The sequence below is a fragment of the Puma concolor genome, chromosome E3, assembly GCF_028749965.1.
Source record: "Puma concolor isolate L17-30 chromosome E3, mPumCon1.1.hap2, whole genome shotgun sequence".
Classification (NCBI taxonomy): Eukaryota; Metazoa; Chordata; class Mammalia; order Carnivora; family Felidae; genus Puma; species Puma concolor.
In genome coordinates, this window is record NC_141682.1 from 40204463 (window position 1) to 40265679 (window position 61217).

A 61217-nucleotide genomic window follows, 5' to 3' on the forward strand; every position below is an offset into this window, starting at 1 on the left:
GGCGTCCCCCACATGTCCGGGCTGCACTGGGCTGGGCCCGGCCCTGGATCCTCCTGGTGTCCATACCGAGGCCTCTGGCCCTGGCCTGGAGCGTGGGGTCGAGTCTCGTGCAACCTCGAAAGGGAGAGCCCCAGGTTCCCAGCCCCACTGGAACCAGGGCAGGAGCACACGCCCTGAAGTCACACTTCTGTGGTTCACATTCAAGTTCTGTCGGTGTGAACCCAAGCAAGCTACAGCATCCCTCAGCCTCAGTTTCCTCGTCTGTAAAAGAGGGCTAATGGGAGTTCGTGCCTCGTTAGGGTGTCATAAAAGTAAGCAAGCTGTGCCTATAAAAGAGCTTACTTAGCAGAGTGCTCGGTAGGTCAGATGTGTCCTTGCTGTTGTCATTCTTAGCGATTCCCTATCCCACAGGGCGGTTTGTCAGGGGAAAGGAGCGGACGCCCATGCTCAGCGTGGGGTCTGCATACAGCAGGTGCTCCACTAATGGGGCCTGTCGTTTCTGCCAGGGCCGAGATAGGTCGGTGCCTCAGACCTACCTGGGTGGGGGCGACTCCCCTTCAGCCCCGCCCGGCCATTCCCGCCACCAGGGGGCGCCCCAGGACCGCCCGCGGCACCGCCCCCTCACCTGTGCGGGCCTGGCACCTGGCGCCGCCTCCGGAAGAGGGGATCGGGGACCGCGGGGACCTCGGAGGGAGCCCGGAGTCGGCGGGTAGGAGCCTAGGGGCGCCGGACACGGGCGCCCTTCGAGTTTCGGGCAGGACAGGGCCAGGACGAACGGGCGCCGGGGGTGGCGGGTGCCGAGTCCTGGGGTCGGCAAGCGGGGGGCGCCGGCAAGGGGGGAAGGTGGCCGTCTCGGGCCGGGGTGTCGAGGAGCGGGGGCGGGGGGGGGCGGCCCACACGCCCGGGCCGACGTGCTAGACAGCAGCTCGATGCGCGGAGGCGGGAGGAGGAGGGACGCTCCCGGGTCTCCAGAGCGGGGTCGCGCCCACAGGGGCCTCGTCACGGAGACTCCCGGTCCCCGGTCGTCGCTGCGCTGGGACGACGGCGACTACTGGGTCCCGCGGTAGGGCTGGGCTTGGACACCTGGAGAGGAGAGAAGAGGAAGGGGCGGGGTGCTTGTGTGTGTGTGTGTGTGTGTGTGTGTAGGGAGTGGGGCCCCCCAGAGGGCTGGAGGTGGGGAGGGTGCCAGGCAAGCCTGGTGTGCCTTCGCATAGAGCCCCTGAACCGCCGGCCCTGGGCCGCCCTAGGAGAGCGCCACCAGGCTCCCATCCCCAGGGGCGGGCCGGGAAGTAAACAGAAACCTGGAGCGGGAGGGCCTCCGTCCGCCGTCCGCCGGCACAACCTGTTACCTTGCCCTGCCCCTGGCCTGACCCCCGCGCCCTGGGAAGCCGCGCCAACACTCTACAATGGGCATGGGGACTCGAGACACCATGGATCTCGAGAAGATAGGAGAACGAGGCCTGGGCTACCTCGTGGGAGGGCTGGGGGCTGGGGAGGGCATCTGAGCCCCAAGCTGTTGAGGACCTGGGGCTTCTAGAAGAGGAGGAGGCTGGATTTCTTGGGGCAAAGTGGTCAGGAGCCGTAAATTCCCAAGGGCCCTGTATTCTTGGGAGGGGAAGGGGCTGAACTCAGCCTTGAGTCCTGAGTCTCTGAGAACTTGGTTTCTGGGAGGAGGTTCCCTGCGGGTGAGGGGCCGGGAGACAGAACAGCTAAGGTCTGGGAAGAGGAGGGCAGTAACTCTGGGTGACCTGCGGTCCCGGAGCACGGGGGCAAGGCCACCTGGGGGCAGAGGACGTCTGCAGTTCACTTCCTTGTGCTCCCTGCCTCAGTTTACCCTGGGGACAGTAACGGAGCTGGGTGGCCAAGACACAGATCATTAACCCTTCATGGCCCAGGGAGGCCCCGGCTGCAGGATTGAGAGGCCAGATCTTGACCAGCAGGGGGCAGGCACCATCGGGCTGCAGAGTAGAGCGTCCTGCAGCCACCTGTGCCCACTGAGCCACCTGTGCCCACTGACCTGTGCCCACAGATGCCGAAGGCACCATGAGCTCCCCGGAAGGGCCAAGCTTCCCGTCGGGGCTGCTCTCGGGGGGCGCCTCCCCCAGTGGCGACGAAGGCTTCTTCCCCTTTGTGCTGGAGCGGCGGGACTCATTCCTGGGAGGGGGCCCAGGGCCCGAGGAGCCCGAGGACCTGGCTTTGCAGCTGCAGCAGAAGGAGAAGGACTTGCTGCTGGCCGCGGAGCTCGGCAAGATGCTTCTGGAACGCAACGAGGAGCTACAGCGGCAGCTGGAGACACTGAGCGCCCAGCACTCGGAGCGTGAGGAAGTGAGCCGGCGGCAGGGGGCAGGGGTGGACGGCAGGAGCTTCTAGGCAGGTGGGCAGGTGGCAGACAGGCGGGCAGGGGGAGGAAAGCCCGGCAAGGGTCTGTCTCTGGGACAACGGTTCAGTGCTGAGCCCCGTGCTCCTGGCCCGGCTCTCCAGTGGTGAGGGACGTGGGCTCTGAACATGTCAAGATCTGGGTTCAGACCTCTGCTTGGCTGTGTGATCCCGGGCGAGCCACTGGCCGTCTCTGAATCCGGGGTCCGGCTTCTCGGCGGGACGGCACGACCCCTCCAGCAGCTCAGGGGCAGCCCCTCCCGGCCTGGCTCTGGGCTAAGCACCTTCCATACGTCGTCTTGGTCCATTCTCACCTAACCCTGTGAGGCAGGACAGTTCCTCCCTCTGCCCAGGCTGTCCTCAGCCACAGTCTCATTTTGGGGGGGGGGGTCACACCGGGCCCACTGAGCGCCCTGGACGCCACTGACCCCGGCCTTCACAAAGCCCCAACCACTGAGACGGGCCTGGGGCGCTACTACCCTCCCCTCTTCCCCGGGCCACCTCATGGGCATCTCGACATAAGTGGCGCTCTTGACCCCTGCGCTCCTCACCCCAGCTTCCCGTGTCAGGACCAGAGCGTGAGCCGCGCACGACCCCTCTCCTCCTGCGTGTGCATGCCCTGGTGACCTTTCCTCTCAACTAGATTCTGAATCCGCCCACCTCCCCGACATCTCTGCAGCCTCCAAGCTGGTCGCGGCCAACAGCCGCTCTGCCCCAGACCCGCGGCCGCCCCCTCACGCGTCCCCAGCTTCCGCTCTTGCCCCCTGGAGCCCATTCTCCATGCTCCAGTCCGGGGCAGCCAGAGGGGTCTTCAAGTTGCAAACCGGGTCGTTTCGGTCCTTACCCCAAATCTCCCGACAGCTCCCTGTCACACTTGGGATGACGCGGAAAGTCCTCACCCGGGCCCGAGAATCCCCACGTGCAGGCCTGCCGGACCTCAGCTCGCTGGGCGCACCGCCCTCCTGCCGTAGGGCCCCTTTTTGGTTTCTTGAGTAACCCGCGCGTATTCCCTCGGGGCCTTTGCACCTGCTGCTCCTGGAGCAGCCCTCTTCCCCCTTGCCCCTTAGGCCTCAGTTCAAACATCACTTGTACCCGCAGGCTACCCCACTCTTCCTCTCCAGGGTTCCTTTAGCGCCCTCACGGTCCCTCTGAAATTACCCAGTTCAAGAGCATGTCCATTTGCCTGTGACTCTCCAGACTCTAAGCTGCTGGAGGTGGGGAACTGGGTGGTCTCACTCCCCGCAGACAGCCAGACCCCACGACGGGAGGAGCTCAGCAAATACCGGACGGATGGCTGCTTGACCGGAACTTGGGGAGGTGAAGGAACCTGTCTGACCACAAAGCAGCAGCAGAGCCGGGCACCAGCCAGGACAACCAGACCCCGAAGCTGGGGACTCGATCCTAGAGCCATGTTGCCCCCGTGGCATTTGGCTAAGAGCTTGGCTGCCTGGGTTGGAATCCCTGCATCACTAATTTGCTGGGTGTCCTTGGGCAAGGCGTTTCACCTCTCTGAGCCCCAGGTTCCTCAAAGACAAAATCAGCACATTAACAATTCTGCCTCTCGTTGGTTAAATGAGAAGCGCCAGGAACGTGCTCGCACAGGACCTGGCAGGCAGGACACCTGCTAATAATTGTAGCAGCTGTACGGTTAGCATCACCTTCCTGCTTTGAGAGTTTATAGAGAGTGGGGACCAGAGGCCGGCCGCCCAGTTTGCCTGCCTCCCCAAGCTGGGCACCCAGGTGTGCCAAGAGCGTCCCCCTGCTGGTTGGACAGGTTTGGGGAAGGGCACGCAGAGGCACGGGGCCCAGGCGGGGCCTGCCAGGGTTAATTAGAGGGAGCTGGAGGAGAGGGGCTGAGCGGAGTCCGAGCAGAGGCCAAACCTCCACGGCCCCTGGGACATTGGTTCGCGAGGCCATGGGCCGGGGCTTAAATTCTGCCAGACTCAGGCGCCAGAAACGGCGCCTGCGGCCTCGGGTCCAGAAGCCCAGGCAGCAGCCAGAGGTGAGTGGGCACCGGGACCCCCACTGCACTCCAGGCCCGGCTCGGCTCCTCCAGCCTGGCCTGGGAACCTCTCCACCTCCCCTCCCCGCCCAGGCTCTGGTTGTCACCCTGCCTGCCTCTCCCTCTTGCCTCCATACCTGTCTCAGCTCAGCCCCGCTCCGACGCGCCCCTGGCTCTGTGTCCACTCGGGCCTCACCTGACTCTCCGTCCGGCCCCCACAGCGGCTGCAGCAGGAGAATCACGAGCTCCGCCGGGGCCTGGCAGCCCGGGGAGCCGAATGGGAAGCCAGGGCGGTGGAGCTGGAGGGGGACGTGGAGGCCCTGCGGGCCCAGCTGGGGGAGCAGCGCTCAGAGCAGCAGGACAGCGGGCGCGAGCGTGCGCAGGCCCTCCGTGAACTCGGGGAGCAGAACCTCCGGCTGAGCCAGCAGCTGGCCCAGGTGGGAGGACCCCCAGCCCACGGACCCAGGCGGGGGGGAGGGGGGGATTGGGGGAGGGGAGTAGGGGCCCTGGGCTTGGGGCTAAGGCCTGGGCCACCTGAGCCCCCCCCCTTCTGTCCCCAGGCCTCCCAGACTGAGCAGGAGCTTCAGAGAGAACTGGATGGCCTTCGGGGGCAGTGCCAGTCTCAGGTCCTGGCGGGAGCGGAGCTGAGGACGCGGCTAGAGAGTCTGCAGGGAGAGGTGAGTGCCAGCTGGGGCTGGGGGCTCCCTGGGGCTGGCCGGGCACCTCCCCTCCAGCGCTGAGGTCTTCCCCCAGAACCAGATGCTGCAGAGCCGCCGGCAGGACCTGGAGGCCCAGATCCGAGGCCTGCGTGAGGAGGTGGACAAGGGCCAGGGCAGGCTACAGGCAACCCACGAGGAGCTGCTGATACTGCGGCGTGAGAGACGGGAGCATAGCCTGGAGGTGACCAGTGGGGCTGGGGTGGGTGGGTCCATCCTGCTGGGGCACTGGCCACCGCCCCGGGGGCTTCCCGGGAGATGAGCCCAGAGCTGGATCCGCGGGAGCTCCAGAAGCTGGGCCGTGACTGCGTGGGCGTTAGACTGGGCAAGTGGGAGCCTTGGAAGAGTATTGAGCAGGGGTGGTACGCTTTTAGAAGGCAGGAGAGCCTGGCAGCTGGGAGGCCAGGGCAGGGACTGAGGCCAGAGATGGTGGGGACTCGGCCCGGGTCTGGGGCAGTGGAGAGGGATGAAAGGAAGTGAAAACAGACAGCGTGGCCTGCTATTTGGGATCTCAGGAGTTTACGCTTTGTGATCCAAAAATGTAGGCTCTTGGCCCCAGGTCCCTTTTTCCTATTGTGGGACGCCCAGCCTCAGTTTGCTTGTCTGTAAGATGGGATGGTTATGGTAGAGAGCCGCCCTGAGGGTGAGGCGCTCAGCACCGCAGCGGCTGAGAAAGATCAATAAACTTTGTTGGTTGACTGCGCTGACGAGTTAGAAGATAGACCGGTCGGGGGAGGGGGCGGGGCTCTACGAGGTGACCTGATGAGGTGGGGCTGGAGGGAGGGTGATGAGAAACTTTAAAGCCGGGGCGCCTGTCCCCGCCCTGCTTTATAGACGAGGAAATTGGTACCTGCCGAGGAGAACTGAGCGGTCCAAGGCCGCCCAGCGATCCGGGCGTGGGATCCGGATCCAGCAGCTGGAGCGCGCCGACGCGCGGGGCTGCCTGGCTTTCGGTGGCGCACCGGCGCCCCCTGTGGGCCGGCTGCGGGAAGAGGGCTCCGGGCGCGCCTCGGTGACCGCCTTCTTTCTGTCCCTGCTCAGCTGGAACGCGCGCGCTCCGAGGCCGGGGAGGCACTGAGCGCGCTGCGGAGGCTGCAGAGGCGCGTGTCCGAGCTGGAGGAGGAGTCGCGTCTGCAGGACGCCGACGTGTCGGGAGCCTCGCTGCAGTCGGAACTTGCCCATAGCCTCGACAGCGACCAGGACCGGAAGGCAGACGGACACCGAGACGCCCGGGTGAGCCCGCGGTCCGCTAACCCCCACGCTCCATGCAGACTCTGCCCCCCTCCTTTTTCCGGGAGGTCTGACACCTCACCGACCGATTCCTTTGGCAAACAGGACACCCTGTGCCCTGAGATCCAAGAGGCGCTCAGCCACCAGTCTTCGCCCCAGGAGGAGAGCTTGGAGCCTCCCAAGAAGCGAGCATCCCTGAGCCCAGGGGAGATACTAGAGGAGAAGGAGGCCGAAGTGGCCCGGCTGCAGGATGAGGTGTGTTGGGGGGCGGGGGGAGCATGGCGCTAGATATAGAGTCCCTCCCAAGGCCACTTTCCGTTGCCCATCTACACCTCTGGGCCTTTACCCACGAATCCCCCTCTACCTGGATTGATCTGCATCCCAACAAACTTGCACTCAGGCTTCAAGAGCCAGCCTGTAAGCCACCCCCTCCAAGAAGACTTCTTGGACCGCATCCCCCGCTTAGTCCCACCTCCCAGTGCTTCTCTCAGCATCCTTCCTGCGGGCTTACACCACCCAACCGGCCCCGCTCCGCCCCATCCCGCACCAGCCTGGGGGCTCAGAAGATTCATCTCCAGCACGGCCCACCGCTGCCCGGAGTGTTTGTGGAGCAGGCAGGGGAGGGCGCAGAGACCTGAACCCCTGGCTGCTGAAGAGCGGGACCTGGGAGGTCAGGGGCCTACCTGTCTCTCTTCACCCTTCCCTGCCCCCAGATGGCACTGCAGCGGGCCGAGTTGCAATCCCTCCGGGAGGAGCTGCAAAGGCAGAAGGAGTTGCGGGCACACGAGGACCCCGAGGAGGCCCTTAGGGGCGCCCTCTCGGATCGAGATGAAGCCGTGAACAAGTGAGCCTCTACCACCATCCACCACAGCCCCAGTGGGGCTACAAGGCACCCTGGGCCTTCGATACCCCCACGCGTGATAGAATTATTCCCACACCCACCGGGGGCCCTCCGACTTTGTTTTCGGTGTTCGCGGCCCCACCGCAGTCCGGGTCCAGCAGCGCCCCACCACCCCTGCTCGCTGAGGCCCCAGTATCCTCGGGTCCGCTCACTGCCTCTCTTGCCTGCAGGGCCCTGGAACTGTCCCTAGAGCTCAGCCGCGTCTCTCTGGAGCGGGACTCACTCTCCCGGGAGCTGTTTCGCACTATCCGCCAGAAGGTGGCGCTGACGCAAGAGCTGGAGGCCTGGCAGGTGAGGGGCGGGGCCTGGAGGCGCGGGGCCCGGGGCGGGGCCGGCTCGCTGACGGGTTCCTCCCACCCGGCCGCCCTACCCGCAGGACGACATGCAGGTGGTCATCGGCCAGCAGCTGCGCTCGCAACGCCAGAAAGAGCTGAGCGCCACCGAATGTGGCCCGCGCCGCGCCGCGCCGCGCTTCTCCCTGCGCCTGGGCCCTGGGCCCGCCGGCGGCTTCCTGAGCAGCCTCTTCCGAAGGACCTGACGGCCGGGCCCAGGGGGCAGCGCGTGCCCGCTGGCTCTCTTTCCTCTTCTGGCCAATGTAGCAACAGGGCCCCGATCGTCTTCCAGACGGGGCTGGTAGCCTCCCCACTCAGGGAGGCTGGGCAAAGTCACACTGGGAGCAGGGGCCAGCTTTGGGGGTCAGGGGCCCCAGGTGGGTGGCGGCGCAGGTGGGGCAGAGCTGAGTCTTGTATCTATACAGGTCTATATTTTCTAAACACTTTGGGCCTGGCATGTTCCAGGGCAGAGATGGGGGTGGGTATTTATGTATCAAGATCAAACAGAGTAATATATAAAAATCATTACACTGACTTGGCCTCTATTCTTGGGATGAAAATGCATGGAAGAATAGCCTGAAATTTTATTTGGTAAAAAAAAGAAAAAAGAAAAAGCACTCCAGATCCCTGGGACAGAGGGGGTGTTGCCAGAGATCAGAAAGACAGGGAGAAGGCACGGTAGCCCAGATTGGTGAAGACATCCACCCGGCAGCTGTTACCTGCGGCTGTCAGGACCTGGAAGCAAGAGGGGGGGTGACTGGCCTGTCCACACACATGCCCCTTCCCCCCCGGCCCCGCATAGCCCCCTGCAGGACCCACCTTGCACTCGGGTGCTGCTGGCTGCTGGTTGAGACTGAGGCTGAGCAGCCCTGGGGAGGAGCCAGGCACCTGGGCCTTGAGTTCCCCACTCAGCTGCCACTGGTTGACACAGCGGCCCTGGCCAGCGGACAGAATCTGTGGAGGGCGGAGAGAGGAGTCGGGGGTCAGGACTGGAGAGGGGAACCGGGCACAGGTGGCAGAAGCAAGACAGAGGGCCTCACCAGGTCCTGGTAGAAGGTGACGTGTTTCTGTGGCGCCCGCATGGGGAAAACGGTGGTGGGTGTGGAGGATCGGAGGTGCCAGAGGGTGAGTGCTGGGCCTCCTCCACAGACCTGAGCAGAAAGGCGAGGTGTCCCCAGCCGCCGTGAGCCATAGGCCCTCTGCTGGCAGGGCCCGGAACTGTCACCCCATTCTGGACTTTGCCCTGCTCACCATCCAGTCTGAGTCAGTAGCCAAACAGCCGATCCAACGCCCATTGTGGGGCCTGGAGCACTCCTAGGAGGGAGGAGGAGGGAGAAGGAGATGAAGACACGTGGGATGCCCAGGAAGCGGAGGGGAGGACAGGGCATGGGGCACGCCTCACCTCGTGCTTATAAACCTCGATGGTCTGGACTTCCTGGGCTGAGCGCAGGTCTGTGGGGGGTGGGGGGTGGGGGGTGGGGGAAGACTCTGAGAAACACCCTGCCCTCCCCCATCTCTCTCACCACCACCTTTCCCTCCAACCTGACACTAACCCCAAAGTCGCACGGTTCCATCTTCACCGCCCGACAGGACCTCGGGGCTCCGCTCCCGCAGCGCCAGGCAGTGGATATAGTCTGTGTGGCCCCGGAGGGCCCGCTGCAGGAAGAGGGCCAGCGTCAGGAGATCCAGGAAGACTGCCCCTGCTAGCATCCAGCCCTGACCACCCCAGCTCCAGGGCCCCACTCACTGTGAAGGTCCCCGTCTCAAGGTCCATGGTGTGCAGCTGACAGTCTCCCCCTGCCAGAATGAGAGAATTCTCCTGTGGAAGAAGGCAGGGTGGAATTGCAAGTTCAGTGTAGACCCGGGACAGGGAGAGGGAAAAGGTTTAAAGTCTGGGCCAAGAACAGCGTGGGGTAGAGCTCCAGTCACAAAGGGCTCAGACCTTGGGGACCAGAAGCAAAGCATTGATCTCAGGCACTTCTAGGCTGGTCCTGCGAGAGAGAAAGCGAGGTCAGCTCTGGTGAGCCAGTACCTTCACCCCCAAGTGCCTTCTGCCCACGTGGCCCTAGCTCACCTGTACGGGGGCTGACGTCGCCAGAGCTCCTTACAGCCCTTCATGGAGGGAAACACAGTATGTCAAAGGTTCTCTGGGCCTGGGCAACCCAGCCTTTCCCCAGCTCCACACTCCTTACCTTCTTGAGGATCTCTGCCCAGAGCCAGGCTTTCACCTCCCCATCCCCGGCACTGAGCAGATGTCGATCCGTGGAGACCATGCAGTAGACGGGCCCGTCATGGGCTAGATGGAAATGCAGAACTTGAGTGACGCTGTCCTGTTTCCCTCCTCCATTCCGGGGGGTTCCCTAACCCACACTCAATGGCTGCACCCACCTTGGAATGTCACCACGGGCTTCTTACTTTCCTCTTTGGCCTCGGAGCTCAAAGCGGCAGACAGACTGAAGGGAGAGGGGAGGGGGGGGCCTGAGAGTCAGAAGCAGGGGCACCAGTCTCGGGGGGAAGCAGGGGTGAGTACCTGAAGATGGCTATCTGCCCGTAATTGTTGCCAGCTGCCAGGAACTTGCCGCAGGGTGAGACGCTCTGGGAGAAAATGGTCATGTGCAGCCGCTGCAGGGCCTGAAACACCTCGATCTGTGGAGAGAGGCTGCATGAAGGCTGCCTGGGACATCTGGGCCGGGGACTCCCAACTCCTTCCTGCTGCCCCTGCCGCCTGTCCGGCCCCCCCACTGCCCAGGGATCTGAGGCCTCCTTTGAGGCAACCCACCAAGTGGGTCCCAGGGGTTGCTTCAAGAGGGTGACGAAGTGGGCAGTTGAGGTGGGACGTCTACCAAGTACCTTGAGCAAGCACCCAGCCTGGCTTCCAAGATTCCTCAACCTCAAAGTCAAGGAGACTTTGTCACAACTGTCTGAGCTACCGTATCTATAACTTCGCATAGCGCTGCCTCATTAAAAGCGCTTACAAAGTGGCTCCATTGTCCCAAGACAGAAAAACACACAGACTTCTGATCCCTACTCTCTGGCTTTTTTTTTTAATGTTTGTTTATTTTTGAAAGAGAGAGACAGACAGAATGAGAGCAGGGGAAGGGCACAGAGGGAGACACAGAATCCGCAGCAGGCTCCAGGCTCTGAGCTATCAGCGCCGAGCCCCAAGAGGGACTCGAACTCACCAACCGTGAGATCATGACCCGAGCTGAAGTGGGATGTTTAACCGACTACGCCACCCAGGCGCCCCCCCCCACCAGAACTTTCATGTTAGGCGCCTAAAGGGTTGCCCGGTTACCTTCCCGCCCGCGGGTCTGAGTCCGAGTCCCGCGCAGAACAGGGCTGAGGGCATGACTCCTTGCCTGCCCCTTCCGAGCCGGGCATGGACTACAAACCCCAGAAGGCACCGCGCATCACGCCCGCCTCACCTGACCCAGAGGTACTGCGTGTGGCACAGCTCGCTCCATCGCGAGAACTACAAATCCCAGAGTGCTCCGCGCGACGCAGCTTCACGAGCCTGGACGTGCCCGCGAGCGGTTGCCCCTCGCGGAGCCGCACAGCCTCAACACGGTTCGTCGGCCCGGCGCGAAGGCGGCCGCCGCGTGTTACCCCGAGCCCCAGGAGCCCAGGGACCGCCGCGAAGATCGCCAACACTAAGTGGCGACCACCGCAGCCCCGCTACGCCAGATCCCCTCCCCCACCCCGCGGAGCAGACCCGCCTTCCAGCCGCGCGTCGCTCGTCCTCCGCGCCTGCGTAGAACCTCGCCGCTGCGCGCGCCTAAAGCCACGCCCCCCGTGCTGGACCACGCCCTCTGAGGCTCCGCCCTGTCACCCGGATCCCACCCTCTGCCCGCAGGACCCCGAACCCAAATGATCCTACAGCAGCCCCTGGAGCGAGGCCCCCCAGGTCGGGCCCAGCGCGACCCACGGGCCGCGTCGGGGACGCCCCGAGGCCAGGACTTGAGGTGTGTGTAGGGGCGCTGGGTGGGCCAGGCCCAGGGGCTCAGGACCTTTGGCTGGAGGCTCTGGAGTGGTCTGCAGGATGACAAGCGGTGGGGCGAGTCGTCAGGGCTTGGGCATAGGCTGAGACTGGGCTGAGAGGTCTGAAGCAGGCTGCTGGATGGCCTGGGAGAGGGGGGTGACTTAGGTGTCAGCTGAGACAGAGGTGGGCTGGGGGCTCCTGGCTTACACTGCAGGCGCAGGAGAGCAGATCCTGGGGATGGGGCGAAGAGGGTGGGGTGCACCTGGTTTTCTTTTCTTCCCAGCTCCCCTCTCCAAGGAGCTGTGCCCATGAGCACCAAGCGGCGCCTGGAGGAGGAGCAGTGAGTTTGGGGACAGGGAGGGACTCCCAACAAGACCTCTGTCACCTTAGGTCCCCATCAGACTGCTGCTCATGTGAGTATCCTAGCCTGCCTGTCTCCCCGTCTCCCCCCAGGGAGCCCCTGCGCAAACAGTTCCTTTCTGAAGAGAACATGGCCACCCACTTCTCTCGACTCAGCCTACACAATGACCACCCTTACTGCAGCCCCCGCATGGCTTTCCCATCTCTGCCCCCACTAAGGTAGGCACCATCCACCGTCTGGGCCTTCTGGAAGATCACACCCGATCTTTGGAGCCAGTCTCTAGGCCCTGCCTCATCCTGCTATTTTTAGCTTCTAGCCAACCTCTGTTGTTTCCCATCTTGGCTCCTTGGAAGGTGCTGGCAGCCCACGAGCTCCTGGGGACCTGGACCCGGTGGGAGGTGGCTCTTCCAGACTAGCCTCAGCCCCATGCTGCTACTTCCTTTTCCAGGAGTCCTTGCTCTGAGCTGCTTCTCTGGCGCTACCCTGGGAACCTGATCCCCGAGGCGCTCCGGCTGCTGAGGCTAGGGGATGCCCCCACCTCCCACTACCCTGTGACCCAAGCTGGAGAGATAATGGAGCTCTGAGTGCTGGTGGGAAGATCCCTGCCTATCTTCCGTCTTCCCAAAACCGAGAAGACCAGCATCCCCACTAAGGCACCAGCTGTCCTGCTTATTCTCCGGACCAGGCCTCTGGGCCACAGGACCTACCCCCAACAGAGGAGGACACTGAACCCCACGGAGCCCTGGGCCGGGAGGGGCAGGAGGAACCAGAGCATGGGAAGGGAGGCATTCCCCTCCGGAGAACCGAATAAAGATTGCCGAGCAACTGAAGGCGTCAGTCTGGAACCCTGGGGCCTTTGGGAAGGAAGGTGGGAAGACTGGGGTGCTGGATGCTTAGGGTTTCTCAAAAATCTTCCCTGGAAAACGGTCAGGGCCAGGCCAGGTCCTGGCAGGCTGGGCTCAGGCATTGAGAATGTGTGAGTCAGAGCCTCACCCCCGCCCCCGCGGCTGACTCACTCCTCCCTCCAGCTCTGGGAAGTCGGGCTGGGGATCGTGCCACTCTCCAAACCATTTAAAGTTATAGATTCTTTTATTAATAAATTCTCCCTCCCCTCCAAACGCTCTCCCCAAAATAAATACTCCCCCCCCTTCTTTGGGGGTGGGGGGGACAGTGTCTTAGGGCCAGCCCCCCTAGAGGGCCAGCCCCCTAGTGTTAGCAACAGGTCCCTGACCCCCCCCAGGCAGAGACCCTGTGGTGGAATTTCAGTACATCTGAGTTGGTGGGGCCTCGTGGTGTCTGGCCCTCGGGTCAGCCTGGCCCTCAGGCCCTGGGGGTGGAGGGAGGGACCCTTTGTGCAAATGCTGCGGTTCCTCAGTGTCAGCTGTCTGGTGTGACCCAGCATGGGTCTCCTTTCCTGTCCTGGAGCCAGAGCCAGGGCGGTCAGACACCTTGGAAGCCTCCTCGGAAGCCTGGGCCCAGGCCTCGGGGAGGTGATTCACCAGTGCCCCATCCCTCCACACCCCTGCGGTTGGAAGAGTCTGGCTCTGGCTGTGTGTCGGGTGAGGGGTTGGCTCCAGAATGAATGAATGAATGAATGGATGGATGGATGGATGGATGGATGAATGATGAGTGGGTGGGGCCTCCTGCTTGGCAGGGGCTCTCACTGTCACTGGATAAGTGCCACGCCAGGACAGCCCTCCCCGCCGGTCTCCTCAATGGGGGCTGCAAAATAAGAAGAGGGGTGGTCAAGGGCAGGGGAGACGTCGAGGAGTGATGGGGAGTGTGCGGGCGGGCCTGGCACACTTACTAGTAAACTTCTCTCTCCTGCGGCACCGTCTCCAGACCAAGAAGCCAGAAAGCAGTCCCAGCACGAGGGCTAGGCTCAGAGCGCCCCCCAAGATGGGCCACAGTAGTGGGAAGGAGGCTGGAGGGGACGCAGCGCCTGGGGGCGGAACTCCAAGTCAGACCTCGCCCCTCTCGGTACTAGCCCCGCCCCCTAGGTCCGAGCCCCAAGCCTTTACCCCACCTTGGCCCCTGCCCCGAACCCACCATTTTCCCACCCACCTCCCGCCCACCCCCACTTCCCGATTAATTCCTCAGATCTGAAGCACTGCACCCCTCTCCGCCCGGGCAATCCTCTCTCCCAGTCTGGGGGCCGCTCGCCTCCGGGCCCCGCCCCCCACTCACAGCCCAGGCAGAAGTCGCTGTGCGGTCGCGCCGGGCACGACGCGCAGTCCATGCACTTGTCGAGGTCCGCGCTCCAGGAGCTGCCGCGAGAGCAGGGGGTGGTGCCTGGGGAGGGGGCCGCGGGTCAGGCCGGGGCGGGGCACGGCTATTCTGGGGGCTGAGGTCAGGGTCTGTCGGCTCGAATAACGTGAGTCACCGGCGCCCTCCCCTCGCATTCCTCACAGGTGACCGCACGACCCGACCGGGACTCGGCAGCGCGGGGGAAAGGGGGGCATAGCGCGGGACGCTTGTGGGGGGGGGGGTCAGGTCCCCCCACACAACCCCCCCCGCAGCCGGCGGGTGACTCACTCCTGGGCACGGGGCCGAACCCCGGTCCCTCCCCCCACATAGCTGGGCACTGAAGTCACCGGATGGAAGGAGGTACCCCACATGGTATAGGGGGTACAGACCCCCGTGCCCTCGGCACCACCATCCCCCCACCCCGACTCTTCGGTCACTGGGGCTAGACAGAACACGTATTGAACAGGCTGGGGGCGTGCCTTCCCACCGAACCAGACAACCCGCCCTCAAACTTTCTCCCTCCACTTCTGAGTCTGGACTTTTTAGGACAGAAGCACCCCACCCCACCTCACCGCTCCCCCCTCCCCCAGTTGAACGGGGCGGGGGGGGGGGGGGAAACAGGCCTGGCCTGAGGATGAAGTTCGGAGCGGGATGAACCTCTCCTGGCCAGAAGCCCGGTGTCCGGAGACCACCTGACCGGGATCCCCACGTCCGCCTAGTACCGCCCAGATCGGCCCCGTTCTCTGGGTCCCCGGTGCCGGCTCCGCGATCCCCGGCGGGAGGCTCCCCCCGGCCTCCCGCGCAGCCCGGGCCCCGCGCCCGGCGTACCTGGCACTCGCTCCCCGGCCACGGCGCCCAGCAGGGCCAGCCCGAGCCCCAGCGCGAGGAGCCGCGGCAGCGGACGCAGCGGGCCGGAAACCATGGTGCGGGTCCGGCGGCCGCGGCCGTGTGTGCCCGCCGCGCGCGGGCCGGGGCGGACAGCAGCCACTCCGCCTCCACCCCCGCCTTCCGGGGCGGTCCCCTCGGCTCGGCCCGCCCCGCGCGGTCGGCTCCTGGACGCCCCGCCCCGCCCCGCCCGGCCCGCTGAGGTCAGTCATTCGCTCAACAAACACCGCCTCCTGGCGCGAGCGGCTGGGACCCCCGCAGGGACGCAGCCCTGGCCCTGCCCTCTGGAAGCTGGAGTCCTGGAGACGTGTGCTGGCGGAATCGGACACGGAACAGCCCACCGCAGAGACACCTGCGGCTTTCCTAAGGTCCCCAGGGTATAATAACAACAGAACAATAACAACAACAAAATAATGATAATAATATGTCTTTAGTTTCTACCTTAGGACATAGTTACACAATAAAACGTGGGCTTCTTGCCTCCTTTTGGCCGAGTAGGAAACTGGAGCTTGGGAAGGTTAGGTGAGTTGCCGAGGTCACAGCGGTAGTAAGTAGCGGAGCCAAGAGCCACGCTCCGTTTGGCTCCACGCCCTGTGCCCCGACCCGCTGCGGGCCCGACGTTCGCCAGCTGAGGTCCCCGCACCCCGGGCCAGATGCGGGCGCAGCGGCCCCCGGCTCGAGCGACCCCAACTGACGAAGCTGGGATTCGCGCGCCCGCGGAGGTCCGGAATGGGGTCTCTGCCCCTCCCCGGGGCGGTGGTCCGGTGACGTCACTGCCTCTTTAAGACCCCCGCCTCCGTCCCCGTCCGCACACTCGGCGGTTCCTACGAATCCCAGTGGGCTTCTTTGCAGGTGAACCTGGGGGAAAGTGCGCGCGTTGGAGGGGAAGAGGCAGACTCCTCGAGGAGTGGGGTGCAGACGGCGTGGGTGGGGGTGCGTGTAGAGAACCTGGGCTGATCTGGCTGCGGCCACCGGGGCACAGCTCCTGGCCGGGGATCTGCACCGAAGCCGCAGAGATCAGGTCCCTCTGCAGCCGCGGAAGGGTTAAATGCCCCTCCCCCTCCCCCGGGACAAAGGCACCGAAACCCGGGCGCCCCTCCCCCACCTGCTCTGCTCCCTGGGGCGGGGCTCCCCTCCCCCTCACCTACCGGAACCGACCCTGCTGCTCCCGCCGCCATTAAACCCTCCCCGCAGAGCGCCACTCGGGCTGGGACCTGGCGACCCTTCCTCGGGCGGGACTCAGGAGGGAACTAGGGGTCGAGAGCGGGAGTGGGCGCCCTCGGACCAAGCCGAGTCCGCAGTGTGCGGAAAGAGAAGGGGTCGAGGGCAGAGGTAGGGTCTCGGAGGGGAGAGATGCCGGGTGCCTGGGCCGGCGTGGCCCCTGCGCTAACCGGGCCAGAGGCCTGGAGGACTGACAGCGGGTTTGGGGAGAGCGCGGCCAGGTATGGCTGGGCGTGGGCGATGCAAATGAGGAGTGGACGGTCTGTCTGTCCTTGGGCCACACTGCTGGGGCCGGTGCTCAGTTCAGCTCCAAACCGTGCGCGGCAACTTTGGGTAAGGGAGAGCCAGAACAGGACCCTGAACAGAACTGATCCCCCAGCCAGCCACAACACCAAGTGGGATGCGAGGGGGGGCCAGGGCTGCGGCGGAGGAGCTGGTTCACTGGGCAGACTCCAAGGGTTTCAGGTCGTCTTAGGGAAGTTGAGTCCTTAGAGGATGGCATTTGGGGCAAGAACGCACAACAGAATGTCCCCCACCTTGGAGGTATGCTCACGGAACCCCAGGGCGCAGCCGGTAGCCCTGGGGAAGAAGCGCTTTTGGGTGAGAGGGTGGTATTTGTGGTTTTCACTGCTCCTGCCCCTCTGGGGTTTGACTGAGGCTGGACTGGGCCAACTGGGCCAGGCAAGGCCGGGAAGGGTGGGTCACCTGAGACACAAACATGACCACCTGCCTGGGGGGATGGAACCGGGCTGGGGTGAGGAGTTTGTACACTGCTACTGGGTGGTTGGGAGGCAGCTTGGATCGCTAATCGTCATGTTGAAACTGACAGGTTTTGAGCCTGAAACTCATGGCTAGCACCAACCCACCATCTGTGTGCCCTAAGGAAACGCCCGGAAATTGCTGTCTGATAAAATGCAGGAAAAGTGGCTGGGGCCATGGACTAGCATTGGTATGGGCTTTGTGTCTCATGTGCCCTCGAGACAGCCAGGACTGGGTTGCTTACTTTTTCGCTCTTGTAAATCAACGGCAACCCCAAAGCCGGCGGGAGGTGGGGGGCCAGGGGTGGGGGGAACTGATGCTAAAGCGTTAAGTGTTCGTTTTGGCCACGAGAAAATGAGGCTCAGAGAGTGTGCTTTGCCCCTGGTGTACTGATTCCCAGGGTTTGTGTTCCCGGGGGCCACGGCATGTGGCATGAAGAGTTAGCACGGGAACAAAGGGTCTGGACCTGCCTGTCTTAACAGCAGTCTCCTTGCGTCCCCCAACGTAGCTCCTCTCAGCCTCAACCTCGCCATGGCTTCCGCTGGCCTGCAAATCCTGGGGATCATCCTGACGCTGCTCGGCTGGGTGAACGCCCTGGTGTCCTGTGCCCTGCCCCTGTGGAAGGTGACCGCCTTCATCGGCAACAGCATCGTGGTGGCCCAGGTGGTGTGGGAGGGGCTGTGGATGTCCTGCGTGGTGCAGAGCACGGGCCAGATGCAGTGCAAGGTGTATGACTCCCTGCTGGCGCTGCCCCAGGACCTGCAGGCCGCCCGCGCCCTCTGCGTCGTCGCCCTCCTGTTGGCTCTGCTCGGGCTGCTCGTCTACCTCGCGGGAGCCAAGTGTACCACCTGCGTGGAGGACAAGGACTCCAAGGCCCGTCTGGTGCTTGTCTCTGGGATCATCTTTGTCATCTCGGGTGTCCTGACCCTTATCCCTGTCTGCTGGACCGCCCACACCATCATCCGGGACTTCTACAACCCTTTGGTGGCCGAGGCCCAAAAGCGGGAGCTGGGGGCCTCCCTCTACCTGGGCTGGGCAGCCTCTGGTCTTTTATTGCTGGGGGGGGGGCTGCTGTGCTGCACATGCCCCTCGGGGGGGGCCCGGGGCTCAAACCATTACATGGCCCGATACTCTGCCTCTGCCGCACATGGCACCTCTCAGGGTCCCTCCGAATACCCCGCTAAGAATTATGTCTAATTCCGGTAGGGGAGCGGGGACTCCCTTGACAGCGGAGTCTAACTTCCTGAGCCGGAGACGTGGAGATGGTGATCCAGACAGCTTTGGGTGGTTTTTTATCTTTTTTGGGGGGGAGGAGCGGGGGGAGTGGTATTTTTAAAACTCAGTTGGTAACCCGACCAAGGAACTCAGCATCTCTCTTGGGCTCTGCTGCTGGTGCGTCTCACCTTTGGATGATGGAGCCAGGGAGGTGATGCTTCACAGTTTCTGGATCTTTCTCCACCCCGGACATCCCCATCTCGGAGGCCAACCCGCAGCCGCGGGTCAGCGTGAAGGCTGCCTGCTGTTCAGATGCTTGCAGCCTGTCCCCAAGAGTCCCTCCTTAGTGGTGGGTCCTCTGAACCCCCAGGGGCTCCTGAGCCTCAGGTAGCCCGCCCTTAGAAGAGCGGGCGGTTTAAGTTACCAAAGAACCACCCACCTCCAAGTGTTCCGACCTCTGGCTCCTCTACCCTGAGTCCTGCCCCAGCTGTGCCCTAGACCACCTCCCCCGCCCCCCTCTGGCTCACCTTCAGCCCCTGCACGCTTCTGTCACAACCCCCCCCCCCCGCCGCCCCCCACAGTTTTTGTTAAATAAAGCTCGTCTTATTTTGTCGCTTGCCTTGGGTGTTGCTGGGGGGCTGTTGAGAGCCAGCCCGGCAGGGGGAGAAGGTGGGTGCAAGTGGCTCATCTTTCTCACCCTCACACCCCGCGTGGTGAGTGAAGGTACCCACGGGACACGTCCTGGAGCGGGCCTTGGACTGACAGTCCCAGGAAGGCCACCCGGTCTTCCCTGCCTGACCACAGATCAGAAGAATCCAAGGTACAAATGCTGTTTATTCCCTACTGGCAGGGGGGAGTAGAGGGTGGGGTGAGGGGCTGGGCCTCCGGGCCTGAACTTCTGGGTGCAGGTGGTGGCCAGCTGGAGGGGACCCGCTCCAGGGCAGGGATCCCCTCCTCATTTTGGAACCAAGGAGCTGCTGCCCTTCAGGTGAGGGGCAGGCTCCTGGGGGCAGGGGTGGCCTCAGGAAGAGGAGTGCCAGCCGGAGTCCTGGACCAGAAGAAGATTGTGGTGGGAGGTGGGGCAGGCCAGCTTCGCTCTGCCTGGGTGGAGGAAACAAGAACGCGTGGGCCCCCCCGCCCCCGCAGAAAAGGGTCTGGACTCTTCCGGGCCAGCTGGCCACACCTCTGGAGCCAGACCTGACTGGAGCTTCTGGAGAGCGGGTTTCGCCAAGGGAAGGGGTTGACGTCGGGGGGCAAGGGTTGCCACAGGGCATCCTGCACAAGGTCAGGGCTCTGAGCAGCGGGCTTCCGGGGACGCTCTCCGCCTCATACGTAGTCCCTCTTGTCCAGCCCGGACGCACCTGAGCGGGAGGGGATGGAGTAGCCCAGCCTGGGTCCTCGGGGCCGGTCGATCTGGGGTGGGGGGCACGTGCAGCAGAGGAGCCCCCCGCCCAGCATGAGCAGAGCGGCGGCGGCCCAGCCCACGTAGAGGGAGGCCCCCAGCTCCCGCTTGAGGGCCTCGGCCACCAGGGGGTTGTAGAAGTCCTGGATGATGGCGTGCGCGGTCCAGCAGACCGGGATGAGCACCAGGATGCCGGAGAGGAGGAGGAGGACCCCTGCGGTGAGCACGATGCGGGCCTTGGCACCCTCGTCCTCCACGCAGGTGGTGCACTGGGCCCCCGTGATGGCCACCAGCAGCCCGAGCAGAGCCAACAGGAGGGCGATGACGCAGAGGGCGCGGGCGGCCTGCAGGTCCTGGGGCAGCGCCAGCAGGGAGTCATACACCTTGCACTGCATCTGGCCCGTGCTCTGCACCACGCAGGACATCCACAGCCCCTCCCACACCACCTGGGCCACCACGATGCTGTTGCCGATGAAGGCGGTCACCTTCCACAGGGGCAGGGCACAGGACACCAGGGTGCCCAGCCAGCCCAGCACGGCCAGGGTCATGCCCAGGAGTTCAAGGCCGGCTGACGCCATCTGTCCCCTCAGGTCTTCTTAACCCTAGACGGCCCGCTTGACTCACTGGGGTACGTCAGGTGCTGCCGGGTGGGGGTCTCGGTGCCCAGAACGTGGGGAAGTCTGTGTCCTCGGCCAGGACCGTCCTCACATCTGTGGGCCTCTTGCAAAGCACCTCTCTGACCCCCACACGCACAAGTCAATCTCACAGTCTCACAGTCCCACTCAGCGGAGTAGCGGTGTCCCTTCGAGGGGCCCGTTGCCCATCAGATGCCCGGCGGACGCTGCTCCTGCCACCCTGCAGGCACTCACGTCCCGGCGTCCCAGCTGCCGCCCGTCTGACCCGGCTTGCACAGACCCTCCCGACCCACCTTCGGGCTGAAGAGAGCCTTGTCCCTCCGGCAGGCACGGGTTCACGCCGAGCAGCACACCCGCTGTGGGTGTCACCTGGGGACTCGGGCCGGCTCCCAGACGCAGGCGGGGTTTTGAGGCCGAGGCAGGGGAGGGGCAGCAAAGCTGAGAGCGGTGAAGCCTGAGCTACAGGGAGTAGGCGGCGGGGGTGGGGTGGGAGCCTAGGAGGCGGGACGGAGACCGGGAGCAGGGGAGGAAAGAACATCCGGGCCGGTGGGAACACAGGGACAAAGGAAAGGGGAGACTGAGGACCAGCTGGGGAGTAAGGATTGGGGGGGGGGTCATAAAAGCAACAGGCTCTGCACTGAGAAGCGGAGGCTCGGCGGCCTTCCTGAGCCGCCTCCTACTCCTCCCCCAGCCACCCCTTCTTGTCGTCTTTGCTCCCTGCGACCCCGTTTCACTCTACGTTGCAAACACGCCCAGATCCCCCAGTATCGCACACCCCCGCCCCTGTCCCCCTACCCGCCGGGGACTCTCAGGAATCCGATCCGTCTCCAGTCTCAGCCCAGTGGCCCTGGCTGCTCCCAAGGGAGGGGCCCCGCCCGCACTGTTCCCCCGGCAACAGGTGCCGGCGCCCAGCTCAGGTGGCATCGCCCAGGCAACGGCCTAGAAACCCCCCCCCACTTCAACCTCAGCTCAGGTGTGCCCTTCCCACCCCCCACACTGAAACTGAGGGCTCAGCCGAGCTGCTGAAGGTCTCTAGTGGCAAAGGATGAAGGCGCTGTTGTGGAAGTTGGGGAGGGGCGTGCAGGGGTCTGTGGGATGAAGGGGGATGAGTAGTGGAGACAGGAGCCCAGGATGGGGGTGAAGCCCCAGGACCCCACTCTTTCCTGTGAAGAGCAAGTGATCACTCTGTCAGAGACACCACGGAGGAGGGCGAGGGGACGAAGCCTGCTCACCGTCTCCAGGAACGACGACCCGTCCTGAAGACCTTCTCGGTGCCTGTGACTCCTCTCGTGGGGGGCAGCCTGGGAGTCAGACTACAGCTCAAATCCTGCCCCCAACTAGGGACAGATTATGGAAGGCCAAGGTCCTTAACCTCCTTAGGACAAAGACCCCTGTGAGAAACCTTGTGGGACCCACAAACATGAGCCCCTCGTTTTGGGGGGGTGGTCATGAACTCCCTCAAGCCTCTTCCCGGCTGCTAGGAACTGAGGGAAGAGGAACAGGGGTGGGGAGCCTTCCTTCATTCCGTTTCCTGGGGGGCTGGGAGGACTCTCCAAGGCAGAGCTGGGCCCTCACCTGGGACGGCCTCTCACCTCCACACCTCCTCCTGAGGGCCTTGGCCCGTCGGCCCCGCGGGGAGGCACCCGTTGACTGCCCGCGGAGGCTGGGAGGGGGGTGCTGGGACCAGGCCGGATCTAGCAGGGCCAATGGGGGGGGGGGCAGGCCTGCGAGGCCCCCACATACACCTGGGGGTGGCACGCACTGGGTGCCTCTTCACCTGTTCAGTGGGACTTCGTTTACAAAGGATTTTAACTTCGAGCGGGTGCACTGCTTCTGGGGATGGGTTTTAGCATTTTTTAGAAGTTTATACTTTCATCAGATCTGCAAAAGGCTCAGTGACGAAAAAAAGCTTGAGAGCCCCTCCCTCTAAAACAGAGACTGAAAGGGGCGCCTGGGTGGCTCAGTCACTTAAGCATCTGACTTCGGCTCAGGTCGTGACCTTGAGGTTTGTGGGTTCAAGCCCAGGGTCGGGCTCTGTGCTGACAGCTCAGAGCCTGGAGCCTGCTTCAGATTCTGTGTCTCCCCCTCTCTCTGCCCCTCCCCCACTCATGCTCTGTCTCTCCCTCTGTCAAAAATAAATAAACATTAATAAAATGGAGACTGAGGCCAGTGCCGATAAGTGGGCCGATGAGCGGGTCTGAAAGGTAGACGCTGGTGGCTAGAGTTTCCTCCACACCCTTGCCTCCCCACAGGTTCAGCTTTTCAGCTGGCTGGGGGGAGGGGTGCTCCTCCCTTGTGAGGGGCCGACTTGGTGGCCGGGTGGACATGGTGGGCAGTGGGGGCGGGGGGAGGGGGCAAGTGGCCAGAGCCCCCTGCAGGCTGTGATGGGCCTGGGGAATCGTGGGGTTTGTCCAGCTAATCCAGCCCTGGGGCCCTAGATTTCACAGCGTGGGCGGGGAGGGGTGACTGGTAAGAAGGGGAGGGGAGGGGTGGCTGAGAAGGACAAATAGAGGCAGGCATTCAGGGCCCAAGGAATCCAGCCACACAGGTTCCAGCAGGTGTCAGGAGGCAGCAGCAAGCCCAGGTATCGGAGGGGCCCGGCAACCCTCCCGTAGCGCCTGCGTCCTGGGCAGCCTGGCCGGGGGTCTTTCCCGTCCCTGGGCTCAGAGACAGCCTCGGCACAGTGAGACCCACCCAGCCCGGTTTGCCTGAGAGCCTGCAGTTGGGCCCGGCCTCAAGGACCCCCCAGTTTCACAGGCAGCTTTAAACCCCTGATGTTGTCACAGGGCCAGTGCGGGGGGGGGGGGGGGGGGGGAGGGGGGAACACTACACACACATCGTGCCCAGAGGTGGCACTGAGGACCCTAATTGTTTTAGATCCCAATTCTCGGGCTTGACACGTCAACACTCAAGCACAAAGACCCACACACACGGGAGGTGAGTGCTCAGAGGCTGAAGACACCCCCAAACCAATCGGAACCAGACCCGTGGTGGGGGGCCCGGGGAAGCTTCAGCTTCCTCCCACCTAAGTCTACTCTTTCCCCCCTTTGAGAAGACAACGCACCTCCCCTCAAGGCCTTCGGGGAGGTTAAAAGTGGGACGATCTGTCCGAGAGCAGGGAGGGGCCGAGAGGACGCCAGAGGCGGTCAGGGGAACCGCTCGCAGGAGGGGTGGGCAGCAAGGACGATGGCGGGGAGACCCCGGAAGGCGCTTCCCACCCTCAGCCCTCACTCAGGCGGGGTCTTGGGTCCCCAGGTCCACCCGGACTTGGTTGGATCCGAGAACCAAAGGGTTAAAGTTGGGGCCCAGCGGGGACTGTAGCTGGGGCCGGAATGTCATTGATATGGAGAGGCGGGGACTCCCTCGGCGCGGTTACCATCTCAAAGGCACTTCGACACATCCACTGGAATCTCCACCCCCACTGCCTTCGCCGGGGAAAGAGGTGGGGGAGGGAAAACTGCCCCAATATACTACTGTGGAGGGAAACTGAGGCACGGGGGTGTGTGGCCTGCCCCACTTGCTGCTTCGGTGGGTGGTGGAACTGGGCCCTATCTGTGTTCTCCGGAGGGCGGCTGGCGGGGCCGCTCAGGTGGGCGGAAGACACGCCGGCTTAGAGGGGGGAAGGGCGGGGGCGGGCTACCTTCAATCCTCACCTCCACCAGGCTTTTGGAGGAAAGTGTGGCCCGAAGACAAAGACGGGAACGAAAGGTCAGAGGGCCATCATGGGGCCAAGGAGAGCATGGGGGTGGGCACGGGGGCTGTACGGCCCAAGGACAGCATCAGCCTCTGCTTCGGAGGTGCCCAAGGCCCCAGACTCTGTTAGGAGAAAGGCCAGATCCGCTGGCCACTGAACCAAAAAGGGGCAGATGAAGCCCGAGGTCGCATATCCGTTCTTGCTGGGTTACTACGCCCATTTTACAGACCCAGAAACAAGGTGGGGGAATGCGGGGGCAATGAGAACTTGGCCACACGTACTCGTGAGAAACAGGACCAGCCTGAAGGCGTCCAGACCCTGGCCCAGAGCACAGTGTGGGGATGGGGGGGGGGGGGGGCTGAGCCAGGCCTCCCGGTGGCAGCACAGCCACCCGCATGCACCACCCCACCCACACCCTGCCGAGGTCCTCCCCTGCCTCCCCTCCCTCTCCCCGCTCCTGCGCAGGGAAGTCTCCGCAGAGAACCGCACCTGGATCTGGTTACACCGGGAGCCACCGTCCACCCTGGGCGGCACCTTCACCGTGTCTGTCCCCGCCACAGAAGGCACCAGTTGTTCACCACCTGCTGTGGGCAGCTTAACGGAGCCCGGGCAGACCTCGAAGGGCAAGTCACAACTGCAGTGATCTCCGGGGGGCCTCCCGGCTGTAAAACGAAGGGAGCCGCCTGCCTTGCCCGCCCCCAGGGTCACTGCAAGAATTTGCCCAGGCAGCGAGCACCCCACACACCTTGGGGACCACTGTAGGTACCGACTTGGGACTAGAGTATTTTGTTAACAGCATCGTGGCGGTTTCCCTCGTAAACCTGGTCAGACGCCATGGATTGGGTAGCAATGAACTTTATTCCTGTCGTAACCGTCAGCCTTCAAATAGCAGTCTTCATCCGTCTGGAGTTTAGAGGTGAGGGGGTTGCCCCTGACCTCACTGCTGTGTTCTTACAAAGAGGGGACATTCAGTCTCGTCCCTCCCATTTGGTCTGATTCTCAGTGGAGACGAGAAGAGTGCTCCAGGAAGTGAAGAGGCTGAAGAGAGCAAACCAGCAGGAATGGGAGCACGGCCAGAACGCAAGACAAGGGCAGGGGAGTCATCATGAAGGTACCAGTGACTCTGGCTCCTGCCCAAGGACTCCAAGGGACAGCAAGGTTCAAGCAAGAAATAGGGTTTTAAATAGAGTGATAAGGGAAGCTGGGAAGACGGCTCTGAAGGTGGCCAGAGCCCCCAGCGACAGGCCACTACTGGTATGGAATGCATGGTGGCCCCCACACCACGTCCAGGTCTTAAGCCCTGGAACCTCTGAATTTGGCCTTAACTGGAAAAAGGGACTGGGGGGCTTAGTCAGTTAAGTGTCCAACTCTTGATTTTGGTTCTGGTCATGATCTGATCTCACAGTCCTGAGATTGAGCCCTGTGTCATGGTCTGTGCTGACTGCACAGAGCCTGCTTGGGATTCTCTCTCTCTCTCTCTCTCTCTAAATAAACAAGAGAAAAGAAAAAAAGAAAAATTCAAAAGGAAAGGAGAGAAAAGAAAAGGCCTTTGCAGCTGTAATTAAATTAAAATAAATTAAAAACTTCAAGATGAGATCATTCTGTATTCAGGATGGGGCCTACATCCAATGACAGGTGTCAAAAGAGGAAAAAGAGGAAGATGTGAGACACAGACACAGGGTAAGGCCATCAGAAGACGGAGGCTGAGGCTGGAGGGATGTGGCCACAAGCTAAGGAACGCCAGGGGCTGCCAGGAGCTTGGAGACGCAAGGAAGGATCCTCCCCTAGAGCCTTGGGAGGAAGGAGCACAGCCCTGCAATACCCTGATTTGGGGTTTCTGGCAAATTCGTTTTATTTTAAGCCATCCAATTAGCGGCGGCTTGCTGAAGCAGTCACAAGCAATTCATATATTGCCTTTTTTGCTAGTGGGTTCCAGGCTCTCAGAGGTCGCCCACGGTCAAGTTGGCTTCCTGATACCACGCTTGAGTTGCTGTAGAAGAGCCCAATGAGATAGGACATCTGCCTGTTACCTGAGCCCAAGCCACCTGAGTAACAAAGGGAACTTTATTCTGAGTTGTACAGCCTGGGGAGAACCTGGCAGGGTGGGGGTGGAGGGGAGGGCAAGTAAAACGGGGACAGAATAGGGGCTTCCTTTCATGACTCACCTTGGGAGCCTTCCCGTCCCTGGGGATGACCTAGGCCTTGCATGTGAGGCTGCTGCTCCAGGGCCCAGTATCGGTTGTCCATCAGCACCGCTGCTATTCTGGTGCATCCAGACCTGCACAATCCTTGGATCTCTTTCAGTCCAAAGTCTGACTCAAAGGGCACCTGAGTGGCTCAGTGGGTTAAGCGTCAGACTTCAGCTCAGGTCACGATCCCGTGTTTGGTGAGTTTGAGCCCCGCGTCGGGCTCTGTGCTGACAGCTCAGAGCCTGGAGCCTGGTTCGCCTTCTTTGTTTCCCCCTCTCTCTGCTCCTCCCCTGCTCACGCTCTGCCTCTCAAAAATAAATAAACATTAAAAACAAGAAAAGAAAGTTGGACTCAAGGCTTGCAAGGCAGCAAGTTTCCCAGAAGCCATTCACACGCAAAGGAACAGGACCTTAGTGATGACATCCAAACCCCTCACTTTATAAGGGAAAATGAAACACCTTGCATACCCAGTCAGAACATTTTGAAGTCTTGTTTTCATTTCAAGCCAAGCGCCGTGTGCCCCCTGTCCCCACCGCGCCGGATAAGCAGCCAACTTATCTGCACAAGGGATGAGTTACATTCTCAAATAACCAGGCAAGAGGCTCGCTGTAGGGCAGTAGGGCAAAACGGAATAAAGACCCTATTCTTAAAACGAAGTTATTTTTAGACTTGCCCCTTCCACCCCAAACCTGGGCCTCTCCTCTGACACTGCCTCGCGCTTCCCCAGTCCAGGCTCTCACCGGCGCTTTCTCAATCTGCCAGAGGCGAAGGCGGTGAGGGCGCCCAGCCCCGGTGTCCAGGCAGGACGGCCTACTCACCCGCCCGCAGCCCCTCGGGGTCCACGGCCTCGCAAGGGCCAGGCCATCAGCAGGGAGGCGACAGGAAGAGGTACGGCGGCGGCGTCCGCGGCGGCGGCGGCAGCGGCGGAGGGAAGGCGGGCCGCAGCCAGGGGGCGCGGGGCGCGGGCGGCGCCAGCAGGTTGGAGGGCGAAGGCCGCGCGGGCAGCGGCGGCAGCGGTTGCGGGGGCGGCTCGGCGACCAGGGGCGGGCGGCCGCGCGCGCCTACAGGCCCGGGCGTGGCGGCGACGGCGGCCTCGGGCAGCGGCGGCAGCGGCAGGTGCGCGGGCGGCGGCGCGGGCGCCGGTAGGCGCGGCAGGTCCTGCAGCGCGAGCGCGGCGGCGGGCGGCGCGGGCACGCAGGCCTCGGGAGGCAGCTCCGGCAGCGCCAGGTGGGCGCCGGGGCCCCAGGGTGCCAGCGGCTCGGGCCGCAGCGGAAGCGCGGGCAGAGGCGGCAGCTCCGCCAGTGCGAGCGCCGAGGGCGGCGGCGGCGGCGGCGTGGGGCTCAGGCCGGGCGGCAGGCCCGGCAGCGGCGGGTGCGGCAGGGACGGCACGGGCGGCGTGGTCAGCGACAGCGACGTGCGGGACCGACCCAGCCGCGAGTGGCCGCGGGCACGGACGAGCCGCGGGTTCGAGCGGGAGCGTGGGAGCCGCGCCGCCAGCTTGGCAGTCGCTGCGGCGCAGCGACCTCCTCCCTCCCCTACGGCGGCCACGCACCGCGCGGGGGCCGACCCGGCCAATCACGGGTCAGTGCGCTGGCGGCCTTCGCGTGCGTCCCGCCAGGTAGAACGAGCTGCTGTGGCGGCCAATCAGAGGCGGCAGCGCTCCCTGTCAGCGTCTCCTTTCAGCCCTCCCACGGTCTCAACCAATCACGGTGTCCCGCGGTGCCCTTGGCCCCACCCCCTGCTAGCCCCGAGACCAGGAGCTGCACACGCGCAGTTGGCGCCCCCACCTGGCCTTAGCGTCGGCTGAGTGGCTGCGTTCCCGTGGCGGCCAACGAGGCGATAGGGCAGCCCTCCTGTTCCGGGGTTTGCACTTAGCGGTCCCGGAACGAGGCGCGCCTGGACGTGGGTCAAGACCAATGCAGATTTCAATTATCTTAAAGAAAAGAGAATTCAAAACCAAAATTTAGGGGTGGCCTAGTGACTCGGTTGTTTAAGCGGCTCACTCTTGATTTTGGCTCAGGTCATAATATCCCCCAACGATGAGACGGGAGTTCTGAGCGGAACTTTGTGCTGAACAAAGCAGCCTGCTTGGGATTCTCTCTCTCTGTCAAAATAAATATATTTAATATGCTTAAAAACTTAAAAAAAACCCCGAAATTTGATGACATGTAGTATTTGCGTTGTTAAGATATGAATGATGGGTGGGTGACAATCAGAAACGAAGGGATGGTAACTCTCTTTAAAACCGGAATATAGAAACCTTTATTAAAATATTAGATCATTTCTAGGTGAGAGGTGCGTGGGTGGTTCAGTTGATTGAGTGACTGACTCTTCATTTCGGCTCAGGTCATGATCTCGGCGTCATGGGTCTTCGCTGAGCATGGAGCCTGCTTGAGATTCTCTCTCTCTCTCTCTCTCTCTCTCTCTCTCCCTCCCTCTCCCTCTCCGTCTCTCTCTCCCCCCCCTTCCCTCTCTCCCTTCCTCTGTCCCTTGGTCGCTCGAGCTCACTCTCTCAAAATAAAAAATAAAAGCAAATCATATAGAAAAAAACATTTTGAGGTGCCTGGGTGGCTCATTCAGATAAGCATCCGACTTCAGCTCAGGTCATGATCTCATGGTTGGTGGGTTTGAGCCCTGCCTCGGGCTCTGTGCTGCTGGCTCAGAGCCAGGAGCTTGCTTGGGATTGTGTCTCCCTCTCTCTCCGTCCTTCCCCCACTTGTGTTCTCCCTCTCTTTCTCTCTAAAAAATAAACATTAAAAAAACTTTTTTTAAATTTCTAGGTGAGTTAGGCAGGATATCACTCAAGGACAGTGTGCTGGGCGGGCCCTGTGCCCAGATGTTAGCTTCTAATCCTTTGTTACTGTTAACAAAAAATCAACCGAGCCATTTTGAAGCTCTAACTGGCTTTAAGCGATTCGTGAATTGGATAGCATCCCACCCACCAAGTAGAAGGGAGCTGCAAGGAGTTGGGCAGAATGGAAGATTTTTACAGGAAGGAGGGTGAGGCAAGAAAGTTTAGCTAAAGAAAAGATTGTGACAGCAAGGTCACCTTCTCTTAGAGGGGAAGGGGGAGGAGGGGGGCAGAGGAGAATTAGGTAGATTACCTCATATTCCTTCAGGTGGGGTGGTGAGGCCCATGTGACATTACCCCAGTAGTGCGGACTAGAAAATCCCCGACTGGTTAAGACTACGTTTCCCGGAGGGAGGTTGGAACCGCAGTTGGTAAGGTAGGTAAGGTACTAAGCTCCCCTTTGGGGACTTGGCCTAAGTGGCCCCACCTTTAGCTTGTGGTTTCCTAACATCAGTAAAAAGATGTGATTTAGTGTATACCTTGGGGCAGAGAAAGACGAGACTATTTGGATATTTTATTTTAGTTTGAGAGAGAAAGCATGAGCAGGGGAAGGGCAGAGAGAGAGGGAGAGGGGAGAGAGAGAATCCTAGGCAGTCTCTATGCTGTCAGCTTGGAGCCCGACGCAGGGCTCGAACTCACCAGCTGTGGGGTTATGACCTGAGGTCGGACGCTTAACCCACTGAGACACCTAGTTGGATATTTTTTTTTTAATGAGTAGTTCTGTGAAAAAGGAAAAATCTAGGCCTCCCAAAGAGAGCAAATCAAATGAGGTTGGCTAAGAAAAATCAGGCTGGAATTCTGATGTTTATAGAATTTCCTAAAAGCTGATCAACCTTAAGCCTTATTTGTATTACTGTGAGGGTCGCCAGAGGTGTGGGCTTGGAAGGGCAAAAGGCCATAAGCCAGAGGCTCAGAGAGATGGTTCTGGCACGGGCCTGCCCCTGAGTAGGAGCTCGGAACAGCGGGTCAGTCCCCAGTTGTGCCACCTCCACGCTGGAGCCGGGCAAAAAGACTACTGGGCGTCCACATTTCTGTGCAAGAAGATCTGTACGCGTGGGGTAAGAAAAACAGGCAATCCAGTATCACCAGTACTGATACTGGGTCAGTAACTGGCTTTTTAAGATGTTTGAAAACGTTCAGGAATCGGAGATGGTAAATGTCTGATTTCTTCATTTCCAAGAGCCCTTTAAGTACTCAGAAAGAACTTAGTGGTTGGATTTTGTATATCAAGGAGATTATGTGTATAATTGAAGTGTATAAGGGAATTGAGGTCATCAGGTTTGGAAGGCATGCTAAATCTTCAGGGAGAAGTCAGATCTGGCAAATTCGTAATCTAACTTGAGCATTCATCCAAGAATGTGGGAGTGAGTTTTACATCCAAATTGTAAAGTTAATTAGTACAATACCATTGGAAAGCAAGTGAAAGGCTTAAGAAAAAGATTTCGAGGGGCACCGGGGTGGGGGGGAGGCACAGTTGGTAAGGGTCCGACTTCCGCTCAGGTTATGATCTCACCATTTGTGAGTTAGAGCCCCGCGTCGGGCTCTGGGCTGACAGCTCAGGGCCTGGAGCCTGCTTTGGATTCTGTCTCCCACTCTCTCTGCCCCTCCCCTGCTCACACTCTTTCTCTCTCTCAAAAAATGAAAAATAAAAACATTTTAAAAAATTAAAAAGAAAAAGATTTTGGGGCGCCTGGGTGGCGCAGTCGGTTAAGCGTCCGACTTCAGCCAGGTCACGATCTCGCGGTCCGTGAGTTCAAGCCCCGCGTCGGGCTCTGGGCTGATGGCTCAGAGCCTGGAGCCTGTTTCTGATTCTGTGTCTCCCTCTCTCTCTGCCCCTCCCCCGTTCATGCTCTGTCTCTCTCTGTCCCAAAAATAAATAAACGTTGAAAAAAAAAAAATTTAAAAAAAAAAAAAAAAAAAAGAAAAAGATTTTTAGTGGAATAACTAATAAATAGACTATAAATTTACACATAAATAATGGACACGTCCCCTAATTTGATTGTGGCTCCCCCGCTCAAGCGGGACAAAGTGATGGATGGATAGAAGCGGGATGGACGAATGAGGTGCCGGCCGGGGCTGCCCCACCCCAGCCAGCGATCCCCCTACCACGGCACAAAGAGGCAAACAGGGAAGCACGTGGTCTTTATTAATCCTTTCAGCCCGCAGGAGACCCCAGGCCAGAAGCCAAGCCCCAGGGTCTGGCTGGTCGTCCTCACCCACACCGGGCTGTGGTTCTGAGGCACTCAGGATGGGTGGTGATGGAAGGGCCTCGGCGCTCAGCATTTTCCAAGAGAACAGTGGCCTGGGAGGAGGCAGGGCCCCGGTGAAGTCTGGACCCCTCCTCACCTCCCAGGCGACTTGAGCCCTCTCACTCCTCTGGTGTCTAAGATCAGTCACTCAGCACAGACCTACAGGTGACCTGAGAGCCTGCCATCCCTCCCAAGGGCTGGGACAGCCCCAGGGACAGCCCCAGGGCAGCCTGGAGGGGCCACAATGGTGGTGCCGGGTGAGTGGGGGACAGGGCCGCTGTGATGCCTCTCACCTCCATAGCCATTTCCCAGCAGGCCACTGCCACCTCTCTTCACCTCAGGGCTGCCTAAGGCACAGACAAGCCAGGGCACCAGGTCACCGGAGGACTTCAAAGTCCTCCTGCCCTTCCCGGCTTCACCCCGGGCCCTGGGATACTGCCACTCACCGAAGGGTCCAGGGCCCAACTCTGGCCTCAGCTGTCCATATGTGCCTGGGGGGAAGGACAGAAGGTGGGAGCACGGAGTCCCCAGTGGCTTTCACTTGGGGTCTGTCACTTCCCCTTCTTGTTCTAGCATCCAGGTTCATGCTCAGGGTCCCTCGCCCCTCGCCTCTCCTCCAACCCCATCCGTTCCTGCCTACCCACCCTGTTCCTGTCCTGTTCCCTCTCTCCAGGGCTGTGGGTGGGCCTGGGCCCAGGGCGCAGCTCCCTACAGCCACCGGGACAACCCCACGATGCTTTTCCACATAGCCCATTACCTGGCTGGCTCCTGACCCCTGGATATGCGCCTCCGGCCCCATATCCAGGCTTCAGGGCAAGCACCCAGGGCTGGACGGAGGGCCAAGAAGAGCCCCTTAGGGTCCCAGCCTGACCTGCAGAAGGAGAGCTGCTGTGGGTACCTGTCCCCACCAGGGCAGGACATCCAGGGCCTCAGAAGCCCCCGCCCGGTTGGCGTGGTCCCCGTGGCCCTTGCCAGGGTTCACCCCCAAAGCACCCATTTCCTACCGTTTCCTTCAGGTCCTGGAGCTGCTGCCTTGGGGTAGACTGGCGCTGCTTCCCCGAACCCTGCAAGAGATCCAAGTGATTCCTGCCCAGCCCCTGGATGCCCCTCCCCCCCGTCGCCTGCACTCTCCCCCAGACTCACCATTCCTAAAGCCATTGGCCCCAGGGAACTCTGGAGGAAGGAGAAGGTCAGAGACAGGAGTAGCCCCTGAGTCCAGTGCTCCCCACCCCACCCCAGCACCCCCAGGCACCTGGCTGCAGGTGGGCCTCAGGGAAGACCCCAGCTCCCAGACCATTCCCGTAGCCGAACCCTGCAAGACAGAAGTTGGAGAAAGACTGGGTGAGTGGTGGGGGTAGGGGCCCAGGGTGACCAGCGCACGGACAGACAGGAGGCACCAGACACACAGACTGACTCGGAAGCAACCCAGAGAGGGCCTCACACATTCTCCCCACCCTCAGTCGGCTAACCCTGTGCCACCCCTGGTGTCCCACCTTCCAGAAGCTTCTCCTGACCTCCCTCTGGGCAGCTTCCCTTTCCACCTCAGGACTGTGCCTCAGTCTGCCACTCTGCCCTCACCGGAGACAGGGTGGCACCTGGTTCTGGCCATAATTACGGCCTAGTGCACAGTTAAACGTGTGCCGGCTACATCGGGAAAGAGCCAGATGCGGCAACAGACAGGAGCAAGGAGGGCTTGCCACAAGGAAAGTGGCAGCCTGCACCCAGGGGACCAGGCGCTCACCGACTTTCTGAGGCTTGAGGCCACCACCAAAGCCTGGGGGAGAGGAAATGGGGATAGAGATTGGGGGGGGGGGTGGTCAGCCAAAGTCTCTTGACTCCACTCTTCTCGAGCTGGGGACAGGAGAGGCAGGAAAGGGAAGGGCCTTCTCACCCAGTTCTGTTCCTGCTCCATAGCCGTTCGGGGGCCGGTATCCTGTGGGGAGAACAGAGATCAGCGGAGAGTACCCAGACTTTCCCTAACGCCCTGGGGGTCAAGGACGGACCTTATGGGTTCTCAAGAGGAGGAAGGGATCCTCCCTATCAACAGGAAATGGAATCAGAAGAAATGGGCTTAGAAAGCAGCAAGAGAAACTGAGGGTAAACTCTGGGAGGAACTTCCTTTCCCTAAGGAGCCTGAACAGCTGAGGCAGACTGGGGCACAAAGATGATGGAGGAGTGACAGACTCACACCTGCTTTCTGAGGTTTCATTCCCCACTGGATGGCCGGAGTTGGTGCTAGGAAGAAAGCCAAGCGACAGGAGTGAGCTTAGGGCAGGGAGGGTCAGGAGTGCTGCAGGCTGCCCTTGGTGCAAGGGCTGGCGGCGGGGCTGCCATACTGGGGGTCCCGTGGGGTCTCAGGGCCAGTCTAGGCTTTCCCTCAGGTGGCTCTGTGTGACAGCCTCAGGCTCAGCTGGAGAACGGGCAGGGGCTTGTGGCAGCCCAGCTAGACCCAGCCCCTCCTGGGACCAGGTATCCCCTGCTGCCCCCCAGACCCCACTCCACACTGACCTGGGAACTTGCCATTCTGCACTGGGGGAGGGGGCCGAGATTTGGGGCCCCAGCCGCCCCCTTTGTCAGAAGGGACCCCCGAAGTGGGAGGCCTGGGGAGCAGCAGTGGAGGGACCCTCCCATTGCAGGGACCTAGATGGGGGGGGGGGGGAGGGCAGTGAGCCCAAGTTGGCGCCTACCCCAGGCTGCTCTCCTGGCCTCAGCCTGGCCAAGCCACCAGCCCTCAGCGGCTTCCAGGACAGACACAGCTTGGGCGGGAGGGGGGAGGGCGGGCGGGGCACTGGCTAGGCCAGAAAAAGCCCTGTTCCTGCAGTGCTAGGGGGGCAAGGTGACCCACATCTAACATGGCACCTGCTGTTGGCCCACCCAGCCCCTCTGCCTTCCAGCAACATCCCTCCCACCTCCCTCCTGGTGCACATCCCTTCACCCCCAGCCCCACCCCAGGAGCCTCACCTGGCTGGGCCCCCACCCCAATTCCATTGCCATATCCTGGAGAGAAAAAGCAGGGATGTGAGGGGCAGTATTGGTGGGGTGGGGGAGGGTTCTGGAAGGAGGCAGGAGGAGGTGCAGGATAGACATGGGGGGGGGTCTCTCACTTGCCTGGCTTCTGAGGTTTCACACCTCCTCCAAGAGCTGCAGGAGAGACAGGAGACTTGAGACCTTAAGTTTCTAAGAAGGAGCTCTGTCTCCCCTCTTGAGGCCCCCACTGCACTCACCTGCCGGGAGCTGCAACCCAGGCCCTGGGGCATATCCTGGGAAGAGAAGCAGGCTTGAGGACAGGGGCTGGGGTGCACAGACTTCAGGGCAAGGCCCATGAGGGGCAGGGGTGGGCTCACCTAGCTTCAGAGGGCTCATGCCCCTTCCCAGGCCTGGGAAGAGACACAAGCAGGATGAGGGGACCCCACCCTGCTCCTTCTCTTCTCCAGGACCCAACTCTTGGCCCCACGGGACCCCGTGCCCCGTCCTCCCCTATCTCCACCCCACCCCCCAGCACTCCAGGGCCTGCCCCTACCTCCCTCACCTGGCTGGGCCCCCTCACCTGGGAAGACTCCGGCTCCCAGCCCATTCCTGTAAACTGGGAGACAGGGTGTGAGTCATGAGGGGGAATGGTGCGGTGGGGGGAGCAGACAGTTTCTGGGGGTAGAGAGGGGTGGGGGCCTGACCCCAGTCCCAATTCTTTCTGGGATCCCCCCCACCTCCGGCGCCAGGCAACTCTCCCAACACCAGCTGGGTGTCTGACGGTGTCTCTCGGCCCAGATGCCAGCAGACGGCGTCAGAGCCCACAGGTTAAGGGCTCAGTGCCCCACCCCCCACTTCAGCAACCATCCCCAGTCCAGGGGTCACCTGTGCCTCTGACCCACCGGCTAGAAATCGAGCTCTCTGGGTCTGGCTAATTTGCTAGAGCCGCTCACAGAACTCCGAAAAACATTTGACTTCTCAGAGTGCAGGCTTATTAGAAAGGCTAGAACTCAGGACCAGTGCAGGGAAGAAATGCCCAGGGCCTGCGGGAGCGCCCGAGGGGCTTCCACCCCCTCCGAGCCTTTTGGGTTTTCATGGAGGCTTTGTTACGCGGAAGAGCCTCTCATTCCCCAGCCCGGCCTCCTTCCCAGAGCTCAAAGGATGGGACCGAAGGTGGGACCCAATCACGGAGTGGTATCCCCCGGCAACCAGCTCCCAACCCTAGGCGGCTCGTTAACATAACAAAAGAACACCTCCTGCGGCCTTTAGGAAATTACTACGCTCTTAGGAGCTCTGTGCCAGAACCGGGGATCGAATACTTATTTCTTCTTACAAGTCACAGTATCACGGGGCCAGGACCGAGAAAGGCTTTACCTGGCTTCTGGGGCTTCCCGCCTTCACCAACGCCTGAAGAAGAGATGGGACCGGGTGAGCCGCCGACTCCCCATCTCTGGGCCTCTCCTCCACAACCCTGGCGGCCCCAGCGCCCGCTTCCCTACCTGGTCCGTAGCTGATGGGAACCACGGGGCCTGTGTGGACGGGAGAGGCTCAGGTATGGAAGGAGGCCAGGGGACGAGCCAGAAACCTGGGGCCTCCTCCTCTGCTACCTCCATGCGATCGTCTGCTCCACCCTCTGAGTCTGGCAGGACCCCCAGAATGGGGCTTGGGTGAAGAGACGCGCTGCCCCCCAAGCCCTCCTCTCCTCACCTGCTCTGTAGTCTTTGTGAGCTAGAGGGGTGAGCCGAGGGTGGGGGTTGGGCTGGCTAAGGTGGAGGTCCCCCCAGCTGTTCTGAAATGGTCACCAGCCCTGCCCCTGCAAGGCCCGGAGGGAGGTGGGAGAGGACACCCAGAATTGCACTCCCCAGACCTCACCAGTCTCACCTGGCTGGCCTCCCAGCCCGTTGCCGTTCCTGAATCCTGGGGGGACAGAAGGACACGGGGTGTGAATGGGGGCAGGGGAGCTCAGGGTTTGGGGGAGGTGGAGAGAAACAGGGAGGGGTGAGGCTCACCTGGCTTCTGGATCTTACTGCCCCCCCTCACTTAGGCCTGGGGAGGCAGAGGCTGATGTGGACCCCACCAGACCTCTCCTCTTGGTCCCCACACACCCCCAGCTCCTGCTTTTTCTCCCAACCCTCAGGACCCAGACCCGGCTGCCTTCCATGGGTTCCTGTTGTCATAAGTGGGGGGACGGGGCGGGGTGGGGGGAAAGGAAAGCTGGATGGGGATGAGGGACAGTGTTTGGAGGGGCTCAGGAGGAGGCAGGACACAGCTGGCTAGGGCTAGGAGGCCACTGAGGTTTCATGCCCCTCCCAGGCCACAGTTCACCTCTCCATCTCCCCAGCGCTTGGAACCCAGCCCCCCACCCCCACCCCCGTGTAGAGCCTGGCCCCTGGCAGCCCTGCCTCCCAGCCATTCCCAGATCCTAGAGAGGATCCTTAGGGAGTAGGGGGTGCTCTGGCTTCAGGGGGTTCATGGATACAGATAAGACCAGGGCAGGAATCACCTGGCTTCTGAGGCTTCCTGCCCCCACCAAAGCCTGGAGAAGACACAGGAGCAGGTGAAGGACAAGGGAGCCCCCATCTCAAGACCTCCCCACGGTCCTCCCCACCCCGCTCCTACCTGCTCCATATCCGTTCTGGGTCGCTGGGCCTGTGGGAGAGGAAGGGTGAGTTGGGGGGATTTGGGGCCAGGTGAAGGTGCCCCCTTCAGAGCCAAGCCAGAAAGCTAGAATCCCGGAGGCTTTCTCTCAGCCCTCCCTCAATTATTTACCAGTCCGGCCTCCGCAAGGCCTGGAGGGGAGAGGACGCCTAGACGCGGGCACCCAGACCCCACCAGTCTCACCTGGCTGGGCTGCCAGCCCGTTGCCGTTCCCGAATCCTGGGGGGGCAGATAGGGGCTGTGTGAATGGGGGAGGGGAGCTTAGGTTTGGGGGAGGTGGCGAGAGACAGGCAGGGGCGAGGCTCACCCGGCTTCTGGGGCTCCACACCCCCTCCAAAGCCTGGTGGAGACAGGGAGCAGGTGAGGGTCCAGTCCCCGTCTCTGGGTGTCCCCAGAGCCCTGGGACGCCCCTACCTGGTCCATAGCCGTTTTGAGTTGCAGGGCCTGGTGGAAAACAAGAGGGCTCTGGGTACAGCCTCTCTTCTGAGGCTCCCCCTGAAGCCTGGCCCCTGTGGCTCTGAATTCACCACCATACCCACCCCGTTGAGTCCCTGACCTGCCCTTGGGGCCCAGCCCCCTGGGAAGCCTGGACGCCACCCCCCGCTGCCTGGGTGCCACCTGGTTGGGTTATCACCGCCACCATGTGCGTCAACCAGCCAGGAAGGTAGACTCGGACACTGCTTCCTGTCACCAATCGCAGGCTCAGTGCCAGCTCCTGCCGCCTCAGCCGCTGAGCTGTTTCCACAGCCTGTACCCTCTCTGGTCGCCTCTTGGAGGCCCCAGCTCAAGCACCCACAGGCGTTTCAGCGGGCCCCAGCCAGCGGTCTTCTCCCTGCCAAACCCGGCGGGCGCCTTGGCCTCTCTGTTGCCTTCATGCTCCTTTCCTGTCCTCCCCCAGAGCGACCCAGGCTCTGGAGGGGCCTGTCCCCCACCTGCCCACCCCCGGCGGTCTGCCACACCGGCTGGGGAAGGCGGTGGCCTGGGGGTCTCGTGTGGCTTCTGCGGCTTTACTCCCCCACATCCCCCAGGGCATGGGGAAGACTTGGGGGGGGGGGCTGCCTGGCCCCTCGTCCTCCCCCCGAATCATAACTACACCTGGTCACCTCAGGGACCCCCACTCTCCTGGAGCTCCGGGCCCTCACCTGGTTGCACTCCTGCTCCTGGGAAGGCGCCGCCTCCCGGCCCATTCCCGTTCCCGAATCCTGGGGAGACAGAGCAAGAGGGAGTAAGAAGGATGTGGACGACTGACAGGGAGACAAGCAGTGGGGCTCGCCTGGCTTGTGTGCTTTTCCACCCCCACCAAACCTGGGGAAGAGACTGGCCGATGAGGGACCCAGAAGCCCAGCCAGGCTCCCGGCTTCAACCCCACCCCCTGGCCAGCCCTCGTCCAAAGCCATTCTGAGCTGCGAGATCTATTCGGAGCCACATGGGGACATCACCCCAGCAATCTCCCGCCAGCAATCAATTTTCTGCCCCCTCTAGTCCCTGACGTGCCCCAGCTTGGACCAGGCGCCCTCACCTGGCTGGGCTCCAGCTCCCATCCCATTCCCATTGCCAAATCCTAGGAAGAAAGAGAGAGGGAGTAAGGGGAGGCCGGGAGACCCGGCGAAAGGAGATTGGGACATAGGGACAGGGTGCGGCTCACCTGGCTTTTGTGGTTTCACGCCCCCTCCAACTCCTGAGAAAGGGTCAGGGACCAGGTGAAGGAGCCTGGAGCTCCCTTGAACCACCACCCCCCCGTATCCTCCTGGCCCCCACCCCTACCTGGTCCCTGAGCCACAGGGCCTGTGGAGAGAGGGAAGGCAGGGCTGGAGCTGGGCCAGTGTGGCTGCTGAGGGTGGGCTCACCGCCTCCTATGCTGCCCTCACCCAGGACCTCTGTGTCCCTCAACTGTTCTTTGCAGGAAGCATGCCCTGAGAAGGGCCTGGGATTCGGGAAGGCCCTCCCCGAGACCACGGCTCTTGCCACAGGAGTGGCGGCAGCAGCCCAATGAGGGGAACAGCTCCTGAGAGGGAGACACGGTGCCCGAGCTGGGGGCATGCAGAGAGGGCTACTCTCTTCCCCTGGTTGCTGAGGTTGCATTCCCCCTACCAGGCCCGGGGAGAGACCGAGGCTGAGCCGCTCCCCACAACTTTCTCCCCCTCTGGTTCCCTGGTTCCACTTCTACCCGCACCTCCTTTCCCTCCCGGGGCCCCGTCTCCGGGTGTCCTCACCTGGCTGGGCTCCAAGCCCCGGGAAGGCACCAGCAACCAGTCCATTTCCATATGCTGGGGAGGCAGAGCCAGACGGCGTAAGGAGGGGACTGGGCTTCAAAGGGAGCCAGACAGAGAACAAGGTGGACGGAAGGGTGGGCACGGACGGGGGGGGTGTCTCACCTGGCTTCTGGGGTTTCACACCACCTCCAAAACCTGGGGAGAAAGATGTGGCAGGTGAGGGGATCCCAGCGACCCAGCCTCCTCCTGGGGCTCCATAGCTGTGCTGAGCTGTGGGGTGAGGCAGGGGGCTTTTGGGGTCCCAGCTGAGGTGGGGGTGAAGCAAGGGTGCCCTTCTCCCCTCCCCAAGCCAGACATGAGGAACTCTTATGGTCCCCTTCCACCTCCAGTAAGTCACCAGTTCTGCCCTGGGGGAGCCGGGGAGAGGACACTCCTGATGCTGACCCCGCCTCATCGGCCCCACGTCAGACCCATCCCTCTTCTCCCACCGCACCTGGCTGGGCCACCGCACCTGGGAAGGCCCCTGCTGCTAGCCCATTTCCGTTCCCAAACCCTGGGGAGAAAGGGCAGGAGGGGGTCAGGGAGGAATAAGGGAATAATAGGGGGCAGAGATGGGGAGACAGGGTGGGGGGCTCACCTGGCTTCTGGGGTTTCACACCCCCTCCAATGCCTGGGAGGGAGATGGGAATCGAGTGAGGGTCTCGGATCCCATTTCAGGAGCACCTCTAGAATCCTGGCCCCAGCTCCCCATCACCCTGGGCCCACCTCTACCTGTTCTGTAGCCATTCTGAGCTGGGGGGCCCATCGGGAGAGGGAGGGATGAACTGGAGAGGTTTGGGGTCTACCCAGCGTAGGGGTACGAGGCCCTTAGACCCAGCCGGAAACAGCAAGTCAGAAGGCTCCCGATCTGCCCCCTCAATCCTTAAAAAATCCTGACCCTCCCCTCCAAGGTCTAGGAGGCAGACAGAGAAAACCAACCCCCAGAGCCCACCAGTCTCACCTGGCTGGGCTCCCAGGCCATTCCCGTTCCCAAATCCTGGAGGGACAAATGGAGACAGGGGTGTGAGAGAAAGGTGGGGAGACAGAGCTGGGGCTGGGCAGGGCCCACCTAGCTTCTGAGGTTGAACATCCCCACTGAAGCCAGGGGAGACCCAGGGCACAGGTGAGGGACCCCGGATCCCCTTCCTCAGGGTCGCCCAGGACCCCTGCTCCCCGCTGCCGGTCATTCTGAGCAGGCCTATGGGAACTCAGCTCCGGTCGGTCCATCCCAAAGAGGGTGGACAGGACCGCTGGTGCACAGGAAGGGGGCCTTGGAGCCCACTCCCCTCTTTCCACTCCCGCAGGCCCAGAGGACATGCAGTGAGCCATGCTTGCTCGCCCGGGAGTGGGGCTCAGCGGGGGCAGCACAGGGAAGAAGCAGGGAGAGGAAAGACTGGGGGTGCCCAGGGCAGGTCCACGGGTGAGATGACACCAGAGCCGTCTTGGTGGATTCCGGGGGGGGGGGGGGGGGGAATGTGTGCAGCAGGAAAAGGAGAGACCTACACCTGCCACAAGGGATCGCTGGTTTGCTTCTCTACCTGGGGGTGGGGGTGGGGGGGGGTGGGGGGGGGGGGCGCGGGGAGGGGGTCAGCACTGTCCCCACATATTCTGAGGCAGCTGCTTCTCCCAACCCCCAAATCCCATTTGCCCGTCTCTCACCTGCTCCCAGGCCACTGGGGGGGCCGTAGCCTGAGTGGAGGAAACAAGAAGTTGAGCCTGGGGGCCAGGAGGGGCCAAGGGCTGGGGTGCCTCACCCTTGTTCAGAGGACACAGTTGCTCCCACCCTGCCCACCCTCTCAGCCAGCTTTACCTGATCTGTAGCCATTGGGGGTCCCTAAGCCTGTGGGTTGAGGAGAAGGAGGCGAACTTAGGAGGGGGCAAAGGTCTGAACCTGAATGCCGCCCCCCCCCCCCCCCCCCCCCGCTCTGCAAGAGCGGAACCCCTCTCTGGGCCTCAGTTTCCCCTCTGGTCACAGGAGGGGCAAGGACAGAGCCAGGTGAGTAGCCAGCAGCAGGGTCATGGAGGGAGGGGGCAGATCCCCTGCGCCTCCCACAGGGGTGTGTCGGCCTCTACCCTCCATTCGGATTCTGGAGTGTCCCTGGGAAGCCTCCCTTCCCGGAAACCTCATCCTCCTGGCGCCCCACCTTCTAATCTTTCCCTCCTGCAGCTCAGGTGCATCTGGTCTCAGCAGGGATCCCCTTCTCCCACCCTGAAGACCCCACAGGTTCCTGGAGTGAAGACCCTTCTGTGACACTCTGGCCCCCCTCCCCCCGTCCCTGGGCCCCTTTGTCTTCTCCCCCCTGCCCTGCCTCCAGGCCTTTGCCCTGTCTTACTGCCAGGATGTGCTTCCCCTTCCCTGTCACAGCTTGCCCCCTTTGAACACCTAGTTCCAACCCCTCCTCTGGGATGTTCTCATGCCCCATCCCATTCCTGTTCCAAAGGTGTGGGGTGTCTTTGCTCCACACACTTGAGCTGACCATGGACGAGACTGTCTGCTACGAAGACAGGGAGGGACCCTGTGCTCTCTTGGGGCCCACATCAGGATCTTAGAACTAGGTAGGGAACATCTGGGGCTCTCCCCCCAGAGGGCTCCCAGACCCCTGGGGGAGAGACCAGGCCCTCTTCCTTGACCCCAGTGCCAGGAGGGACTGCTTACCTTTCCCTAGGCCTGGAGACAATGGAGGTAGCCCTGGGGAGCAAGGAGGTGCTGACTCCGGGTGGGGACCCCAGAGGTGGAGAGGGAGCAGGACCCAGGCATCCATCCCCTGCCCAGGACAGACTTCACACCCGGACCTCCCTCTCTCCGGAGCCCTAGCATTGGCCCAGGGCTGTACCTAGGCCCCCCAAACCCAACCTCAGCAACCTCAGCAACCTCAGCTGCCCGCCTTCGGCCCTCACCGCCTTGCAGGCTTTCAGAAGTCAGGCAGAGCAGGAAAAGCGCCACGGGGAAGGCCCAGGTGCCCATGATGCCGAGTGGGACAGGATGGCACCCACCCTTCGGGCCTTTAAACACCCCTGCTGGGTGGGGTCTCGCCCGGGCCCCCCAGCTGTGCGTGGCAGAGGCTCTGCTGGCAGAACCCAGGGGGCCAGCCCCCACCTCTCTCTGTGGCATGACTCCAACCCCTCGACTTCTCCCCGCCCCACCCCTCATCCATCATGGGTGCTGACAGCTGGGACAGGCCCCCACCTGGCCCCTGGGGCTCCTCCACCCGTCAGGGTTGGGGCCCCGGCGCCAGACCTCGGGGGCTCAGATTCCCTCCCAGCAGCTGGCAAGGGGCAGGCAGGCACCCCAGGCCCAGCCCATATAGAGCCGGAGAGAGGAGGGAAAGCCAGGCCCAGAAATGTGGGGGGGGGGGGGGGGGGCAGGCAGGGGAGACTGTGATGAGTTACTGTGATACACAGAGAGCGGGGCAGGGGCGGGGGGCAGAGACCAGAGTGTTCCAGAGGCGTGTGGAAACGCCAACAGTACAGTGGACGACAACAGGCCGCGTGTCCACAGGAAGAGCTTGTCTAGCCCTGGAGGCTCAGGGACCATACCAGGAGGTGGCCCATGGTCTCCCAACAGAGGCTGCACGTACAAGAGCGGGCCCGGCCTCCCTTCTACAGGAGGTGGTGACACCCAGGGAGCCTGTCCAGGGATCCTCACTGTTCCTTGAAAGCCTGGTGGGGGCCCACCCGCTGAAGGAGGCCCTCTCAGCTTCACCCCTTTCTCCTGGCCAGCTCCAGCAGCAATGACTCTACCCCTGGGGGGGTGCTGGCGGGGGTGGGAGGGCACTGCTTGAGGTGGAATGGGGACAGGACCGCAAGAAGGGTGCCAGAGGCCAGTTAGCGCTCTGTTTCTCGGGGGTGGGCCGATGAGCCTGGAGCCCAGGCCTGCGTGAGGACTTGGTGAGGACCCAAGTAGGGGAAGACGGGAGAGGCGGCCCCGGGAAGTGCCAGGAGTGAACCCCACTGAGCTGGCTGGGGACGGCAGTGACTCAGGCCCCCTGGGCCCTAGTCCAGAAGGCCCCACACCCTGTCTGATGGTCTGGCCCCTGCCCAGCCCGCCCCTCCTGGCACCTCTGTCTAAGGATACAGCCAGCCAGGGCGGGGACCTAGAGAGGGGCTACCACGGGGAGTGGGCGACACGGGTCTTCTTGCTGTAAGGCTTCTGAGATCACAACACACACAGGGGCCAGCTCCGGCCATGGCGGACAGCAGGGCTTTTACGAGATACACCCTCACTTGGAGTACCCCCCACCGCCCCCCGCACTGAGATGTGCCTGTACCTCACCTCCCTCTTTGTTCTCCCACCTGCACATGGCCATGCCCCGGCACCCACTTCCCCCCCCCCACACACATAGGGCCCCTCTGTTCCCACTGGGTGCCTGCAGCCCAGTACCCCGGCGCAGCACCCCACACGCCCCCACTCTCCCTGCCTGGTACAGAGGCACAGAGCCATGACCCAGAGTCCTGGGGGCTGGATCTTTTACTGGCTGCCGGGCAGTCTGCGGGGCTCCTTGGGTCCAGTCCTCTATTCTGCTACGCCACACACTGTTGGGCGGGCAGCAGGCCAGGTCACCCCAGACACTGCACCGCTCTCTGTCCTATGCCAGTCTAGGCCCAGGGTGTCTGCTTCAGAGCCCATACAGCTAAGGGCCCCCTACACAGACCCAGACACAAGGCTCTCCCCATAGTGTGCCAGGGAAGCTTGGCCCGGGATGAGGTAGGCACAGACCAGGAGGGGCCGTGCAGGAGGCATAGGCTACTGCCAAAGGGAATGCGGGTACCCACGGCCACTGCCAGGCTGCCTGGGTGCTGGCATGGGCCGGTGGAAAATGCCAGGCAGCCTGGGGCCTTGGGCCAGCTGGAGGCTGCTCAGAGCCAGGGCTGAACCCAGTGGGGCATCCCCTGGCCCCTGCAGTGCTGCCACCCCCACCCCAGCACATCCAGTTCCCTCAGGTCGGGCCAGGCTGGCCTGAGAGCACAAAGACCACTTGGGGACCGAGAGAGCCCCTGATGGAGCCCGGGCCTCGGGTACCCTTCGCTCCTAAGCGTGAGGGGACATGGTGGTCCAGCTTCCAAGCAGAGGAGCGACTTCCAGGGGCCAGGGCAAGGTGACAGCTGGGTGTTGAGAGTGCAAGGCAGAGGTCCAGGAAGTGTGTCGCCCAAAATGGTAAAGCCTGTCGATAGACTCGCAGCCAGCTGCTCAAAGCGGCACCTGCCGGGGTAGGAATTTGTGGAGGACAGCTGGAGGGGAGGGCGGGCGCCTTCTGAACCTGCACCTGTGCTGAAGTCCCCTCAGGTCACCCTCTTGGCCGTGCACCTGACAGCCCTTTAGCCTGGATCCCTGCGTTGGCTGCCTCTAGGGCACTGCCCGGCACCTCTAGGCACTCGCCCGGTGCAAAGCTGACCTCTGTGAACTCCCTCTCCACTCACCTGCCAGTTTATTAAAGCCTATGCCAGCGTGAAGTCGGGCAAACACACAGAAGCGTGCAGAGGACAGAAATGTATGATATGACAAATACCCACAAAACAAACAGCTACTGGGGCGCTTAAGTGGCTTAGTGGGTCGCGTGTCGGAATCTCGATTTTGGCTCATGATCTCACGGCTTGTGGGAGGGAGCCCCTGCGTCGGGGTCTGCGGTGACAGTGTGGACCCTGCTTGGGATTCTCTCTTTTCCCCTGCTAATGCTCTCTCTCTCAAAATAAATAAATAAACTTAAACAAAATTCAGCTAGTGCTGCTGGCACAAAGATCAAGAAACAGAACGTAGCCAGCTCCCCAGAGGCACCCCTCACGATCTCTTCTCCGTTAGGGTAGCCACATTTGCACTTGGGGCCGTCATTTCCCTCCTTCTCTTAAGTCATGGTATTCCTGTTCTGTGGCCCTGCGGGGGCTTCCTAGGTGAGGGGTGACTCTTCCCTGCAAGTCTGGGTGACGGTGCTGTTGCGGCGATGGGACACACGGGGGCGCAGGGTTCAAGCCGGCTCTTACCTGTGTGTGGGTGGGACGCCTGGAATCCAGCGCCTGGGAAGCGGGTTGGGGGGCTTTCTTCTAACGGAGCCCCAGCCAGTTTCTTTGGTCTGGGAACTTGTGGTCCCCGGGCGGGTGTGGGGGCCCGATCCCTCTCTACCAGGAACTTCCTTGTGGCCCGAGCAGCTGCTGTGAAGCCTGTAAAATACTATACAGCTGGCAAAATATTACTGTTGTTATGAAACAGTAAGCTCCTACTGTACGCTTGCTCAGCCTTGTAACTCAAGGCAGTTCACATTCATTTTCTTTTTTTTTTTTTTAAGTTTATTTTTGAGAGAGAGTGAGCAGAGAAGGGGCAGACAGACAGAATCCCAAGCAAGCTCCATACCATCAGCAAGGAGCCAGATACACGGCTCAAACTCACCAACCGTGAGATCATGACCTGAGCCAGAATCCACTCTGAACTGATTGAGCCACCCAGGTGCCCCTCACATTCATTTTCTTATTTAGTGCTCTTGCCCTAGGAGGTAGGAACTAATCTCTCCGCAGGGAAACATCCAGAGACATAAAGCAACTTGCTTATGATGGCACAGCTTTTGAGTGGCAGAGCAGGGTAGAGCCCTCGTTTTCCTTACTTCACCGCCCACGCGCTTAGCGACTATCTGTACTTCATATTATAGTCCTTCCACACAGTGAAATACCCATTGGAAGTATATCTTCGAATTTAAAGAAATATTTATTTTTAGGTCATTGCATATTAGGCTTTCAAGACTGGGCAGCTGGAAGAGGCCCTGGGACCCAGACTCCTGCAGGAGGGGCTGGCAGCTGGAGAGGGGCCTGCCTGCTTCCCCAGGCCTCCTGGGGACAAGCTTGGGGCCTTTAACAAGGATCCAGACTGAGTCACTGGGGCTGTGGCTGCCAGAGATGCAAATTCAAGGGGAGGGTGGGCGGAGGTGGGTGGGGATGCGGCCCCTAGAGACGCTCTAGGCCCAAGGACCTAATCCGGGGGACCAGGCCCTCCTTTGCTGGGCCACACACTGGAGCGTTCGCTGAAGGCACCACAACGGGCTGGGGACTCTAACCTGTTAGAAAACTGGGGGACGGGTGGTCAACAAGTAAACCAATAACTAGAGGAGAGAATTTCAGATAGAAGTTAAGTATAATAATAAGGAAACCAGGTGGGAAAGGAGATGCGACGCGCTGGGGAGCGTTCTTGAGAGGGTGGCCCGGAAGTGACTCCTACCCCCGCCCCCACTGTTAAACGGATAAAAGGTCCCCTCCGTGAAGGCGCACCCCCGAGCCGCGCCAGTGTTAGGGACCAGCGCTTGCTCCGCCGGGGCTCCCTGCTAAGAACTCCAAGGGGATCCCTCCCATGTGAACCTCTAGCTCGGTGCGGGAAGCTTCATCAGCTCAGTTTTTGCAGGTGGCTGATCCGAAGCTCAGAAAGGCCCCGTGGGTCCCCAAGGTCGTTCGGCCAGGAAGGGGCGGAGGTAGGGTGGAGTTGAGCTCAAATCTCAAATCCAAAGAATACTTCGGGCTGCCTCGGAGGTGGCCGAGGCCGGCCTGGTGGGCTTCCCGGGGGGTGGGGACAATGTCCGGCCTCCCGGTGCGGTGCACGACACGCAGGAAGGAGCCAGCGAGCCCAGGGCACCCCACGCGGCTGGGACCCGCAGAGCGCAGGCACTTCCCGTCCCGTCCGGAGTGACCCGCTCCTGAGGCGCCTCTGAGGCCAACTGCAAAGACCGCCTCTTTTATAATATAGAAAACTAAGCCAGCTCAGCGACGGCCGTGGGTGCAGGACTGGGGTCTGGAGCTGTGTCCCCAGCCCGGGACCCGAACGGGACAACTCCACGCCCAGCTCACACCACGCGCCACGCCGCATCAGCGAGATTGCACCGCGTCGCAGCCTCCGCCCTTGTTAGCGCCGAGACGTCGCGCCTGCGCAATGAGAGGGCACGACCTGAGGTGCCGGAGAGGGCACGGGGACGCGCACGCCGGGACGTCGGGGGCGGAGCCTCTGAGCCTGGGAGCCTCTGATGGGCTGCATCGGGGAGGGGCGGGGTAAGAGGCGTTCCTGGGCGGGGCCTCGAGGCCGGTTTGGAATTTTTGGCGCGAGCCGGCTCTGCGCGCGTTCACGGGCCGTTCCCCTCCGAGAGTCCTCCCGCCGGGCGTGGGGAGCCGTCGACTGCAGACCCCCGACCGCCTGACTGCGCCGGGGGCTTCCGCGGCCTCTGCCGATCCGGAATCTGGGACCTCGCTGGGCCGCGCCCCGCCCACCCGTCAAGGTGAGCCCAGACTGGGCCCTGCGGGCCGTCGGCCGGCACTTCCTCCCGGCAGCCCCTGCCCCCTGACAGCCCCTGCCGCGGTCAGCCTCACCCGCTCCCGGTCCCAGCCCCCAGCCTCAACCCCACCGACGGCCCCGCCCCGTCCCGCCGGGTCGGGCCCTGCCCGCGGCGGCCCCACCCACTGCCCCCGCGGTTCCTGGTGACTGCCACCGCCCTCCCGGCCTTCCTCGGTGACTACGCCCTGCCCTCCCCCCCATACCGGTCCCTCCCCGGGAAAAGCCCTACCCACCTTTCATCTGCAGCCCCTCCCCCGAGGCAGCCGGCCTATTCAGCTGTTCGCCAGGCTTTGCCCACGGCCACGGAGGTGAATCGGCTGTGGCCCTGTCCCGGAGGAACTCACAGTCTAGCGCGGCAGACCGTGGTCAGCGATGTGTCCGGCCCAGTGAGCGGGTGAGGCCCCCGAAAGGTCCAGAGGCCACCCAGGCCTGGCCTGGTCAGGGCCACCCGGGATTCTCCCTCCCCTGTCCCATCATCCCCAAAGCTGTGTGGCCAGGCCGGTGGTGCTAGAATGAAATGACATTGGGGTCGCCCGAGAACTGGTTTAAGATACTCCAGGTGTCTGGAGTGGCGCCTGGGTGTCTCAGTCAGTTAAGTGTGTGCCTTTGACTCAACTCACGTCATGATCTCACAGTTCGTGGGTTCGAGTCACCTGTCAGGCTGTGTGTTGCCAGCTGGGAACCTGGAGCTGCTTCGGATTGTGTGTCTCCCTCTCTGCTCCTGCCCTGTTCGTGCTGCTCTGTCTCTCTTTCTCCAAATAATAAACATATTTTTTAATGTTTATTTCGGGGACAGAAGATCTGAAGCGGGCTCTGCGCTGACAGCACAGAGCCTACGTGGGGGCTTGAACTCGTGAACCATGAGGTCATGACCTGAACTGAAGTCAGACCCTTAACGGGCTGAGCCACCCAAGTGCCCCTCCATTAATTTTTTTTTTTATTTAAAAAAAATTTTTTTCAACGTTTTTATTTATTTATGGGACAGACAGAGACAGAGCATGAACGGGGGAGGGGCAGAGAGAGAGGGAGACACAGAATCGGAAACAGGCTCCAGGCTCCGAGCCATCAGCCCAGAGCCTGACGCGGGGCTCGAACTCACGGACCGTGAGATCGTGACCTGGCTGAAGTCGGACGCTTAACCGACTGCGCCACCCAGGCGCCCCAATTTTTTTTTTTTAAATAAAATTTAAAGAATGCAGGTGCCTGGTGTCTCCAAATATGCTAGGACTGGGCCTGGAGGCTGTACTTCTAACCAGCAGGGGGTGCTGACACCCTGGTTCTGCACTTTGAGAAACCCTGAGATGGGAATCCTGACGTGAATACTGGTGGAGGAAGGGTCCCCAGGGGATGTCGGATGGGGGTCCCTCCCCTACCCCTCACTGCCCCAGCGACAGACTCCAGAGGACCGCTCCCTCAGGTGTCTGTTCCCGATTCACTCCCTGCTTCTTTTGATACACTGTGGCTTCCTCTCAAAATTGGACTCCTCCTCTCTTGTTTTCTTGTTTTTGTTTCTATAATAACATTATGGCAACACACAGCCCTCTCTCTCCCAACACACACCCTCAGGACCACTGCACTTTGGGTGTGTTCTTTGAATTACTGCTCAGAGCATTATTATATTTTACTTATCATGTAACAGTTAGCATTTATTGGGGGATTTGGTTTTCTCAAAATTTCTTTAAAAGTTTATTTTGAGAGAGAGCACGTTCGAATGGGGGGGAGGTTGCAGAGACAGGGAGAGAGAGAGAATCCCAAGCAAGCTCTGCACGGTCAGTGCCAAGTCCAATGCGGGGCTCAGCTCAAACCCACAAACCATAAGATCATGACCTGAGCTGACACCAAGAGTCAGAGGCTTAAGCGACTGAGCCACCCAGGCGCCCTATTTAGGTCACCTTTAATTTCTTTAAGCGGCTGAAGGAAGAGTGGATGGAAAGCAAGTATATATGCATAATGTTGGCTACAGCGACCCTCTTATTTGTCACTTCTGGTTCTCTTCATTTGTTCATGCGACTGGAGTTACCATCTGGTGTCACTTTCCAGTCCAATGTAATTTTGTTCCCACCCACCTCTTTTGGGCTCTTATTTATAAGTGTGTTAGGTCTATACGTTCAGTGCCCAGTATACAATTGCATGCTATTGCCCACTTACTTTTTATATCGGCTAAGAGAAGAGATATGTATTTAACCGTCTTTTGTATGACACACCAGTGCTTTGCTTCTTCGTGTCGATTCAGATTACTGTTAGGGATCATGTGCTTTTGGTCTTGAGAACTTCCTTTAGTTTTTTTTACAAAGCAGGTCTGCTAGCAGTGAATTCTTTCTGTTTTTACCTGGGAAATGTCTTTATTTTGCCTTTAGTTTTGGAAGATAGTTTTGTTGGATATGGGATTCTTGGTTGACAGATGTTTCCCCCAACATTTTGTTTTTTTTTTTTATTTTATTTATTTTTTTTTTTAAATTTTTTTTTTCAACGTTTATTTATTTTTGGGACAGAGAGAGACAGAGCATGAACGGGGGAGGGGCAGAGAGAGAGAAGGAGACACAGAATTGGAAACAGGCTCCAGGCTCTGAGCCATCAGCCCAGAGCCCGACGCGGGGCTCGAACTCACAGACCGCGAGATCGTGACCTGGCTGAAGTCGGACGCTTAACCGACTGCGCCACCCAGGCGCCCCATCCCCCAACATTTTGAATAGGCCACACGCTACCTCCTGGCCTTCATTGTTTCTGCTGAGAAGTCAGCAGTTACTCTTAGGGGAGGTTGTAAGCAATGAGGCCTTTTTCTCTTACTGCTTTCAAGACTGCGTCCTTGGTTTTGGTTTTCAGCATTTTAAAACGGTGTGTCTGGGGGCGCCTGGGTGGCGCAGTCGGTTGGGCGTCCGACTTCAGCCAGGTCACGATCTCGCGGTCCGTGAGTTCGGGCCCCGCGTCAAGCTCTGGGCTGATGGCTCAGAGCCTGGAGCCTGTTTCCGGTTCTGTGTCTCCCTCTCTCTCTCTGCCCCTCCCCCGTTCATGCTCTGTCTCTCTGTCCCAGAAATAAATAAACGTTGAAAAAAAAAATTTTAAACGGTGTGTCTGTGTGTGGGCCTCTCCATTCGTCCTCCCTGATGCTCCTGGAGCTCCTTGGCAGTGTTCATGTGTTTTTCTTAGGGCGGAGAGGTTTTTTTGTGAATCACATTGGGGCAGTTTTCATCTATGATGTCTTAGCATATTTTTCTTGCTCCTCCCCTTCTTTCCTCTGCTGCACCTTGTACATACGTTGGTGCACCCAGTGGTGTCCTGCGTTTCCCCGAGGCTCGGTTCCCTTTTCTTCGTTCTTTTTCCTCTCTGTTCTTCAGACTGCATAATCTCTCTTGATCTATCTCCAGGTTCACGAATCATTCTGCCATTTCAAATGTACTGTTGAACCCCTCTGATGAATCTTTTCATTTCAGCTCTTGCACCTTTCAACTCCACAACTTCCCTTTGGTTCTTTCTATAGTTTCTATCTCAGTATCACTGTTCTTCATTTGCTGAAATGTGGTCATCTTGCTTCACTACTCTTCAGCGTGGCTTCCTTTAGTCCTTTGAACATATTTATAGTGGGTACTGTGACGTCTTTGTTAAATCTCACATCCGGTCCCTCTCAGGTACTTTCTTTTGTCTGGTTTTCTCCTGTGTGGGGGTCACATTTTCCTATGGCTGTGGATATCTTGTAAATTTTTTTTTTTTTTTTTTGGAAACTGGACATTTTAGACAATGTTATAGCAACTGGCCTTACTGGCTTCTTCCCCACCTGGAGGATTATGACTCGTTTGCTTGTTTATTTTTTAGCGACTGGCTGGGCCACTGTCGCGATGTCTCTTTCCCCTGCAGCGTGAAGCCTGGGATGCCGCTCCTCAGAGGGCCCAGCCTTGGGCATGTGCATGGTCACCTTTGAGTGACGGTGGTTGTACGCGGGCCTCTCTTTGTCCATCCCCGTCCTTAGCTGCTGGGCTCCACCCATTGTGGGCTGATTGTTCTGTTGTTTTTCTCAGTGCCTAGGGCATTGATTGCTCCGCAGACTGATCTAATTAATTTGGGGCTCCTTTGACAAGGTAGCTTTTGAATTCAGTGTTTGAGGTTTGTTTTGACCCCAGTAAGGCTCTTGTCCCCAGTTCTGTCTGGGAAAGTAGCCGGGCTGTGGGCACTTGTTGCACTAATGGAGGTACCAAGCTTCCTCCTATTTGCTTACCATCAAAACCTCCAGAGTCTTTGAGAGTGTCTTTAGGCTTGAACTTCCCACACATCGTTTCAAATAGCGTGTGTGTGTGTGTGTGTGTGTGTGTGTGTGTGTGTGTGTGTGTGTATTTTTTAGGGAGAGCTTCAGAATTTCTCTTCGATTGCTTGCTTGTCTGTAGACTGAATCCCTGGGCCAGAGCTCTGGAGCTAAGGGCAGCGACACAGGTGCCTGTCTGAGTGACACTGCTGCCTCAGGGTGGGAACAGCAGCCTCCGGCCTTCTCGGCCTGCCTTTCCCTGTGGGGGAACCTCCTGCTGGGGTTTGAGTGGCTGGGCCCCAGTGTCCCTAGCCCTCCTGCCAGATAGGGCTTTTGCCCCGCTGCGCTCACCTGGAACTTGGGCCTCCCTCCGTGGCTGCAGGTGGTGGAGGTCTACTGAGTGAGTGCTGGCCCCACAGCTGTGAGAACGAAGACAGGAGACAAACTTGGATTTCAGATCTTTGTTTTCACTTTTGAATTAGAGATAAGGGATGGTGGGCCTGCATTAATATTTCCACCTTACGATTTTGGAAGAGGGTGCATATCCTAAGGCCAAACAGCTGGTTGTGATGAGGCAGGGGTATACTTGTGGGGTCCCTGGTCCAGAACCCTTCTCAGCCAACCTGTGCTGGACTGCGCAGTCTCCAGGACATGGCCTTGGGGTTTGTGGTTTATGCTTCTCTGGCCTCCCAGGTACAGATGACTGCACGCAGGCCTATGTATACTTGTCCTCTGCCTCTCCCTGCAGGTGCTCGTCCCTGTGGCCTCCATGTTTAAAGCGGAACGTGTGTGCAGAGTGGACGCACCTCTCTTCCGGAGCCTCTTTGGGGCCACGAGACCAGGCACTGTTTGAGCGGACACACCGCTCTGTCCTGTGCACCTCAGGGCCTCCTGTGCTGGCCATGCCTGTGCCCACAGAGGGCGCCCCTCCGCCCCTGAGTGGCACCCCCGTTCCAGTCCCAGCCTACTTCCGCCACGCAGAACCTGGCTTCTCCCTCAAGAGGCCTGGAGGGCTCAGTCGGAGCCTCCCGCCCCGGCCCCCTGCCAAGGGCAGCGTCCCCATCAGCCGCCTCTTCCCTCCTCGGACCCCGGGCTGGCACCAGCCCCAGCCCCGGAGGGTGACATTCCAAGGCAAAGCCTCTGAGACCCTTCAGAGCCCCTCCTATGACCCGAGCCGGCCAGAGTCCTTCTTCCAACAGAGTTTCCAGAGGCTTGGCCGCTTGGGCCACGGCTCCTATGGAGAGGTCTTCAAGGTGAGTGGGGTGACAATTCCTCAGGCCTGCTACTGCCACCAACTCCCCCCCCCCCCGCCTAGAGGGGACGGTGTCCTGGGCAGCCCACTCCCCTTTTCTCCCCTGAGAGCCTGCTTCTCCTGGGCTGATTTGGCTGCTTTCTCCTTCCCCCTACTTAGGCCCTCCACGCCCCCCAGTAACACTCCCCCCTTGTGCAGAGCCTGGCACGCCTCACGGTGGCTCCTGGCTGCCTCTTTCTCCTGCCCCAGGGCAGCCTCCTCTGCGTGGCGCACACCCCACACCCCGTCACCTCTCAGGCCAGCAGGTGCTCCCGCTATACCCTTCATACCAGCTTTTTATTTCTCCTTAAAACATATTTCCCCTTTATATTTCCTCTACAATGGTAATCTTCCTTTCGTAAGTACTACCTGGAGACGATTTTGTTGTTAAAAAGCACAAGTAATGTGGCCCCTAGCCTGGTTCTTCCTGGAGGAAACCACTGTGCTTCTCGGGTGGGTGTCCTTCCTTCCAGATCTTTTTCTCTACGTCTCCACAGAGTTGACCAGATACGGACAGACTCTTTTTGTCTTCTGCACAGTGGGTCGTGCTGGCCACGTGTTCGTGTAGCCAGATTTTTCCACGTAGCCTCGTGCCCCGAGGCCCTTTTGGGTCAATACGTAGAGCTCTCAGAGTGGCCCGTCCAGCTTTGCTGCTGCACACGTGGGCTCTGAGGCGGACGCCGTGCTCCACCTTCCATGTGTGTGAAATCCCAACAGGGTCTGCCACACCGGCCTCCTGTCCCACTCGTGGGTGCCACCTCCCTTCCAGGTGCGCTCTAAGGAAGACGGCCGGCTCTATGCAGTGAAGCGCTCCATGTCGCCCTTCCGGGGCCCTAAGGACCGGGCCCGCAAGCTGGCCGAGGTCGGCGGCCACGAGAAGGTGGGGCAACACCCGCGCTGTGTGCGGCTGGAGCAAGCCTGGGAGGAGGGCGGCATCCTGTACCTGCAGACGGAGCTGTGTGGGCCCAGCCTGCAACAGCACTGCGAGGCCTGGGGCACCGGCCTGCCCGAGGCCCAGGTCTGGGGCTACCTGCGGGATACCCTGCTTGCCCTGGCTCACCTGCACGGCCAAGGCCTGGTCCACCTTGACGTCAAGCCCGCCAACATCTTCCTGGGGCCCCGGGGCCGCTGCAAGCTGGGTGACTTTGGGCTGCTGGTAGAGCTGGGCGCATCTGGAACTGGTGAGGCCCAGGAGGGAGACCCCCGCTACATGGCCCCTGAGCTGCTACGGGGCTCCTATGGGACAGCGGCGGACGTGTTCAGGTGAGGGCCGGGAGGCGGGAGGCTCTTGGCGGGGTTGGGGGGCGGGGGATGTGCAGTCGGCCGAGGGAGGGAAACGCCACCCTAGCCCCAAGTCAGGAAGACCCGGCCTCGGGCCGGGACGTCCCGCCCGGAGGGGGTGGAGGCCCGTCCCGCACTTGAGGGGTTCTGCAGAGACAGACTCTGGGCGGCGGACCCTCTGGCCACTCTACATGGATCCCCCGTTTCCTCACCTCCCCCTCACAGCAGGGACAATTGCTCCATTTACAGGGGACGGACACAGTGGGGCCGGAGGACTGGCACAGAGTCCACTTAGCAAGTGGGGAAGCTAGGGCTGGCCCGGGCAGTGGGTTCCGTCGTCCAGGGGGGTGACCGCCGCTCTGCCTCTAACGGCCGTATCCAGCCTTGGCAGCAGAACGATGGTAGTGACGTCAGCACCCGCAGTGCCCGTCCAGTGACGGGTGCCAGCAGGACTCACCAGGTGGTGAGGGGGCTCCGTAATACGGGCCTTTTCGGGACCCCCAGCCCCTCCCTCCCCACTTCCCCGGCTCGTGGTGGAAGACAGCAGCCCTTCTCCACCCTCTTCTTGGGCAGCCTGGAGCTCTGGGGTCTGGGCCCCAGGGCCAACCCTGCCCCTCTTCTGTCACTGCCCCCACCCTTCCCAGTCTGGGCCTCACCATCCTGGAAGTGGCATGCAACATGGAGCTGCCCCATGGCGGGGAGGGCTGGCAGCAGCTGCGCCAGGGCTATCTGCCCCCGGAGTTCACTGCTGGTAAGTGGAGGGCAAGGACGGGAAGGAACGTGCGGCCCCAGGGAGGCCGGGCTCACGTCTGGGGCCCCTGGGCTCAGAGCTGTCACCCCTGACACGGCCCCGCCCTGTGCACAGGCCTGTCTTCTGAGCTGCGTTCTGTCCTCACCATGATGCTGGAGCCTGACCCCAAGCTGCGGGCCACAGCCGAGTCCCTGCTGGCCCTGCCCATGCTCAGGCAGCCTCAGCCTTGGAACGTTCTGTGGTATATGGCCGCCGAGGCCCTCAGTCGAGGGTGGGCCCTGTGGCAGGTAAGGTGGGTGGCCGTGACAGGGTGCCCAGCCGTGCTCCCCGGCCCCAGGGCCTGCCCTGCCTCCCTGGTCCCTGTCCCCTCAGGCCCTGCTTGCCCTGCTGTGCTGGCTCTGGCACGGGCTGGCTCACCCCGCCAGATGGCTGCAGCCCCAGAGCCCACCAGCCACCCCGCCCGGCTCGCCACCCTGCAGCCTCCTCCTGGACAGCAGCCTCTCCAGCAACTGGGATGACGACAGCATAGGGTGGGTGAGAGCTGAGGACGCCGGGGGTGGGGGAAAGGGGCAGTCAGCATGGCCAGGCCGCAGCCCCGTGAGGATTCGTGGTGAACAGGACCCCTCCCCCAAGCCTGCCCCCCGCCCACCCCCCCCACCCCCCGCCATCATACCCTGGGAAGGGAGCCAAGGCCAGTGGGGGTGCGGCCTGGCCCAGCTTGAATGCGGCGGTCTCCTCCAAGCTCAGTGCAGGGACCACGCAGAGCAGAACAGAACCGGCAACCTCACGCCTGGGGCGCTGCCTCACGAGGGAGCAGCGCGAGGGCCACGGCCGCCGCCACGGTAGGGCTGCGGTGCCCACAGGTGAGGTGCTGTCCGTCCTCTCCGGGAACACAGTCCCCAGAGCCTGGGGAGCCCGAGCCCCGGGAAATTCCTTGGTCCTAGGTACCTGGCGGCCAAGTGAGAGGCTGTAATTAAGAAACCGCTTGGGGCACAGTCCTCAGGAGGAATCACGCCATTAACCCCTTTTTAAGGAAATGTCACCCATCGCCATGGGGACGCTTTATAGCAGACACGAGGTACCAGATAGGCTTCCTTTGTCAGAAGTTCATTTGTCAGCCAGCTGTCAAAACCCACATGTTCTAAAAAGGAACAGAGGTGGCCTTTGAGTGGTCAGATGGCCTTTAAAAGTTGTGAAAGTGCTTTTTTCAAAGGGCACCATGCTCTCACTGCTCCCGACTGGGGCCCCTGCCCGTGTCAGGAGCCTGGGGTCTGCACAGGGCAAGGGTTGACCTTGCTGTGGCCCCCTCCCCATGCACTCCCTACCCCCGACACCTTACTTGTCTGGCCCACCTGTGCAGGCTCTCGCTCTCTCCAGAGGCTGTCCTGGCCAGGGCTGTCGGGAACACCTCCACCCCCCACAGTGGCTCCCCTGCCCCCCGGAGCAGGTACACACTGAGGTGAGCAGGCCCAGAGTCCAGCGGGTGGGAGGTGGTGGCTTTCAGAACCTGAGTGTCATTTGTCTCTCTTCCCCCCACCCCAGGGAGGCCCTGGACCTAAGTGACATTGACTCTGAGCCCCCTCGGGGCTCCTTCCCCTCCTTGGAACCTCGGAACCTCCTCAGCCTGTTTGAGGACTCACTGGGCCCAGCGTGAGCCCACAGGCCAGCCTTGGTGTTTTTAACCTTTTAGCCACCACCCCCTCCCCATTCCTCCTGGAGGCTGGGGTCCCTCTGGCAACTCCAGGGGTTCCTTCTGCCTGCCATGTCTAATAAAAGGTATTTGAATCTTGGGAGCACCCAAGCTTGCTTGTGTGGCAACGGCTCTTGCTGCCCCATTTATTGATGCTGCCCTGGGATGGGCCGTGGCTGAGCCCTGATGCAGGGCCCCAGGCCAGCACACTGGAGCTAGGAGCATGCTCTGTGTGGAGCAGAGACTGCCTGAGCAGGCACGTCCCCAGCGTGTTGATCGAGCCATCAGAGTATGGCAGTCAGGGTGGAGGGTGGGCCCTCAGCCCACTCAGGTCGTCATGTCTCTGTGCTCGGATGCAGCAGCTGCAGCCCCCCTCCTACCCCTTGGTCCTGGGATAAGAGGCTGCTCTTGTGGTCCAAACCCCTCACTCCACAGTCTCTGGACAGAAAGAAGGCGAAGGTGAGCCTCAGGCTGCTGGGAGGGCTGGCAAGCAGAGCAGACACAGGTCAGGAAATAGGGCTGAGGGCCAGGCAAGGCACCCATGAGGTACCTTATGTGTGGGGCAGGGTGGAATGACAGCTCCGGGCCGGTAGAATTCTGTCACAGCAAGACGTGACCCCAGAGTCCCTCTGGCCATACCCTCATAGGTCACAGAAGATAAACTGAGGTCCAGGAAGGAAAGGTTTCCTTCTAGCCTCCACAGTACCCTGAAGGAAGGCAAGGAGGGGAAGCTGAGCTCCGAGGTGTGGGTAGAAGAGGCTGGTCCTCGTCCACAGGGAAGAACGGACAAACAGATGAGGCTCCCAGCTGGCAAGTCCCGTTTGCTGGAAGCATCCGGGGAGTCAGCCCCTTGCACACCAGCAGAAGGAGCGAAGCATACTCTTGGTCCTAGAAGACCGTAGAGAGGCCGGCGTAGTGGGCGCCAGGTGGCTCAGTCCGGGGGGCAGGCGTGGCGGGCGGCCCAGAGCAGGTCGGGCACGACGCCCGCGTGCAGCTGGAGGATGGAGCCCACGCTGAGCAGGTGCATGATCTGGTGCGAGTTGCCCCAGTAATCAAAGCGGCCGGGTCCCCAGCGCTCCGGCAGGCGGGCCACGTTCACCAGCCCCCCGAGCAGTGCCAGTGCGTCCATACGCAGGTAGCAGGGCAGGGAGCCCGGAGCCCCAGAGCCCAGCCCCACTCCTCGGGCCCCGAACACCAGGAGGCGGGCGGCAGCCTGCCAACCGAAGGCGCGGAGCCGGGCGCCGGTGGAGGGAGCGGTGAGGGCCCGCCAGCCAGCCACGCCCGACAGCACGGTGTAGCCCACCAGGGCGGCTGGGCGCAGCCAGGGCCTACAGGCCAGGGTGCAGTGGATGATGGGCAGAGCCCCTGCACGGAGGAGAGATACAGGAGAAGGCATGTCAGTCCGGGGGACTGCCTGCCCTTTCCACCCAGGGCTCCCGTGAGTGTCCCCTGCCTCTTCCCCCCCCCTCCCCCCCCCCCCGCCCCGGCGCCCATCCTTCAAGCCTACCCGCCCCGTCCTTTAGCTCACCCAGGGTGTTGACAAGGCAGACCCCACACATATCCAGGGCAAGGAGCCGAGTATACACAGGGCTGCCCCCTTGGTGGCACATGAAGAGATGATAGAGCACAGAGCCTGTGGGCGGGGCCAGGCAGGCCACACAGTGTGTGCCCCACAGCCAGCCATCCTTGCCCAGCTGCCCCCAAGGCATGGTCATCGGCAGCAGTACCAGGAAGCCTAGGAGGGCCAGCCCTGGGAGAGGGAGACAATGATCCATCACACAGCTTCAGCCAGAGGACAGGTCCTGTCCTCAGGGAGTCTGCAGTCTAGAGATAACACAAGGGATGAGGCAAAACAGATCTTGACAATGCCGTTAGCACACTATCTGACAGAGGCAGGCCCCGCGCCTTCAGTGACTTCAGTGACTTGGCAGAGCTCTCAAGACGCCGGGGGAGTAGACACCATTATCCAGTCCACACTTCCAGGTGAAGAAACCGAGTAACTGCCCCAGGTGACCCCGGCAAGGAAGGGGTGGGAGCAGAATAGAACCTGGGCACTCTTAACTCCAAGTTGCTCTCACCCCTAGGCCACATTACCTCCCCAGAGAGCAGGAGCCCCAGTCCCCTAAACTCTGTTGTGTTGGCAGAACCCAGAAGGAGGCATGGCCTCAAGCGGAATTCTAAATAGAACATGTGGGCAATGGTACCAGATCCCAGGGCCACTTAGCTTGCTTCTCTCAACCCCTGTGTCTTCTCTGTAAGTGACCAAACGAGGAGGCTTTGGGCCTTTCTGTCTTCCGGAAAGAAGCAAAGCCAGGCAGGGGAGAGGGGCTGAGAGGAGCTTGTGCCAGCTCCCCAGGCAGCGCTGCCTGCACTCCATTTCCCTCAGTCCCAACCAGGGTGATTCCTACACCCTTCCCTAGACACTCTGGCATCGCCCTCACAGGGTCAAAGACTGGCACAGCGGACTGGGGCTGTGGCTGCACGCTCGGCAAGGTCTGGCCAGGCCACAGTCCCCCCGTAAGGCAGGCACCCAGGTTGGGCCCAGCCTGTTCGGGGCCCCTCTCCTGGCCGGGGCAGCCCAAGGACGGGCAGGGCTGTGTCAGCAGAGCAGGGCCGCGGAGGAGGGGCCCCGAGCCTGGGGGGGGGGGGGTGGAGGAAGGAAGGAGCCGCCACCAGGCGGAGCCCCGTGTGGCTGGGCTGCTCCGGGCCGAGGGTGGCAGGGCAAATGGGTGGGGAGGGGCTGGGGCCTGGTTTCTTTTCCTCTCCTAATCGAAGTCAACACCCCATCTCCTGGACCAGTGCTGGCGGGGGAGGTGCCCCAGACACAGGGATTATGAAGGGGGTCGGACACCAGACTCCTCCCCGGGGCTCAGAGGGATTAAGCGGACTTGGTCCCCTATGCTGCTTCCTTCGCCTGCCCGGGGGCCCCCGCCCGGGGAGCGGAAGGACAGTTCCCTCTGGGACAATGGCAGCTTTGTCACCACGGCTCCTGGCCGTGCCAGGGCCCAGGCAGACCGGGACCTGAGCACTGGGGCGCTCCTCGGCCTTCCGGCCCCGGCCCGGCGCGGGCAGGGCTACCGCGGGTGTGGGATGCGGGGCGCGACTCACCGTGCGTGTAGATGTTGCCCAGCTCGTTGTGCAAGTAGAAGAGGCTGCGTAGACAGCCCGAGCCGCTGCTGGCCGGCCGGTAGCCCGTCAGCACGAACTTGTTGAACTGCAGGTGCGGTGGCGAGCTGGCCCAGTCCAGCAGGCGCGGCCCGGCCAGGAACGCCATGGCCCGGCCCGGCGCGGGCGGCCCGCGCTCCTCCCGGCCCCCGGCTTCCTCAGTGCTGCCACAGCGCGCCGAGACTCATCCCGGTGCCCGCCCGCCGCCCAGCGCTGCGTCCGCGCACGCGCCGGGCGGGGGTCCCGGCCCGCGCCCCTCCCGCGCCGCGCACGCGCGGGCCCGGCGCCCCCACGCTGGGGCAGAGGCTGGGGACGCGCGGGGCGCCGGGCGCAGTGAGACCGGTCCCGCTGGGGAAGGCGCGCCGCAGGGACAGCTCGCGGAGGCGGCAGCGGTCAGTCGTCCCTTCGCAGCCGGGAGGACGGGCGCGGCCGGACGCTGGTGGGGACGCCAGGCTCCGCCCCAGCAGCTCGCCCCCGCCATCCCGCCGGCGTTTCGCGCGCGGTACTCGTGACGTCGACGCTGCGAGGGCCAATGGGCGAGGCTGGCGGGGAAGCCCCACCCACGCCCGCCCAGACTTTAGCGTGATTACCATAATATATGCGCTCCCAGCCTCATTTGCATGGGGTAGCTGTGGGCTTGGGATCCGACGTTCTGGGTCCCAGTGGCTCTGCTGGAGTGACCCCGGCGCCTAGAGTCTGCCGTACGCGCCCGGGCTTTCTGCGCGACCCCCTAGGTCGACGCACCCTTGGGCACTCACCCTCGTCGCCACCAAGCCCCACCCCTCACCCGGGCTCTGTCCAAGGTGCTGGCGGTCCCGGACCTTCGGACCAGTCAGGTCTAGAGCCTGCGCGTCCCCACTCCAGCCAGGGGGGTGATCTCCGCCGGCCAGACTCGGCCAGAGCGCAGCAAGCCACGCTGAGTGGCCAGGCCTCACACGTGTGTCTGACGCGCCGAGCGCCCTCGGGCGATGCCCTGCCCTTCAGGCCGGGCTTCTTGTAGCCTGAGCTCGGTCAAACTCTCCCTGTTATCGCCCACTGCGAGGCACTTCGGTTCCACCCAGAAAAGACAGGAAACGTAGGGGAAGATAGGGCAGGAGGTCACGGGAGAAAGGTCCGTCCCTGCCCGAGTTCATTCTAAGGCGGGTCCAGGAATGCATCCCTTTTCCGGCTTAACCCCGCCCACAACCGCTTCCTCCTCCCCCTCCTCCTCCTCCTCCTCCCCCTCCTCCTCCCCCTCCTCCTCCTCCTCCCCTTCTCCATGACCCCGTCCACCCATCCTTCCGCCTCCGCCGTTCCTCGGTCCTAAACTTTCCCGGCAGCTCCAAAGCACTCTAGGCTTGGACCGACCTTACTTTGTACGGATACACCCAACTTTGGCTCATTAACAT

General features: G+C 61.6%; 9 protein-coding genes across 50 annotated transcripts; 4 read left to right on the plus strand and 5 right to left on the minus strand.

Annotated features, from left to right (window-relative positions):
* The first annotated feature begins 601 nt into the window (after nt 1–601).
* BICDL2 (BICD family like cargo adaptor 2) lies at nt 602–8091 on the plus strand. 2 transcript variants are annotated; one of them, XM_086691434.1, is made up of 10 exons: nt 602–709; nt 2030–2325; nt 4600–4815; nt 4939–5055; nt 5132–5278; nt 6136–6327; nt 6430–6579; nt 7038–7168; nt 7396–7516; nt 7602–8091. In XM_086691434.1, the coding sequence occupies exons 2-10, from the start codon at nt 2044–2046 to the stop codon at nt 7761–7763; spliced, it is 1518 nt and encodes a 505-aa protein (XP_086547560.1). In that variant the 5' UTR covers nt 602–709; nt 2030–2043; the 3' UTR covers nt 7764–8091. The 2 variants fall into 2 exon arrangements, with proteins under 2 accessions (XP_086547560.1, XP_086547561.1); XM_086691435.1 differs by lacking the exons at nt 602–709; nt 2030–2325 and adding an exon at nt 2393–4378.
* A 26-nt stretch (nt 8092–8117) lies between these two features.
* THOC6 (THO complex subunit 6) lies at nt 8118–11112 on the minus strand. Of its 2 annotated transcripts, none has more exons than XM_086691437.1 (13): nt 10983–11112; nt 10088–10203; nt 9946–10010; nt 9750–9853; nt 9632–9669; nt 9500–9548; nt 9305–9376; nt 9111–9213; nt 8960–9009; nt 8809–8871; nt 8598–8708; nt 8377–8511; nt 8118–8292 (listed from the first exon to the last, which is right to left on the minus strand). In XM_086691437.1, the coding sequence occupies exons 1-13, from the start codon at nt 11019–11021 to the stop codon at nt 8212–8214; spliced, it is 1026 nt and encodes a 341-aa protein (XP_086547563.1). In that variant the 5' UTR covers nt 11022–11112; the 3' UTR covers nt 8118–8211. The 2 variants fall into 2 exon arrangements, with proteins under 2 accessions (XP_086547563.1, XP_086547562.1); XM_086691436.1 differs by lacking the exon at nt 10983–11112 and adding an exon at nt 10853–10968.
* Nucleotides 11113–11391: 279 nt separating this feature from the next.
* On the plus strand, nt 11392–12727 carry HCFC1R1 (host cell factor C1 regulator 1). 4 transcript variants are annotated; one of them, XM_086691445.1, is made up of 4 exons: nt 11392–11519; nt 11820–11876; nt 11963–12115; nt 12346–12727. In XM_086691445.1, exons 1-4 carry the CDS (start codon nt 11425–11427, stop codon nt 12479–12481), a joined length of 441 nt encoding a protein of 146 aa, XP_086547571.1. In that variant the 5' UTR covers nt 11392–11424; the 3' UTR covers nt 12482–12727. The 4 variants fall into 4 exon arrangements, with proteins under 4 accessions (XP_086547571.1, XP_025772603.1, XP_025772606.1 ...); XM_025916818.2 differs by having other exon boundaries at nt 11990–12115; XM_025916821.2 differs by lacking the exon at nt 11820–11876 and having other exon boundaries at nt 11990–12115.
* A 240-nt stretch (nt 12728–12967) lies between these two features.
* On the minus strand, nt 12968–15136 carry TNFRSF12A (TNF receptor superfamily member 12A). Its single transcript, XM_086691446.1, has 4 exons — nt 14973–15136; nt 14085–14189; nt 13705–13839; nt 12968–13619 (listed from the first exon to the last, which is right to left on the minus strand). The coding sequence occupies exons 1-4, from the start codon at nt 15064–15066 to the stop codon at nt 13564–13566; spliced, it is 390 nt and encodes a 129-aa protein (XP_086547572.1). The 5' UTR covers nt 15067–15136; the 3' UTR covers nt 12968–13563.
* A 655-nt stretch (nt 15137–15791) lies between these two features.
* Nucleotides 15792–18805, plus strand: CLDN6 (claudin 6). Of its 5 annotated transcripts, XM_086691440.1 has the most exons (4): nt 15965–16471; nt 17080–17265; nt 17518–17672; nt 17766–18805. In XM_086691440.1, exons 2-4 carry the CDS (start codon nt 17163–17165, stop codon nt 18204–18206), a joined length of 699 nt encoding a protein of 232 aa, XP_086547566.1. In that variant the 5' UTR covers nt 15965–16471; nt 17080–17162; the 3' UTR covers nt 18207–18805. The 5 variants fall into 5 exon arrangements, with proteins under 5 accessions (XP_086547568.1, XP_086547566.1, XP_086547564.1 ...); XM_086691438.1 differs by having other exon boundaries at nt 17518–18805; XM_086691442.1 differs by lacking the exons at nt 15965–16471; nt 17080–17265 and adding an exon at nt 15792–15881 and having other exon boundaries at nt 17518–18805.
* Nucleotides 18806–19475: 670 nt separating this feature from the next.
* Nucleotides 19476–23064, minus strand: CLDN9 (claudin 9). Its single transcript, XM_086691444.1, has one exon. The coding sequence runs from the start codon at nt 20202–20204 to the stop codon at nt 19551–19553; it is 654 nt and encodes a 217-aa protein (XP_086547570.1). The 5' UTR covers nt 20205–23064; the 3' UTR covers nt 19476–19550.
* Nucleotides 23065–31122: 8058 nt separating this feature from the next.
* On the minus strand, nt 31123–42120 carry GREP1 (glycine rich extracellular protein 1). Of its 26 annotated transcripts, none has more exons than XM_086691449.1 (36): nt 42020–42102; nt 41778–41810; nt 40781–40810; nt 40083–40118; nt 39720–39752; nt 39594–39635; nt 39245–39352; nt 39083–39136; nt 38634–38654; nt 38515–38547; nt 38389–38430; nt 38012–38071; nt 37284–37313; nt 37177–37209; nt 37053–37088; nt 36831–36860; nt 36715–36747; nt 36093–36128; nt 35711–35740; nt 35586–35618; nt 34792–34827; nt 34589–34621; nt 34469–34504; nt 34353–34385; nt 34206–34241; nt 33753–33884; nt 33435–33479; nt 33136–33177; nt 32986–33018; nt 32497–32556; nt 32388–32417; nt 32249–32308; nt 32002–32115; nt 31691–31735; nt 31538–31591; nt 31123–31297 (listed from the first exon to the last, which is right to left on the minus strand). In XM_086691449.1, exons 1-36 carry the CDS (start codon nt 42084–42086, stop codon nt 31272–31274), a joined length of 1635 nt encoding a protein of 544 aa, XP_086547575.1. In that variant the 5' UTR covers nt 42087–42102; the 3' UTR covers nt 31123–31271. The 26 variants fall into 26 exon arrangements, with proteins under 26 accessions (XP_086547575.1, XP_086547574.1, XP_086547585.1 ...); XM_086691448.1 differs by having other exon boundaries at nt 39576–39635; XM_086691459.1 differs by having other exon boundaries at nt 39245–39277; nt 42020–42101.
* Nucleotides 42121–47158: 5038 nt separating this feature from the next.
* PKMYT1 (protein kinase, membrane associated tyrosine/threonine 1) lies at nt 47159–56775 on the plus strand. Of its 8 annotated transcripts, XM_086691481.1 has the most exons (10): nt 47170–47361; nt 47664–47811; nt 52400–52904; nt 53712–54205; nt 54868–54974; nt 55089–55261; nt 55347–55504; nt 55717–55837; nt 56335–56433; nt 56517–56775. In XM_086691481.1, the coding sequence occupies exons 3-10, from the start codon at nt 52554–52556 to the stop codon at nt 56535–56537; spliced, it is 1524 nt and encodes a 507-aa protein (XP_086547607.1). In that variant the 5' UTR covers nt 47170–47361; nt 47664–47811; nt 52400–52553; the 3' UTR covers nt 56538–56775. The 8 variants fall into 8 exon arrangements, with proteins under 8 accessions (XP_086547608.1, XP_086547607.1, XP_086547603.1 ...); XM_086691482.1 differs by lacking the exon at nt 47664–47811 and having other exon boundaries at nt 47159–47361; XM_086691477.1 differs by lacking the exons at nt 47170–47361; nt 47664–47811 and having other exon boundaries at nt 51842–52904; nt 55722–55837; nt 56335–56421.
* Nucleotides 56776–56777: 2 nt separating this feature from the next.
* PAQR4 (progestin and adipoQ receptor family member 4) lies at nt 56778–60279 on the minus strand. Its single transcript, XM_086691484.1, has 3 exons — nt 59773–60279; nt 58193–58414; nt 56778–58029 (listed from the first exon to the last, which is right to left on the minus strand). The coding sequence occupies exons 1-3, from the start codon at nt 59936–59938 to the stop codon at nt 57596–57598; spliced, it is 822 nt and encodes a 273-aa protein (XP_086547610.1). The 5' UTR covers nt 59939–60279; the 3' UTR covers nt 56778–57595.
* Between the last annotated feature and the right edge of the window lie 938 nt (nt 60280–61217).

What these genes read in the sequence shown, in the direction of transcription:
- BICDL2 (XM_086691434.1), top strand. Translation starts at nt 2,044, where the DNA reads ATGAGCTCCCCGGAAGGGCCAAGCTTCCCGTCGGGGCTGCTCTCGGGG. An exon ending in TAGAGAGTCTGCAGGGAGAG is followed by an intron (nt 5,056 to 5,131) that starts GTGAGTGCCAGC and finishes GTCTTCCCCCAG; the next exon opens with AACCAGATGCTGCAGAGCCG. An exon ending in CGAGATGAAGCCGTGAACAA is followed by an intron (nt 7,169 to 7,395) that starts GTGAGCCTCTAC and finishes TCTTGCCTGCAG; the next exon opens with GGCCCTGGAACTGTCCCTAG.
- THOC6 (XM_086691436.1), bottom strand. Translation starts at nt 10,906, where the DNA reads ATGCCCTCAGCCCTGTTCTGCGCGGGACTCGGACTCAGACCCGCGGGC. An exon ending in TTGAGACGGGGACCTTCACA is followed by an intron (nt 9,214 to 9,304) that starts GTGAGTGGGGCC and finishes CTCTTCCTGCAG; the next exon opens with CGGGCCCTCCGGGGCCACAC. An exon ending in TCACCTTCTACCAGGACCTG is followed by an intron (nt 8,512 to 8,597) that starts GTGAGGCCCTCT and finishes CGCCCTCCACAG; the next exon opens with ATTCTGTCCGCTGGCCAGGG.
- HCFC1R1 (XM_086691445.1), top strand. Translation starts at nt 11,425, where the DNA reads ATGATCCTACAGCAGCCCCTGGAGCGAGGCCCCCCAGGTCGGGCCCAG. An exon ending in CCCCGAGGCCAGGACTTGAG is followed by an intron (nt 11,520 to 11,819) that starts GTGTGTGTAGGG and finishes TTTTCTTCCCAG; the next exon opens with CTCCCCTCTCCAAGGAGCTG. An exon ending in CGGCGCCTGGAGGAGGAGCA is followed by an intron (nt 11,877 to 11,962) that starts GTGAGTTTGGGG and finishes TGAGTATCCTAG; the next exon opens with CCTGCCTGTCTCCCCGTCTC.
- TNFRSF12A (XM_086691446.1), bottom strand. Translation starts at nt 15,066, where the DNA reads ATGGTTTCCGGCCCGCTGCGTCCGCTGCCGCGGCTCCTCGCGCTGGGG. An exon ending in CAGCGACTTCTGCCTGGGCT is followed by an intron (nt 13,840 to 14,084) that starts GTGAGTGGGGGG and finishes TTCCGCCCCCAG; the next exon opens with GCGCTGCGTCCCCTCCAGCC. An exon ending in CAGGAGAGAGAAGTTTACTA is followed by an intron (nt 13,620 to 13,704) that starts GTAAGTGTGCCA and finishes CTTATTTTGCAG; the next exon opens with CCCCCATTGAGGAGACCGGC.
- CLDN6 (XM_086691438.1), top strand. Translation starts at nt 17,163, where the DNA reads ATGCAGGAAAAGTGGCTGGGGCCATGGACTAGCATTGGTATGGGCTTT. An exon ending in TTGCTTACTTTTTCGCTCTT is followed by an intron (nt 17,266 to 17,517) that starts GTAAATCAACGG and finishes CCCCCAACGTAG; the next exon opens with CTCCTCTCAGCCTCAACCTC.
- CLDN9 (XM_086691444.1), bottom strand. Translation starts at nt 20,204, where the DNA reads ATGGCGTCAGCCGGCCTTGAACTCCTGGGCATGACCCTGGCCGTGCTG.
- GREP1 (XM_086691448.1), bottom strand. Translation starts at nt 42,086, where the DNA reads ATGGGCACCTGGGCCTTCCCCGTGGCGCTTTTCCTGCTCTGCCTGACT. An exon ending in TGGGTTGCAGCTCCCGGCAG is followed by an intron (nt 34,386 to 34,468) that starts GTGAGTGCAGTG and finishes TCTCTCCTGCAG; the next exon opens with CTCTTGGAGGAGGTGTGAAA. An exon ending in TCCAGGACCTGAAGGAAACG is followed by an intron (nt 32,116 to 32,248) that starts GTAGGAAATGGG and finishes CTCCTTCTGCAG; the next exon opens with GTCAGGCTGGGACCCTAAGG.
- PKMYT1 (XM_086691475.1), top strand. Translation starts at nt 52,221, where the DNA reads ATGAGGCAGGGGTATACTTGTGGGGTCCCTGGTCCAGAACCCTTCTCA. An exon ending in GCCCCCGGAGTTCACTGCTG is followed by an intron (nt 54,975 to 55,088) that starts GTAAGTGGAGGG and finishes CCCTGTGCACAG; the next exon opens with GCCTGTCTTCTGAGCTGCGT. An exon ending in TGGGATGACGACAGCATAGG is followed by an intron (nt 55,505 to 55,716) that starts GTGGGTGAGAGC and finishes GTCTCCTCCAAG; the next exon opens with CTCAGTGCAGGGACCACGCA.
- PAQR4 (XM_086691484.1), bottom strand. Translation starts at nt 59,938, where the DNA reads ATGGCGTTCCTGGCCGGGCCGCGCCTGCTGGACTGGGCCAGCTCGCCA. An exon ending in GGGCAACATCTACACGCACG is followed by an intron (nt 58,415 to 59,772) that starts GTGAGTCGCGCC and finishes TCCCTCTCCCAG; the next exon opens with GGCTGGCCCTCCTAGGCTTC. An exon ending in CTGCCTTGTCAACACCCTGG is followed by an intron (nt 58,030 to 58,192) that starts GTGAGCTAAAGG and finishes TCCTCCGTGCAG; the next exon opens with GGGCTCTGCCCATCATCCAC.